General features: G+C 43.0%; 3 protein-coding genes across 4 annotated transcripts in view; 2 read left to right on the top strand and 1 right to left on the bottom strand.

The window, feature by feature from the left end:
• The window catches only part of NIPSNAP1 (nipsnap homolog 1), a 15,043-nt gene extending 4,923 nt beyond the window's left edge, over positions 1-10,120 (top strand). Inside the window, exons 2-10 of the mRNA XM_081285741.1 lie at positions 3,035-3,162; positions 3,358-3,403; positions 3,672-3,766; positions 4,069-4,139; positions 4,285-4,425; positions 4,587-4,618; positions 4,974-5,068; positions 6,346-6,429; positions 9,045-10,120. Coding sequence (XP_081141867.1) covers positions 3,035-3,162; positions 3,358-3,403; positions 3,672-3,766; positions 4,069-4,139; positions 4,285-4,425; positions 4,587-4,618; positions 4,974-5,068; positions 6,346-6,429; positions 9,045-9,109 — 757 coding nt within the window. The 3' untranslated portion in view covers positions 9,110-10,120. The remainder of the gene's footprint in view (positions 1-3,034; positions 3,163-3,357; positions 3,404-3,671; positions 3,767-4,068; positions 4,140-4,284; positions 4,426-4,586; positions 4,619-4,973; positions 5,069-6,345; positions 6,430-9,044) is intronic.
• A 1,012-nt stretch (positions 10,121-11,132) lies between these two features.
• Positions 11,133-49,730, top strand: THOC5 (THO complex subunit 5). Of its 2 annotated transcripts, none has more exons than XM_081285723.1 (21): positions 11,133-11,254; positions 13,016-13,118; positions 15,293-15,436; positions 16,325-16,438; positions 16,583-16,680; positions 20,069-20,215; positions 22,993-23,107; positions 26,815-26,947; positions 27,674-27,709; positions 30,029-30,106; positions 30,747-30,787; positions 30,973-31,072; positions 33,264-33,372; positions 38,838-38,939; positions 40,570-40,666; positions 41,238-41,352; positions 42,624-42,727; positions 42,854-42,941; positions 45,608-45,723; positions 46,398-46,588; positions 49,549-49,730. In XM_081285723.1, exons 2-21 carry the CDS (start codon positions 13,023-13,025, stop codon positions 49,610-49,612), a joined length of 2,088 nt encoding a protein of 695 aa, XP_081141849.1. In that variant the 5' UTR covers positions 11,133-11,254; positions 13,016-13,022; the 3' UTR covers positions 49,613-49,730. The 2 variants fall into 2 exon arrangements, with proteins under 2 accessions (XP_081141849.1, XP_081141850.1); XM_081285724.1 differs by having other exon boundaries at positions 11,141-11,186.
• Positions 49,731-63,303: 13,573 nt separating this feature from the next.
• Positions 63,304-70,782, bottom strand: part of NEFH (neurofilament heavy chain) — a gene marked incomplete at both ends in the record, with an annotated part of 8,896 nt that continues 1,417 nt past the window's right edge. The window contains 3 exons of the mRNA XM_081285712.1: positions 63,304-65,047; positions 68,095-68,219; positions 69,270-69,469. Coding sequence (XP_081141838.1) covers positions 63,304-65,047; positions 68,095-68,219; positions 69,270-69,469 — 2,069 coding nt within the window. The remainder of the gene's footprint in view (positions 65,048-68,094; positions 68,220-69,269; positions 69,470-70,782) is intronic.

Below are 70,782 nucleotides of genomic sequence, written 5' to 3'. Positions count from 1 at the left end.
TATAGGAAGCCTAGCTGTGGAGCAAAGGTCTTAGTTGACAAATAGAGATCCACTCTCCTCCAGGAATTAGCAGCCCCTTTACATTTAAACCAAGGTCAGGTCCCTCAGTACCTACATGAGGTGAGAGGGCTGACCTTCAAGGAAAGAGCTCTTGCCAGGTGCAATATTGCATGCCTGTAATCCCAGCTACTTGGGATGCTGAGGCAGGAGGATTGCAAATTACAGGCCACTCTTGGCAATTTAGCAAAACCCTGACTCAGAATAAGAAAATAAATAAATTGGGCTGGGCATGGTGGCACATGCCTATAATCCCAGCAACTCGGGAGGCTGAGACAGGAGGATCACAAGTTCAAAGCCTCAGCAACAGCAAGGTGCTTAGCAAAGTGAGACCCTGTCTATAAATAAAATTTTAAAAAGGGGATGGGAGTATGTTCAGTGGTTGAGTCCCCCTGAGTTCAATCCCTGGTACCTAAATAAATAAATAGAAAGGAAGAAGACAGAAAAGAACTCTGCTCCCTAATTTTCTGTGTGACTTTGGCAAATCCCTTGAACTCTGAGCTTCTATTTTATCCTCCTGGAAATGGGGACAGTGGTAGTACCAACAATATAAGGTAATTGCATGGATTCAGTGAGATTATATAACTGAAAATTTCATTGGGGTGGGGGGCCCAGGGTTGTGGCTCAGTGGTTGAGCGCTTGCCTAGCATGCATGAGGCACTGGGTTCAATCCTCGGCACCACAAAAAATAGAAACAAAGGTACTGTCTCCATATACAACTAAAAAAAATATTAAAAAAAAAAAAAGTTCATCAGGGATCCCTGGCTTAGAGGCTCCTAATTTCCCAGACCATGCTATCCATCTATTGATAATTATCTTTTTGCTTTTTGTTAATAAAGTAGATATATGTACAGTGACTGACAGGTAATTCAGAAATGCTTAAACCAATAGTTTTTATCTTTTAGAAAAACTTAAAATTAATAGAGAAAAATTTAACCATCTGCCTCTTCCCTCTCCCAGGAAAGCAATATAGTAGTCCTCCTTTATCCCTTGTTTCATTTACCATGATTTCCATTATCTGCCACCAACTGTAGTTGCAAAATATTAAATGGAAAATTCCAGAAGTAAACAGAGATGACATTCATGATTTTATTACAGAATATTGTTATATTTCTTTTAGTTTATTATTAGCATTGTTAATCTCTTACTGTGTCTGGATTATAAATTAAACTTTAGCATAAGTACACACATAGGAAAAAAACATAGTTTATATAGGGTTTTGGGGTCTTGGAATATATCTCTCAAAGATAAGGAGACACTACTGAATTAACGGTTTTGAAAAATAATTTCTCATCTTTCTGAATGCTCCTACAAATATATTGCCAGTATAAGATGATTTTTAATGTTATTGCTGAGGATTTTATTGCCTCAGATGCACTAACTACTCGCTCTACCATTGAGCAATACCTCTGGTCCCATGATCTTTTATATATATTCTTTTAGTTGTAGGTGGGTGCAATATTTTTATTTTTATTTATTTTTATATGGTGTTGAAAATTGAACCCAGGGCCTCAAGTGTACAAAGCAAGTGCTCTACCACTGAGCTACAAAACCCCAGCCCTCTAGATCTTTTTATTTTATCAGTCCCAGAGGCTGATCCATATTTTGGTATCAGGGATAGAACCCAGGAGCTTTGTACATTGCCAGCCCTTTTTACTTTTCATTTTGAGGCAGGGTCTCACTAGGTGGCTTACAGCCTCACTAAAGTTGCTGAGGCTGGCTTTGAATTTGGGATCCTCCTGCCTTAGTTTCCCAGGCTGCTTAGATTAAAGGTGTGCACCACCATGCCCAGCAAAAGTGATGTTTTTATTTGCTAGAGGCTTGAAAAGGAAGAGGGCTTGCTGCTGCTACACACCATCTCTCCAGCACATTTGCTTTTCAGGCCAGGCCATGAGACCACAGAATAAGGAGACAGTCTCAAAATAAGCCTGCCCTTGCTGGGACCTTGCATATGTATGGGGAGGTAACAGTCCCCAACTGGCAGGATCTTCCACAGGTCCCCCAGCTCTAAACTACAGTCTCATAATCAAAATGCATAATCATGTTCACTGGTTCACTGTGTTTCACTGCACCCTATCTGGGTGGGCCAGCTTTGGCCCAGTGAATAAATCAAGGCCTTGTAATGCTTCTTACCCACCCTCTGCCTATATCTGCCAAATCAGCCCTGGAGACTGACCAGCTCATCTCCTCACTTCCCAGACTGCTGGAGGCAGAGTTTAAGGCCTGCTCACCCGTCCTCTCAAAGTGAACTGTGACCTCCTCAAGGACAAGGCTTATTTGTGTTTGGCTCTCTGTAGGACCTAAGGGGGCACAGGGCAAGTGCAGTATGAGCTGAGGGGAAGACAGTGAGTACAGTCTTCCCATGGGAAGGGACAGAAATTACAAAGAAGCAACATAGTAAAAGAGCCTGGTGTGTTCAGGGTAGAGTACACCTGGAAAGTGGCAAACACAGATGTGTGTGTGGGGCAACAAGATAGGTTGGGTTGTCAAGGACTTAGGCAAGTCCTTGACAAGACCCCAATCCCAGCAAATCTCAAGCAGGGGTTGATTCTTTTGTAAGTGGCTACAATTGTTGGCCCAAGTAGAAGACCCTTTGGGAAAGGGGGAAGTATATGAAAGGAGGCTAAAGAGAGAGGTTAGAGGTGAGGCTGCCTCTCCCATACTTCTGAGGTCCTACAAAACTGCAGACTGGACAGCTGGGATCTCAAGTCAGCCAGGTTGTTGGCATTTCACACTCAAGCTGCAATGGGATTCCATGGCCCTGTTTCCAGAAATATAGGTCACCAGCCTTGGGGAGTAAGACATCTGACACTTTTTTTTTTTTTTTTTGGTGGGAGTGTTAGGGATCGAACCCAGGTCCTCATGCTTGGTAGGTAAGTGCTGTACCACTGAACTACATCTCTAATCCCAGAGCAAGACATCTAGGCAGATGGAATTACTACCCGTGCATGTCTCCCTAAACTTTTCTGTCCTACAGTTTCTATTCCAAGGACAATGAAGGCAGCTGGTTTCGGTCCCTCTTTGTCCACAAGGTGGATCCTCGGAAGGATGCCCACTCCACCCTGCTGTCCAAGAAGGAGACCAGCAACCTCTATAAGATCCAATGTGAGTGGCTGCTGGGCTGACAGTCCTTCTCTCTCAGGGTCTCTGGGAGCCTTTGAGGTTCCAACATGGAGATGAAAGGTTGGGAACATTCTCTGCTATCCTGGGAGCTTTGGCTTTAATGGTTCTACCCACCCCAAATGAAGACACACCCATACACACCCCATTTCACCTCCCACTATCTGTTCTCTGTTGCAGTTCACAATGTGAAGCCTGAGTGTCTGGACGCCTACAACAGCCTGACGTGAGCATCTTTTCTCCATTGGCCTGTCATAGCCCCTGCTTGAGGGACCCCAATCCCAGCAAAGCCTCAGAACATCTTCTCCCTCCTTCTTGCCAAAATCCAGGAGATGTGGATTTCCTTGCTGGAAGTCCTAAGGATGTCTTGTCCATCCTGTGCATCTTAGAGATAGACTGAGCCCTGATTCTGGGGGCCTGATTTGGAATCCTTATTCATAGGGTCCTATTGGCTGGTGTGAGCCTTGTCCTCTTTCTCTGTGCTCCTCCCACAGGGAGGCTGTGCTGCCTAAGCTGCACCTGGATGAGGACTATCCCTGCTCACTTGTGGGCAACTGGAACACATGGTATGGGGAGCAGGACCAGGCAGGTGAGGTGCCCATCTCCCCAGCATCACCTACACCCCTGGGACCCTGGCCTCTAGACCTCTCGCATCTCTCTGCCTTGTACTCCTTTCACAACATCTCCTAGCAGGGGAGGGTCTTTATCAACACACATCTTGTTGCCTCACTCCCCTGCCAAACATGGGCCGGGATTCTCCTGTACCCTCTGTGACCTGTGAGTCCTTCTCCATCGAGCCTTATCTCACCCTCCATGCTCACTGCCACATCCACACTTGCATGAGCCAGGCAGGATCCTGGTAGTCCCCTGATCTGTACCTCCCCACAACAGTGCACCTGTGGAGATTCTCAGGTGGATACCCAGCCCTCATGGACTGCATGAACAAGCTCAAAAACAACAAGGTATGTCAGTGTCCACATGACAACCTCTTTGGATATTAGTTGTGGCCCAGTCCTGTTGCTGGGGGCTCCTCCACTAGCCCACAGGGCACACTGCTGGGGTGGAAGGCACTTCCTAGCTGCTGTACCCATACTGCCATGCCCACAGGAGTACCTGGAGTTCCGAAAGGAGCGGAGCTGTATGCTGCTGTCTAGGAGAAACCAGTTGCTCCTGGAGTTTAGCTTCTGGAATGAGCCACAGCCTAGAGCGGGCCCCAACATCTATGAACTGAGAACATACAAGCTCAAGGTATCTCCCTTCCAAAAGATCCCCTTTGTCCCCCACCCTCCCTGCTGCAGTGTTGCTCTGTAGAGCTGGGGAGATAGGACAGTTTTTCATCTCTGCCCTGCTATGATGCTAGGAATCCAAGGTGGGGACTCATTTCTCTCCTCTTTCTGGTTCTCTTTCAGCCAGGAACCATGATTGAGTGGGGGAACAACTGGTGAGTGGCAGCATCAGGGCTGGGAAATGCTTGCTGTCCTGTCCCAACATGGCCTCTAGTGGGCCACTTTCCCAGGGCCATGTCACAGGGAACCCAGCATCCTCTGTCCCTCCCAGATCCTGGAGAAAGATCCTATGAGGAGATGCAGATCTTCTAGAAAATGGTGAGGTTTCCCTTTGTAGGAAAGCAGCCAGCATCTGTATCTCCGTTATCCTATTCCCTCAGCATCTCTGAGAGCCATGGGCCTCACCTCAGCCCCCTGCTGTGAGGTGTGGCCAAGGAATCAGCCTGGGTCCAGCTCAGGAGGCCCTGTGCACCAGACTGGCTCCTGTCCCACACTCTCTGCCATCTCTAGGGCTCGGGCCATCAAGTACCGACAGGAGAACCAGGAGGCAGTGGGCGGCTTCTTCTCACAGATAGGAGAGCTCTACGTTGTGCACCACCTCTGGGGTAGGTCAGGGACCTTCCAGGAGCTTTCTGATTGTCCCCTTTCTCCATTAGCACTCTTTAAACCAGAGGGATACATTAGTACCCTCATGGAACTTAGTCTAGTAGAGGGAGACATTACTTCAGATGTAAACAAGCCAAAGTAACTTATTTCAGATGATTACAAATATTATTTGTAGAAAAGAGACTGGGGGAGATGCTAGGAAAAAACACAGAGAACCTACATGGGCTTGGGTAGACAAGGCCTCTCTGAGGGGTAAATGTAAGCTCAGAATTAAAGGATGAGAAGGAGCCAGCTGTGAATTGCATTGTGAATGGAGAGAACAGCATGTGCAAAGGCCATGCAATGGGGAAAGGCCTTTGAGGTTTTGAGGTAGAGAAAGGAGACTGGTATGGAATGAGTGGGGAATAAAGTGAGATAGGATATGAGAAGGAACAGACACCAGATCAGGCTGAGCCTTACAGGCCACAGAGAAGAGCTGGGATTTATCATAAATGGAGTGGGAGGCTGGAGCAGCCTTCTAACAGGATTCCTCTGGCTGCTGTGTGTGTTACTGAGAGTGCTTCTTAGGGATGCAAAAGGGAAAGCTGGGCCTCAGGAGATGCTCCCATCAGTTCATGCAGACAAGGATAGGGCCTAGCCTCAGGAAGTGGCAGTGGACTGCTGAGATGTCTACAGATTCATTAGTCTAGAGGTTCAACCAGTGGAACTTGAGAATGAATCGTCTGTGGTGGAGCAAGGAGAAGAGCAAGGAGGAGGAGTCAGGAGTGTTAATTTTGGCCCTCAGAATGTTACATTTAAGATACTGACATACCCAAGATGTCACATGGGCACTGCATATGCAGTCTGGAATCCACAGGAGAGTTTGGGGCTAAACATATACATTTTGGAATTGACAATATGTCCTCGCCTTAAAACCCTGAAGGCCATTCCCCACTGCAGGGCCTTTGCAAGTGCTCTTACCTTAAGAATGCCATCCCCTAACAATTCACAGCCAGCTCCTCCTCCTGTAGCTCTGAGCTTCCATTTCACCCTCTCAGAGAGGCTTTTCTTGTCTTCTTTATCTCCCTGTCTTTTTTCTAATAGCATTATTTGTGGTCATCTGAAATTAATCTTTTCTGTACATCTGGTTGAATAAGACTGACAAAGTAGACAGTGTTTGCTAATAGTCCAAGGGAGGCATCTGGGGAAGAAAATAAAAAAGCAGGGCAGAATTGGCGCAGTGGAAAGGGGACCCTGTGCTGGAGAAGGGATCAGATCCTTTGTGCCTTTCCCACAGCTTATAAAGACCTGCAGTCTCGGGAGGAGACTCGAAATGCTGCCTGGAGGAAGAGGGGCTGGGATGAAAATGTTTACTATACAGGTGAGCACCATTCTGGAAATCACTGGGACCTTTGGAGGTCATCTGCTGGGAGCCCTATCTGAGAATGAAAGGATGCAATCCCCTCTACAAAGAGATCTAGTTTCACACCCAGTAATGGGGGAATTCATTTCTTTTTTCTTTTTTGATACTGGGGATTTAACCCAAGGGTGATTTACCACTGAGCTACATCCCCAGCCCTTTTTCTTTTTTAAAAATTTGAGACAAGGTCTCACTAAGTTTCTTAGGGTCTCACTGAATTGCTGAGGCTGGCTTTGAACTTGTGATCCTCCTGACTCAGCCTCCCAAGTTACTGGGATTACAAGGACATACCACTGTGCCTGGCTTCAGAATTTACTTTTAAACAATAAATGTGTTTCTATCATAGTGGCACTTTCCACATGATATAAGCAGTCTTAAGTGAGTACTCTAGGGGGATGGAGATGTGTTGGTGTTATAGCTGAGTGCCTGAGGCTGCTTCCTCATCTGTGAGATAGTGATGATACTAGTTTCCCCCAGATGGCTACAGAGAGGACTTAATGAACTAATGTATGAAAAGTGCTCCTCACCCCTTTTGTACAGCAGATTGAACCCAGGGGTATTTAACCACTGAGCCGCATCCCTAGCCCTTTTTTATTTTTTATTTTGAGACAGGGTCTCACCTAAGTTGTTTGGGCCTCACTAAGTTGCTAAAGCTGGCCTTGTGTCGTCCTCCTACCTTAGCCTCGCAAGTCATTGGGATCATGCCTGGCTAAAAAGTGCTATGTCCTGACTCTGGCATAGAGAAATCATTCAGCAAAGTTTTTAAGCAAGTTTTTTGCTCATGGTGTTTGCCACTAGAATCCCAGAGAATCACCTAGAGTCAGTAGATGTTGACTGAGTCCTCACTATCTGTGGGGAACTGTGGTGGGTGGGTGGAGGCTCATAAATAAGAACCTGTCACGTCTCTTGAGCATAATTAAGCTTCCACACTTAACAGCTCGTGTCAGGAACAATGTCTTTTTTCGGGGGGAGGCAGAGACCAAGGATTGAACAAGGGACTTAACCACCGAGTCATATCCCCAGGTCTTTTTATTTTCTATTTGAGACAGGGTCTCACTAAGTTGTTTAGGGTCTCCCTAAATTGCAGAAGCTGGGTTTGAATTTGTAATCCTCATGCTTCAGTCTCCTGAGTCACTGGGATTAGAGGCATGCACCATGCCTGGCTAAGAATGTTTCTTCCAAAAAAGGTAGCTGCAGCTTGCTATTCAAAGTGTGGTCCCAATTGACAATGTTGGCATCCTCTGGACACTTGTAAGAAATGCTGAATCAGCCTCCCCCAACCTACTGAATCAGAATCTGCATTGTAACAAGAAATTACAGGTGATTTGTATGCACATTAGAGTCTGAAAACCTCTGAGCAGGAGGAAAGAGTCTAACTTCCTGAGTAACCTTGAGCTGACCCTCTTCTCTCTGGGTTGCAGATTGCCCATCTGTAAAATGAGGTGGTTGAACTAACTCAGTGTTTTTCAAACCTCAGCACCTTGAGGATCCCCTCACAGCTTTTGTTCTCCATTGTACTACTACAATTTTTTTTTCTTTTTTGTACCAGGGATTGAACCCAGGGGCACTTAACCACTGAGCCGCATCACCAGCCCTTTTTTTAAAAAAATGTTTTATTTAGAGAAAGGTCCTGCTAACTTCCTTAGGACCTCACTAAGTTGCTGAGGCTGGCTTTGAACTCACCATCCTCCTGCCTCAGCCTCCCAAACCACTAGGAATATAGGTGTGTGCCACTGTGCCTGGCCTACCAGTTTTTTTAAAAAGTTGTCTTAGGGCTGGGGATATAGCTCAGCTGGTAGAGTGCTTGCCTTGCATGCACTGGCCCGGGGTTCAATCCCAGCACTGAAAAACAAATGGTTTTAGTGCCGAGAATTGAACTTAGGACCTTGCACATGCTCATAAGCATACACACTCTCACTGAGCTACACCCCCACCTTTACAATGATTTTTTTGATATTTTTCTTTAAATCTCCCTACTTTGTCCTTAGCAATAATATCTGTGAAAGCATTTTTATACTATGTTAGTTTTGTCTTTGTTTGTTTGTTTGTTTCTGTGGTGCTAGGGATGAACTCAGGGTCTCACTCATGCTAGTCAAGTGTTGTCCCACTGAGCTAAATCCCTAGCCCTATGCCACTTATTTTTCCACATATACACGAAGGTAAATTTTTAACTTTTTTGCTGGGCACCATTGTGCACGCCTATAATCCAGCAATTTTGGATGCTGAAGCAGAAGGATCACAAGTTTGAGGCCAGCCTCAGCAATTTAGTAAGAACCTGTCTCAAAATAAAAAACTAAAAAGGACTGGGAGGTAACTTAGTAAAGTGCCCCTGGGTTCAATCCCCAGTACCAAAAAGCAAAACAATGAAAATGTTCATCTCATTACCCTGAAAGTCCTGTCTCATTCCATAATTTGGGAGACCTGATGCTTTCAATCTGCCTTTTTAGGAGGGCAATGAGTCTTTCCTGTTTCAGCATCTGAGCTGCCTCTTCTTTCAATGGCTTGTGTGTCCATGAGTGTATGAGGGGTTGTTGGCTTGTCTACACCCCTATCCCAACCTCTTCCTTTCTCCACAGTCCCCTTGGTGCGACACATGGAGTCTCGGATCATGATCCCCTTGAAGATTTCGCCTCTACAATGATGCTGCTGATGTCTCTAGCTCCTTCCCCTTCTCCCTCAAGGCAGCCAGGACAGAGGAGTTCCCAGTCCTGATTTCTCTTGGCTCTGGGAAGACTCTGAAGGGTAGTGCACAGCTCAGACAAAGATGACAAGGCTCTGAGGACTTAAGCTCTGTCCAGATCCATCCTTCCCTAAGCCTTTCCACTCACCTCTTTCCCCTCTGCTGGTAGTTTCTAATTTCCCTAAATGAAGAATAGCAACCTTTTAGGACTTCTCACATTTCTCTCCGAGATCCCTCATAATCAAGGCCACCAGTCCCAGGTATCAGTATGGAAACCCTTGGGTTAGCATAGTTGCACAGAAGGTAGTGTGAAGGGAGGAGGTCAGACCAGGCCAGGCCTTGAGGAATTCCCTGATCTCCACTGTGCTATCCTTACTGCATAAGCAAAGATTGAGTCAAGTCCCACTTGTTGGGCGAAAGCCTGGTATTGCCATAAACCCTCAAATCTTAAAAGGTTAGAATGAAATCCAGAATCTATCCAGAGAGGCTGGGAAAAGGGATTGGAGCAGGATTGATTTGGGAGCAAGAGACAGACATGAAACAGAAACCCAGAAACTAGAACTTAGAACTCAAGAGAACTTGCACAATTTGTAAAACAGAACTGGGAAGATAGAATAGAGGTGACCAATTGGCAAGAAGGTCCATAATACTAGATAGAGAAGCTTATCTGGGATTGAGAACTTAAATATGTAGTTCCAGCCCTTCTCCTGCCCTCCCTCCTTCCTGCAGGCAAAACTACAGGACAGGGCCTGTATTTCCCTCATCCAGCATTCCTTTTCCCTTACTTGACATTCTGTCAGCCCAACTCTTATTTTACAGGGCCTGAAGCCTGTGGAGTAGGGTCAGTGACTCTGGGTACCTCCTCAGTGACCCCCATACCTCATGAACCCTTGGGTAGCTTGAATCTGCCTCCTTACCAGGAAAATGCGCTGAAGTTGCTGATGGAACCAATTAAATATTTACTATAAATTATGGTGTCTTGTCCTCATTTGCAAGTAATTTCAGCCCAAAGCAGAACTGGCAGGCTTCTCAGTTTCACCTGGTGATCTGTTCTCTGGAGGGTACTGTGTTCTGGAGCTACTCTCAAGGAGGGCATCTTCATCCTTACCCAGGGCACAACTCTCTCTGCACAACATGGAATTTGGGATGAATACTGAATGTAGCTCCAGATAAATGGGATTTACACCAAAAATCCTGGACCCTTACAATTCATGCTGGGGATAGAAAACACTTGATGCATCCAAAATCTGCGTAAAAGTTGTGATTCTGAACTGGGCAAATCAAGACTAACATGGAGAAATAGGTGATGCACACTTGTGGAAAAAACAGTGTAAAATGGAATTCTACCCTTCCTGAATTGCCACGTTCATTGGTGTAGTGTGTTATGGGGAATATGGTCGTAGTCCGATTATGGCTGGGTGAGGGTGAAGTGGCACGCGCCCATAACTCCAGAGACTCCGGAGGCTGAAGCAGCAGGATTACAAGTTGGAGGCCGGCCTTGGCAACTTATAGCAGGTCTCAAAATAAGTTGAAAGGCTGGGGATGTAGCTCAGAGGCAAAATGCTCCTGGGTTCAATTCCTACTGCCATTGAAAAAAAGGAAGGGCCCTATTTGGGAGGCAAATTCACTAGGGACCAAATTAGACACTGCCACGCTCTTGTGCTAATCTTCTGCATATCACAATTATTTAAACAGTTTGGGAAGTGAGCGCCCACTAGTAGCGCGACTGCTTTACGCTTTGGGGAAAAAAACTAGTCACCGAAGAGCCTAACCGCACAGCCTAAGTTACCCGGTTTCCGAGAGCGAGAAGGAGCAACCCCTGATCAGAACCGCCACTTCCTTTCCTCCCGCCATTTCCTTTCCTCCCACGCGCACCCGCGGGTTTCCGGGGCCCTCGCCTTTGCTTCCGGTCTCCGCTCCTTACTTCCGGCTGCCGCTCTTTCCTTTCTTCCGCTTCTCTATGGTGTATGCGCTTAGATTGCCTGGCGGCCGGAAGTAGCTTGCAGTCCAGTCGGGGACCGGTCGGTGAAGCGGTGTGGTGAGGAAGGGAAGAGGGTGGCGTGACCCGCGGTACCGCGGAACCGGGTCGGGCTCTTCCGGACTGAGGTGCAGACCGCGCAAGGGGTGTCTCTGGGCTGGAGTACAAACCAGATTATCCACCCACTCCTCCTGGGGTTCCTGGTCCCCGGGCTCCGCGCTGTATCCTCATCTGGAAAAATGTTTGCTGCAGCATCCTCAGGCCCTGCTTTGTAGCCTCATGATGTTAATGATGGTGGTAACAGCTCACATTTATTGTGCAGTCTTGTGTGCTGGGCACTCTATTGTGTCCCAGTGTTGGGATTTCCCACACTGAAGCCTTTCGGGTCCTACCTTTGTGGGATTTACCAATTCAGTTTACCACTTGTACAATTTGTTTACTAAAGATTTTTATTCCAGTCACTTTATTTGAGAGCGGTGGTTATTGGGGCTCGAACCTAAGTCTTTAGGCATGCTAGGCAAGCGTTCTACCACGGAGCTACACTTCCAACCCCGTTTCACTTTTTAAACATAAATACTTGGAGAAAAAATGTCAAGTTATTTTACCATGAAAATTGCTTTCATTTTTTTTATTCAGAAGATAATGATACAAATATATTTAATATAATGAAAACAGGCCTTTGTTAACAAATTCTGCCCAGATTTCATTGTCTAAGGCTTGGAGATAAAGTCCTGTTTTTTTTTTTTTTTTTAAACAAGTGAACTTTGGTATTCATAGATGTCAAAAATAAATTATGGAAGATATAAGTTCTTGAAGCAATTGGAAGTTTCAAAAAAGAATTGAAAGGGATTAATTTTCTCCTTGGGTAATCAGTGTTATATAATATCACCCATGCACCACAGCCCCAGCTCAAGTTTATCATCTTTCCTAGTAGAGTGTCTTTTGTGTTAATGCCTTCCCTCCCCATGAGCCCTGATATAGGGACTGTTATTCTCTTTTGATTTGTGAGGAAACAGATCCAGAAAAAAGTGAAGTGACTTGACCCAGAACTTATAACCATAAAATAATAGAGCGGAGATTCTAGTTTGTGCACTTTTGACTCTGCCTCAACACACTGTTGGCTCTCCCCAATAAGTGTGGCAGCTAACTAAGAGGGACAGTGCTGCCCACCTGAGGGCTGAGGTGATGACTACAAGGGAGGATGTTTTGTGAGCCTAGAACCCCCTGAAATTGTGCGTTCTGTTCTTTAAATTTCAGGTTCAGCCAGCGTGGCATCACCAGATGAAATGCTGTCAAGACTAGGAGGCCTAATACTATAGTTGTCAAGAGCGTTGACATTGGGCTGGGGTAGCTCACTCGCCTAGCTTGTGTGAGGCCCTGGGTTCGATTTTCAGCACCACATATAAATAAATATAATAAACATATTGTGTCCAACTACAACTAAAAAATTAATATTTTTTTTTAAAAAAGAGCTTTGACATTGGTCCAGGTTTTAGTGTACTAGCCATGAGATAGGCAAGATATTTGCCTTTGCAATTCTCAGTTTTCTCATTTATAAAATGTTAGTGGTTCTTATCTGAAAATTTTTTTATAGTAATCAAATGAGAACATACCCATAAAGTGCTTAGACCAAGGCCCACCACACAGTGACCAGTCAAGGGTAGTGGGAACGGATTTATGTGAGACAAGTTCATTTTGGACAGGCTGAAAGATGAGTCCCTGTTTTACAGAGTATTACACTCAAGCTTTAGAGGTTGAGTGGCTTTTCTTGAGTTACCACATCTATAAATAACTAGAGTTGCTAGATAGACTTAGTATTCTTACTTCAGAAAAATCCTGAAAGCTTTTTCCTCTTACCAGCTCTCTATTGTTTTCTCCTAACCTTAAAGAACAACCATGTCATCAGAATCCAGCAAAAAACGGAAGCCCAAAGTGATCCGAAGTGATGGAGCTCCAACTGAAGGAAAGCGGAATCGATCTGACACAGAGCAGGTGAGATCAGCCAGGTTGCCACGGTGCTGAGAGATGTAGCTTGTGCTGGGCACAGTAGTACACTCCTGTATTTCCAGTGACTCCAGAGGCTTAGACAGGAGGAACACAAGTTCAGGGCTAGCCTCAGCAACTTAGTGAGACCTGTCTCAAAATTAAAAAAAAAAAAGCAGGTCTAGGAATATAACTCAGTGGTAAAGTGCCCCTGGATTAAATCCTTAGTACCCCCAAAAAGAAAAAAGAAATTGCAGCTATGGTCAAGCACTTACATAGGGGTTTGTGTCAGCTCAGGTTTGTATCTACCAGAGACAGTCCCATGGTGGTCTCTGTTTGACCAGGTGACTAGAATTTCTGTGGCCCCATAAAATCTGTGTGTCCACATCAGGTTTAGCTGCAGCATCCCAAGAACCAACAAGCCTGTATTAGACATCATTGGTACGTACACAGTGTGATGTATGTCTCCAGTTTCCTGATGGTCAGAAGACAGGAGCTTGACTACCGCATAGCTCTGGCGCTTCAGAGATGTTACATCCCCAAGTATGCTACTAAGATGGTACCAGAACCTTAAACCCACAGAACCTGTTCTGTGGCCCGAGAGCTCTTGTGGTCAACAGGTGGTTCTTCTTTTTTTGTCTTTCTGTCCTTGAGTCTTTCAAGCCAATTCATGACTTGGCTGTTTTTGTTTGGCTAGTTGGTTTTTTGTTTGTCTGCTTGTTGTTTTAAGTAGAATCATGAAACACTAGCTTAAATTTCAATTAAAACAGGATCTGGGGTTGTGGCTCAGTGGTAGAGTGCATGTGAGGCACTGGGTTCAATCCTCAACATCACATATAAATGAACAAATAAAATAAAATAAAGGTATTGTGTCCATCTACAACTAAAATATATATATTAATTAAAAAGTTTTAATTTATATATATTAATTAAAAAGTTTCAATTAAAACACAGTATGGGCTGAGGTATAGCTCAGTGGTAGAACCTATATTAGCATATGCAAGGGCTTAGTTTTAATCCCCAGCACGCACGCACACACACACAAAAAAAATCAAAACCAGAAAACAATGCTTTTAGCACTTTGTGATAGTTTTGTGTTGTATTATATATATATGTGTGTATATGTGCATGCATGCATACACATATGTATGCATGTGTATGTATATATGCATATATATATTGCTTTCGTGTGTTTTTCATTTAACTCATAGACAAACTTATAAACAGGTGCAAATATTAAACCTCTTTTTTGCAACCTAAAACTCATTGTTCAGTATGAGTCTTGATATATATAAGAAAGAATATTATGAAAGATAAAAACAATGCTTTTCTCTGATTTAGGAAATCAGATGGCTGAAGGACCTTATTTTTTTTGAGTTTTGATTATGGCACTCTTGTCTTAGTTTTGATATTATAGTCTGCCAAAGCTTGGTATAACCATCTAAATATCTATCAGTAGAAATTTGATTAAGTGATTTCTGGCTTATCTCTACAGTGGATTATTATTTTTTTAACTGTAGATGAACACAATACCTTTAATTAATTAATTAATTAATTTTTATGTGGTGCTGAGGATTGAATCCAGTGCCTCACATGTATGAGGCAAGTGCTGTACCACTGAACCACAACCCCAGACCCATACAGCTGTTTTGATAGAAATCTATATTTATTTTTATGAGAAGTTACACTGAATAACACAGACAATGATGATTCTGTCTTGCTTAAAAATATAAATTTATTTATAGTATTCACAATGGAGTTGTTTGGGGCTGGAAAGTGAAATTATAGGAAGTTATTTCTTTTTCTTTTTTTTTTTTTTTTTTTTTTTTGGTACTGGGGATTGATTAAACACTGCCATTAGCCATATCCCCAGCCCTTTTTATTTTTTTATTTTGAGATAGGGCCTCACTAGGTTGCTTAAGGTTTTGCTGAGTTACTGAGACTGACCTTGAACTTTGTGATGTTTCTGTTCTTAGACACCAAATATGCATACTTTGTAATAAGAAAAAGAAGTTTCTGTTTTGAAAATAAAAACATTTGATATGAGGATCATTTTCTTTAGTGACCTAATTTGGGGCTTCATTGTTAATTGTACATGTTTAACAAGAGATCTCAGTCAGGTGTCTCTAGTCCCAACAGGGAGACTCATTTCTCACCTGGGGCCTCTCTCCTTGCCTTCACAGGAAGGTAAATACTATAGCGAGGAGGCTGAGGTGGACCTGCGGGACCCTGGCAGAGACTATGAGCTGTATAAGTACACGTGCCAGGAGCTTCAGAGGCTGATGGCCGAGATCCAGGATCTGAAGAGCCGGGGCGGCAAGGATATGGTAAGGAATGGAACCAGGCAAACTTGAACCTGGTAGGTCTGCGCAGAGAGGTACCTTTTGCACCTACCGGGGCCCTTCTTGATCTTGATCTTCTGTTCTAGCCATAATCAGGTGGTTGGAGCCTATAGGCTCCAGAGCTACCTATTAATTAATTGGAACCTGTCATCATTACCTGATTACCCATTATGGTAATGAATGTACAGGATAATTATTTTTTTAAAACTTAGATTTGATCATTCTTTGACATAACATTTATTACATAAGTAGCCAGCATTTTTACTTAGTGCTGAGAAATGGTAGTACATATCAATTCCCTTGATGTGATAGCATGAGTATGCATAAGTAAATCGGTAGAGACCAAAAATGAAGTTATCATTTGTGTCTAAAAACTAGATAAATTAAAAAATAATTTTCATCTTTTCCCCAGGGATCTTATTTGTGCTTAAGCTGGCTAACATTACTAAAGTTATTACATCATATCTGTTTTATTGTAGCCAAACTTTATGACTGTACTTTTGTTATTATCACTTAAATTATTCTGTAATGCTATTGATAGAGGTCAGATTTTGAGTCACAATGCTACTATTATGAAGTTCTCTTTAGGATCTTAGGGAAAGCTATTAATCGTATATTGGCTGCACCTGGTCTATCTTTAATTCCTGTCACTCCAGTCTAAGTAGAAATTGCTTTTCTGCCTGGGAAACTTAGGCACTTCCTTTGTATAGTCATCCCTTCTGTTGGTGTTTCCCTCATGACAGTACCTGTGGTTTAGAGCTCCCCCTGGTGTCTTCCTTTGGTCCTGAATGGGGATGGGTCGGCAGGGAGGGACTGAAGGAAGCTGAGACAGCACCTATTCTTAGTGGTCTTTACCTTTTTCTTTGCCCACAGGCAATTGAAATTGAAGAACGAAGGATCCAAAGCTGTGTACATTTCATGACTCTAAAGAAGCTTAACCGATTAGCCCACATCAGGTTGAAGAAAGGAAGGGATCAGACCCATGAGGTAGAGTTGAAAGATTTAATGAATCCTACTTCCTGCTTTTCCTCATCCCCTTCTCTATCTCCTTTTTCCCTTTTCTGACTTTGCAGATGCTCTGTCCCACCCCAACTTAACCTGCTCTCACCTTCAGCCTTGTCTTTCCTTCAGGCTAAGCAGAAAGTAGACGCCTATCACCTGCAACTACAGAACCTGCTGTATGAGGTGATGCACCTACAGAAGGAGATCACTAAATGTCTGGAATTTAAGTGAGTTTGGGAACGCAGTGCTTTGATACACCTGGTGTATTGTAACTGCTTTTTCCTACATAGCTCAGTGTGAGCTAGTTTCTTTGAAAAGAAATTCAATGAGCTTGAAGGACTGCAGGATCTGGGTGAAGGGTGAATAGATCACTCTGAGTGGTAGAATTGTAAGCAGTAGTTTGGGGCTGCACAAAGAACCATAGAAGCCTCTCTGATCCTTTTGAGTTTGTGAACTCTACAGTTGGTAAAGAGTGCTTCTCTGTCCCCAGCAGGAGCCTTTACTTTACCAGTTTGATTCCTGGGCACATTATATGGGAGCAGGGTTTTTTTTTTTTTTTTTTGGTACTAGGGATTGAATCTAGAGGTGCTTTACCACTGAACTCCATCCTGAGTCCTTTTTGTTTTTCATTTTGAGCCATGGTCAGTACAACTTTTCCCTCAGTCTTCCAAGTTACAATCCTGTCTCCCAATCATATCCTTTTAACATTTTGGCCCAGTTTTCCTCTCTGAAAGCACAGCAGTTCATTTTTGCATATGAATCTTATTCTTTGGACCTGAACTTCTTGCTCCTTAGCTATATTCAGGTGAACAACCTACAGTTTATTAGTAATCTTAGGATGTGATACCTCTTGGCAAAAAACCAAGCTGAGAGATGAGATAGAGGAAGGAGTAAATGGGAAGAGAAAGGAAGGAATTCTTGCTTGGACAGACATTGTGCAAACTGAAAGAAGGCAGATCTTATTTGTAACAAACTTGGTATGAATGGGGACACATTTGACATCAGGGTCCAGCATATCTTTAGTGATGATAATGCTGAGTTTTGTTGTTATTTTATTTTATTTTATTTTTAAGTACTGGGGATTGAACCCAAGAGTACTTAACCACTGAGGCACATCCCTAGACTTTTTTTATTTTGAGACAGGTTCACTGTTGCTTAGGGCCTCACTAAGTTGCCCAGGCTGTCTTTGAACTTGCAGTTTTCCTGCCTCAGCCTCCCAAGTGATGATGCTGATTTTTGAGGTACATGTTACATATTAATACTTAAATACTAATAGAGATCTGGACTTGGTGGCTCATGCCTATAATCCCAGTAGTTCAGGAGCCTGAGGCAGGAGGATTACGAGTTCAAAGCCAACCTCAGCAAGTTGGACTCTAAGCAACATGGTGAGACCCTATCAAAATAAAACATAAAAAGGATTGGGTATGTGACTCAGTGGTTAAGTGCCCCTGGGTTCAATCCTTGGTACCTGTGTCCCCACTCCCCCCCCCCCCCAGAATGTACTAATAAAAAATTTGCGTTAGGGCTGGGGATGTGCCTCAAGCCGTAGTGTGTTTGCCTGGCATGCGCGCGGCGCTGGGTTGGATCCTCAGCACCACATACAAATAAAGATGTTGTGTCCGCCAAAAACTAAAAAATAAATATTTTTTTTTTTTTTTTTTTTTTTTAAAGAGAGAGTGGGAGAGGAGAGAGAGAGAGGGGGGGAGAATTTTTAATATTTATTTTTTAGTTCTTGGCGGACACAACATCTTTGTTGGTATGTGGTGCTGAGGATCGAACCCGGGCCGCACGCACGCCAGGCGAGCGCGCTACCGCTTGAGCCACATCCCCAGCCCTAAAAAATAAATATTAAAAAATTCTCTCTCTCTCTCAAAAAAAAAAATTGCGTCAGTTAATACTATTGTACCATCCTTAGGTTCTTGGTTTTGATAGTGTATTATATTTATTATCATTGGGGGAACCTGGACAAAGAGTACACAGAAAATAAACTCTCAGTAGTTTGACACATAATATTTGTACATCTTTATGAGATACAATATGGTGTTTTGATTCATGTATACATTGAATAATAATCAACTCAGAATAATTGGCACCCATGACTTTAAACTTTCATCATTTGTTTATGGTAAGTACATTCATACTTCTCTCTTCCAACAGTTTGAGAAACTTAAAAGTTCATTGTACTTAACCCTGTTATATTTTAGAACACTAGAATTTTTTCTTCCTGTTGAGCAATAACATTGTACCTATTGATCAACCTCTTCCTCTCCCTTCTCAGTACTATGTTAGAAACTTCTTGTGAATCTTAAACTTTATCAGAATTTAAAAAGTGTGAAAACAAAATAAAAGAATACAATGCACCATTCCATAATCATTGCTCAGATGGAAGCTGACAAACTCAGAATGTGGTGGAATTTGGGCCTGTGGGGCAGTAGGCAGCTGTGTGAAAAGAGCTGTAGTTAGATAGCCTGGGTCCATGTCTGAGCTCTACTATGCACTGAATAAAAGCCTCCATCTCACTTGAAAAATGGAGATAAAAATCCCCACATCCTAGAATTGTTATAAGATTAAATTAAGTGAAGACATATATAGGGTGCTAATTATTTTTTTTCTGGGGGCGGTTGATGCAGTATTAGGGATTAAACTTAGAGGTGTTTTACTACTTACTGAGCCACATCTTCAGTCTTTTTTTATTTTGAGACAGGGTATTGCTAATTTGCCTAGGGCCTTGCTAAATTGCTGAGGCTGGCCTCAAACTTGTGTTTCCCTCTGCCACAGCCTTCTAAGTCCCTGGGATTACAGGAGTGTACCACTAGCTGGGTGTTGTGGTTTATGCCTGTAATCCCAGTCAGCAACAGCCAGGAACTAAGCAACTCAGTGAGACCCTGTCTCTAAATAAAATGCAAAATAGGGCTGGGGATGGGGCTCAGTGGTTGAGTGCCCCTGGGTTTACCCTAGTACCAAAACACAAAACAAAGAACAGGAGTGCACCACTGCGCCCAGCTGGTGGGTACTAATTAATACGTAGTAGTTGCTGACCATGACCACGATAATGCGGCCTGATCTGAGCACTCAACTTTGTTAATGCATCAAAAAGTATTGGATTTATTTTCTTTTATACCAGTATGTCACTGTTCATGTAACAATTAAAATCTTTTATCTTTTTTACATCTGGTTCTGGCATGCTGGATCTCCCTCCCTCCTATACTTATACTTAGTGTTTTGAACTTACATTCAGACTCTTAATGTTTATTCTTGTTCCATGACATGTCCTGCTTTCAACCTGACAGTTTAGGTCTAGGCTGTATTGATTTTGACTCTTAGCTCTCCTGCTCAACTGGGAGATATTTGTAAATTCAGTAAGTATCCTTTCCAGGTCTTTAGCTAATTCATAGATAAAAAGGTTGGACAGCATGGACAAGGATCCTATCGCATGTCACCAGTGACCTCTCATCATACTGAAACATCTGCTAACGAGCATATTCTGAAATTGGATTCCAGTATCTTGAGTAATTGTGGATTAGGGCTGAGTGAGTGCAGTTGAAGGGACTCCCAATTTAAGCCACAGTTTGGGTTCTTGAGAACAGCAGCTTGACATCTGTTTTCTTCCTGTAGGTCAAAGCATGAAGAAATAGATCTGGTCAGTTTAGAGGAATTTTATAAGGAAGCTCCACCAGACATCAGCAAAGCTGAAGTCACCATGGGAGACCCTCATCAGCAGACCTTAGCACGACTGGACTGGGAATTGGAGCAACGGAAAAGGTAGAATTTACTTTTTCTTGGCTTCTGCTGCTGCTTTGTTTGTTTGTTTATTTGTTGCTGAGGGTTACACCCAGGGGCACTTAACCTCTGAGCCACATCCCCAGCCAGTTTTTTTTATTTTTTTTTATTTTGAGTCAGGGTCTTGCCAGTTGCTTGGGACCTCACTAGATTTCTGAAGCTGACCTTGCACTTTTGATTCTCCTGCCTCAGCCTCCTGAATTGCTGGGATTACAGGTGTTTACCACCATGCTTGGCTTCTCCTTCCTGATCTTCCTAACCATAGAGTGATAGTGCTTTGTCATGATCCAGGATCAGACAGCCAAGTACTGTGCAATTAGTAGAATAATCTCCAAAACAATTTTTTTTTTTTTTTTTTTTTTTTTTTTTGTGGAGTTGGTAACTGAACCCAGGACCTCTAGGCTAACACTCTTCCATTGACCTACATTCCCAGCCCTTTTTATTTTATTTTGAGACCAAACCTGACCAACCTCATCATGGGTGGGATTGTATTTGCTTAAGGTTATTAATAGAAAGTTGGAGTGGTGCTTTTTTTGTTTTGTTTTGTTTTTGAGATGGAGTCTCACTGTGTTTTTCAGGCTGGCCACCATGTTGTGGACTCAAGTGATCCTCCTGCCTCAGTCCTCTGATTAACTAGGAGTATAGGCAGGAGCCACCACACCTGGCCATTAAAGTAACTTTTTTTTGTTTTTAGGGGGGTAGTGGGGATTGAATCCAGGGATATTTTGCTACTAAGCTACATACCCTTATATTTATTTTTTTTTAGTTGTAGATGTACACAATATCTTTATTCATTTATTTTTATGTGATGCTGAGGATTGAACCCAGTGCCTCACATGGGTGAGGCAAGCTCTCTATCATTGAGCTATAGCCCCAGCCCCCCACTTTTTATTTGTTTATTTTTTTAAAAAATTTTTTTAGTTGTAGGCAGACACAATACCTTTATTTTGTTTATTTATTTACTTTTATATGGTGCCGGGATCAAACTCAGTGCCTCACACATGCTCTGTAAGTGCTCTACCACTGAGCCACAATTCCAGTCTGCCCTTTTTATTTATTTTATTTTGAGGTAGAGTCTTGATGAATTGCGTAGGGCCTTGCTAAGTTCCTGAGATTGGCCTCAAACTTGTGATCCTCCTGCCTCAGCCTCCTGAGCTGCTGGGATTACAGGCATGCACCATCATACACAGCAAAGTAACCTTTTTTCTTTAAAATTTCAATACCTGAGGGGCTGGAATTGTGGCTCAGCGGCAAAGTGCTTGTCTAGCACATGTGAGGCCCTGAGTTCCATCCTCAGCACCACATAAAAATAAAAAAATAAAAGATATTGTGTCCAACTACAACTAAAAAATATTTTTTAAAAAAATTTCAATACCTGAGACCTAAATGTCTTTTGTACCATAAATCTAATTTTAGTTTTGCCTTTCCCCCCATCTTTAAGCATAATCCTGCAGCATCATATGCTTTCTGTTATTTTAGAAAGTTGTACAACATTTTAGTGTATAGAAAAATGTAACTTAAAAAGTCCTTTCCCCCTGTTGAACTTTTAGGTTATTTCCATTTTTGCTACCATAAATAATGTTGTTTACATATTAAATTTTTCTGTACTAATAAAGAGCTTTTCTTTATTAATCATAAATAGAATGTTTTTAATCTGCAAGTTAATCTAGGTCAAAGAATACAGTATATGTATTTTTCCATACTGGAATTTTCATGGTTGCTTCTCTCCTGTTGCCTATTTGTATAAGAATTCTAGGGTTTTTGATTGGCAAATCTGTCCTGTTTTTCCTTACATAAGCAGCACTTTCTATACTTGCCTTTTTCTGTAATAGGAGATATTCTGTCCCCTTGGTCCATGTTAGACACTTTGCCCTGAGTCTGGTTCTTAGGGAATTTACGTCTGTGTTTGAGCAGAGGAACCTGGACTGTCACTCCCCTGTTAAGTTGACTTTTTGACCCAGGCATAGGCTGAACCATGAGTGCTGCATACCTGTGGCACTGATCCAGAATCCATTCCCATCCTGCCTCACTCAGGCCAGTCTATGGGCTTTGTATTAATGAAGAGCTTTTATAGAATGTCCATAACTGCTTGATCCAGGTTTATGGAAGTTCAGAGGTATTCTCTAGTGGTTACAGGTGGAACTTCTAGAGAGAAACAGGGATGGGTTCATTTGTTTGCTCTTAACTAGATGTCTTTGGGCAAGTTAATGCCTCCTGGAACCTTAGTTTTCTCCTTTAGGGACAAGATCTTCCTGTGTTTGTATAAGGACTAAATGTGATAGTTCTTATAAAGAGTTTCCTAAGGGTCTTGCACATGGCAAATGTTGGCAAACATTAGCATTTAAAAATTTTTTTTTAAATTATCAATGGATCTTTTATTTTATTTATTTATATGCGGTACTGAGGCTCAAACCCAGGGCCTCACACATACAAGGCAAGCACTCTACCACTGAGCCACAACCCCAGCCCCAAACATTAGCATTTAATTGTAGCTGCTATTATAGGTAGAGTCTGACCTGTTCTCCTGTCTTATTACAGAAAAAGGCAAGTATAGAAAGTGCTGCTTATGTAAAAAAACAGATGTACCATTCAAAAGCCCTAGAATTCTTGAACAAATATAAAAAATTACTCTAACAGGAGAGAAGCAACCATGAAAATTCCAGTTTGAAAAAATATATATACTGTATTTTTATACCTAGATTAATTGTTGATATGTCCCTTTAAGGCATCAGGTGACAGCGCTTTGTTTACCCTCTCAGGCTGGCGGAGAAGTACCGAGAGTGCCTGTCCAACAAAGAGAAAATCCTTAAGGAGATTGAGGTGAAGAAGGAATACCTGAGCAGCCTCCAGCCTCGCCTCAACAGCATCATGCAGGTGAGGCCTGCTAGTCTTTTGCTTTTGCCTTTACCACTGCCCAGAGGCCACCAGAAGCTACATCGCCCTTTGGGCTTTGCCAGGTCTTACGCTAATCTGAGTACATATTAGGAATGTCTTATGTGAAGTCCTACCTGGTTGTACAATAAGCTTACGTCCTGCAGTAAAGAAATGCTTACAGCTAGGATTGTAGCTCAGTGGTTGTCTAGTATGTGAGGCACTGGGTTCAATCCTTAGCACCACATAAAAATAAACAAAGTATTTTGTTTATCTACAACTAAAAAAACATTTAGGAAAAAAAAGGGAAGAGAAAGAAATTCTGGCCAGGGGTTAAAGGGTAGCTCAGTGGTAGAGCATTGCCTCACATGCATGAGACACTGGGTTTAATCCCCAGCACTGTAATAAAAGAAATGAAAGAAGGAAGGAAGGAAGGAAATAAATAAATAAATTCTGTCCAGGTGGTTTTAGAAACATATATACACATGTAATGGGCATTTTCTTTATATCTAGAGCCCCCTCTGCACTGTGTCATACTTTTTCAGATTATATAAATTCAGTTAACCCCCTTCATGGTCCCCACTAGCCCTATAGTCTCTAGGCGCCTTTTTTTTTTTTTAACCTAGGGTCTCACATATACTAGGCAAGTGTACTACCACTACATCCCTGTCCCGTCTCAAGTTATCTAAACATGCTTCCTGTGGATGTCTGTTACATCCCACTGAGGAGAGCTCAGGGCAGACTGTTCAGCAGATCTGCTTCCTTTGTAAAGAACTTGACACATTTGAAATCCATTATGTTCCTTAGGAGGAAAAGTTCCCACTTTACCTATGAAATAGATTGTCTTTCTATACAGGTGACCTGATTTTTGTTTGCTTTGTAAAGCTAGATTTGTTCTAAAAATCGTTATGGTTTTATGAAGCAGGATAAATGGTAATATGGAGGAGCTTTGTAAAAGGACCCTAGAGAAATTATAAATTCACTTTTCCCGGACTTGGCAAGACCTGCATTTCCTCTCTTCAACTGTAGGAATAGAATTAGAATTGTTAACAAAAATATTTTCCAGTAGCACTAAATAACCAGAGAAAAAGAAAATGGAAATGAAAAGGTTTGGTTGTACTCAACACTCCAAATCCTCTGCATGGTTAAATTTTCTTCAGTTAACTGGACACAGTAAATAGGATCTAGGTTAAATAAACTTTTTGTGTAGTATAGCCTTTCTTTTTTAAATACCGGTGATTAGAACCCAGGGCCACTTAACTACAGAGCCACATCCCCAGCCCTCCACCCTTTCTTTTTAGACGGGGTCTCGGTAAGTTGCTTAGCACCTTGCTGAGGCTAGCCTCAAACTTGTGATCCTCCTGCCTCTGCCTCCCAAGTTGCAGGGATTACAGGCATGTGCTACAATACCTGGTGTGTAATATGGCCTTATAGCTGTGATGGAAGTATGGAATGGCATAATACTGGTAGAATAACTGGACAGGAAGGAAACCTATTAATAGTATTAAGGGAAACAGTTATAAATTGTAGAGTGTATAGTATGGTCTCATTTTTATGTTTTGATCTACAAAGAAGCTGTGTGGATTTACGTGTGTGTGTTTTGTGTGTGCTTAGAATAATATATATTTACACAAAACCATTACCAGTTACCTTTGTGGGGCTATAAACTGAGAGATTTTACTTTATAAAGTTGCCTACAACTTTCTGATACAACATACACATATATTACTTTAAACAGTAGTTGGGTGCAGTCATGCATGTCTGTAGTCCCTGCTATTTGGGAGGCTGAGGCAGAAGGATCACTTAAGCCCATGAGTTTGAGACCAACCTGGCAGCATAGTGAGCCCCACATCTCAAAATGTAATAATAGTAATCTTATAGGGCTGGGGGTTTAGATTGGTGGTAGAGTGAATGCTTAGCATGCACAATGCCATGGGTTTATTGCCTAGCACCAAAATAACAGAAAAGCATACAGGTGTACAGCTGAATGAATATTTACTGAGCAAACACATCTGTATTGCCACTCCAAAATCAAGAGAGAGCATTATCAATTTTCTAGAGTTCTTTATTACCACTCTCAGACACTATTTACTATTCATAACCATTATCTCAACTTCTTACATAGGTAGTTTTGTCTACTTTTTTTAATATTTATTTTTTAGTTGTAGTTGCACACAATACCTTTATTTTATTTATTTATTTTTATGTGGTGCTGAGGATCGAACCCAGGGCCTTGCATGTGCTAGGTGAGTGTTCTACCACTGAGCCACAACCCCAGCCCCTAGTTTTGTCTACTTTTGAGTTTCATGCAAATAGAATTGTATATACTCTTATGTGTCTGATTTTTGTTGCTCAATGGTATGTTTGTGGAATTTATCTTTTAAAAGATCAGTAGTGCTGGGCAAGGTGACGCATGTCTATAATCCCAGCAGCTCAGGAGGCTGAGGCAGAAGGAATTCAAGTTCAGAGCCAGCCTCAGCAACAGCAAGGTGCTAAGCAACTCAGTGAGACCCTTTCTCTAAATAAAGTACAAATAGGACTGGGGATGTGGTTCAGTGGTCGAGTGCCCCTGAGTTCATCCTAGTACCGCCCACCCATCCCCCTCCCCAGAAAAAAAGGAAAAAAAAGCTAAGTAGTACTCATAATAGTTTGTGCCACTTTGAGTACCAATTCATTTCTTTTTATTGATGTTTAGTATTTGATTTTAGTTAGTTTCAATTTGGGGCTATTGTAAGTAATGCTGCTATGAGCATTCTTACCTGTGTCCTTTGGTGAACCTGTATGTACATTTCTGTTGGATATACAGAGGAATGAAATTGTAGAGTCATATAGAATATGCTGTGCATATATTTAGCTTTGGTAGACACAGAATCACTTTTCTAAAGTGATCATACTGATTTATGGTAATTCCCACCAGCACCATATGAAAGGTCTGATTGTTCCATATCCTTGCCAACAGTTTGATATTATTCTGGAGGGTATCTCATTATGGTTTTAATTTTCCTTTCTCTGGGAACTAGTGATGTTGAGCATGACAAGTCTTTTTCTTTTTCTGTTTTTTTTTTTTTTTTTTTTTTTTGGTGGTGCTTAGTCTCAAATCCAGGACCTTACTTATGCTAGGCAAGCACTCTACCACTGAGCTTTATCCCCAGACCCTTGATGTTTACTTGATGCTGTTGGAAATGGTATATTTTCATAATTTCATTTTCTTTCTCTCTGACTGGTATAAAAAATACAATGGATTCATTTATTTGGCCTTTTTCCACCTATACATTCTTTTAGTCATGTATCACTTTGTGAATAAAAAACTGTATACAGGCCAGGCATAGTGGCACACACCTGTAATCCCAGTGACTTAGGAGGCTGAGGCAGGAGAATCAAAAGTTCAAGGCCAGCATCAACAGCATAGTGAGGCCCTAAGCAACTTAGTGAGACTCTGTCTCAAAAACTACATACAGTGGGTACAGTGTTGCATCCTGTAATCCCAGCTTCTTGGGAAGCTGAGACAGGAGGATTCCAAAGTTCAAACCTAGCCTGGGTGATTTAGCAAGACTTCGTCTCAAAAAGAAATGGGGATATAGCTCAGTGGTGGAGCATTCCTGGGTTCAGACCCTGGTACCCCAGCTACTTACAATCACAAAGTAACTGCATGTTCTTATGTGGGATCGGTTAAAAAAGAAAAAAACAAAACACTCTTTTTTGTTGCATAGGCTTCCCTTCCGGTGCAGGAGTACTTGTTCATGCCATTTGACCAGGCTCACAAGCAATATGAGACAGCTAGGCACCTGCCGCCTCCCCTCTACGTGCTCTTTGTCCAGGCTACTGCATATGGGCAGGCCTGTGGTGAGTATGGGGGCTGGATGAGGAGGAGGGCTATGGGAGGAGCAGCCATGACCTACTGAGTCATTTGGAAGTATTGCCTGCCAAGGAGCTCCCCAGCCTTGCCAGAAGCTTTCAGGTGACGGATGCTACCTTCCCTCTGCACCACACCCAGCATGGCTGCTTTGACCAGCTGACCTGAGGCTGGACTCACCTAATGGGTATTTCAGAATGGATGGCTTTGAAACTTTCTTAAGCCTGTCTGGATGGCCCATGGGTGCAGTGTCCAGGAAGCCCCTTTGGGCTCCCAGGTGCTCACTCTATCAAGGCACGCTTGGCAGGTAGATCAGTGCTTCCTAATCTGCTTTGGGTGGGGGGGTGGAGGGTGGTGCTTGTGAAGACAGGTCCCGGCCAGCTCTCCCAGGCTTTCATGATGCTTCAGAACAGGCTGCATGTCATTACAGTGAATTACCATGTGAGAACATGTGTCCTCATTATGCTTAAGTGCAGCCTGGGACTCTGCTAAGGTTTTGAGAAATTTTTGCTTTTGTCCTAATGCAGCTCCACCCAGCACCTAAACTTTTCTATCTCACCCCCATCCCACTGCATTGCATCAGACAGACTTATATTGAGCCAGTGCATGCTCTCCTCCCAGCCACGGGCACCAACACATTACTGTCTCTCTTCTTGTGTCTTCCTGGTCCTTCTCATCTCCCTCCCCTTTGTTCTCCCTCCTGTTTCCATCATCAGCTCATATGAAATCCTCCTCCCAGCCCCCTAGACAGGGTGAGTAATTTTCTTTTCTTTTTGTGTTTAAAATTTATTTGTTTTTACTCCCATTTTGCCCCTACAGAATTCAAGCATAAACAATCAGTGTGGAGCTTGGGATGGGACTCAGTGGTGGAGCACTTGCCTAGCTTGCGTGAGGCCCTGGGTTCAATCTCTATAAACATTTTTAAAAGAGAATGCTCTGTAATTTGCCATTGCTTGAAGGGGGTGATCCAGTTGATTTGGGGGCGGGCTGTGATGGTTTGTATATGGTTGTCAGAGATAAGGCAGTAGTCAGCTACGTTGAGGGACTTTGCCTTTCTTCCTTAATGCACCTGGGCAGCTGGGAGACTATTTCAGGCATATGTGACTTTCTATACCCTTAAGGATAGAGGAGGGTCTGGGGCTATAGCTCAAGCTCTGGGTCTCATCCCCAGCACCACACAAAAAAAAGGAAGTGTACCTGACTTTGTAGCACTAGGCCCCCAGAGTTCCACAAAGAAGGACCCAAGGAGTCACTTAGTGTGTCTTCAAGCCAGGTATGTGAAACAGGCTGTTAACTCAGTTTTGAGAGAGTAAGCTCAGGTTGCACAGACCTGTACTTGAATCCTGGTTTATCTACTTCCTAGCTGTAGTTTCCAACTTCTCTGAGCCTTAAGTTTTTCATATCTAAATAGTTAAAATAATATTATTCCTTCTATAATAGGATTGAATAACAACCTCCTACAAGATTGTTATGAAGATTAAAAACTTTCTTTTTTTTTTTAAATCCTTTCCTCAGATCCTCAGTTTCATCAAAAAAAAAAAAAAATGGTTTTTGTTGTTGTTGTTGTTGTTGTTTATTTTTGGTTTTTTGGTTGTTGTTGATTTGTTGTCCATGTTGGGATAGAACCTGGGCCTCACATATGCTAAGTGAGCCCTGTACTACAAAGCTATATCCCCAGCCTCAAAATTTAGTTTTAAGTCCGGGGAGGTGGCCCACTCCTGTAATCCCAGCAGCTAGAGAGGCTGAGTCCAGCCTCGGCAAATGCGAGACACTAAGCAACTCAGTGAGACCCTGTCTCTAAATAAAGTGCAAAATAGGGCTGGGGATGTGGCTCAGTGATTGAGTGCCCCTGAGTTCAATCCCTGGTACAAACAAACAAAAAATACCAGAGTCTTAAAAAATATTTTTACTTTTCTTTTTGTTTTTGGTCCCTGGGATTAAGTCCTGGGGTGCTTAACCATTAAGCCACATCCCCAGCCCTTTTTTATATTATATTTAGTGATAGGGTTTGCTGAGTTGCTTTAGGGCCTCATAAAGTTGCTGAGGCTGCCTTTGAACTTGTGATCCTCCTGCCTCAGCTTCCTTAAGACACTGGGATTATAGTTCTGCGCCACCATTCCCAGCTTAAAAATAATTTTATAATTAAAATTATATAAACATCATTCAGTTCTTACCACTCAACAGGGCAGCTACTACTTATTTAATCTCCATTTCGTAGATGTGGAACCTGAGACCAGTGGCCCCTCAGAGTAGTGATTTAACTTTGCAGGCCATGTGCTCAGGCAAAGTAGGAACGAGGGACTTAGGTCTGGGACTGGACTATAGCATCCAAATCCCTACTAAATGAGATGATGCCAGCCAGGTGCTTGGAGTCATGCAGAAGAGAGTAAGCACTTAGGTGAGTGCTGTTGTTTCAGGGTGGTAGACAGGTGTAGACTGGTTTCATTTATTTTTATTGTTTTTTTTCTTTTTTTTTTTTTTTTTTTTTTTTTTTGCCAGGGGCAGGGGGTACTGGGGATTGAAACCAGGGCATTCAACCACTGAGCCACATCCCAAGCCCTTTTTTTATATTTTATTTAGAGACGGGATCTCGCTGAGTTGCTTAGGGCCTCACTCATTTGCTGAGGCTGGGTTTGAACTCGAGATCCTCCTACCTCAACCTCCTGAGCCGCTGGGACTACAGGCATGTTCCACTGCACCCACCTGGCAGGTGTGGACTTTTTGATGAGAACTTATAGCACAGCTAACTAAAGAGTTCCATGGGGCTTTAGCCCTGGGTTTGAATATCTGTGCCTTGGTGTGAGCCTAAACAGAGAAGCATTCACCATTAGCCTCAGGGGATTATTGTCTGGGAATCAGCACATTGAATTTGGTGTACTCAGTAAATGATGGGGAAAAGATTTAAGTTTCCAATTTTGTTCCTGTCCATGTGGAGAAAGGGCTTTTGCCCTCCACCCGAGTCAGTGAAAAGATGGGGCAGAAGCAGAAGACAAGCAGCCCCTGAGCTGGCTTGCCTGCATTGCCCGGTGCCCTTCCCAGCAGCTTTCCCATGAAACTTTTCTTGCCCCCAGATAAGACATTGTCTGTGGCTATCGAAGGCAGTGTGGACGAAGCCAAGGCTCTATTCAAGCCTCCTGAGGACTCCCAAGGTAACATAGTGGTTGGGATACCTCCTCCAGGAATACCCTAGTCACCACCCAAGGGCATTCCTTGTCCTTTGAGAATTAGCTGGACTGGTTCTTTGTAGTAGGAAGCTTGATATTAGTGTCAGTGTTTGGGGTAGACAAGAACAGAGCTCTCAGTCCCTGGAGTCAACAGTGCTTGACTTTGGATTTCAGCCCTGCCACTCACTAGTCCACTGACCCTAAGGAAGGTATTCAACATTTTTCGAGCCATAATTTAGTTACAGTAGCCTCATGTAGATATGCAGATTAGATGAGGTAATAATGGTTGCAAGGCCCTTAGTATCATCCTTGGCACATAGCAGCCACTCTTAATTATTTGAGTATTTATTATTATTCATATCACTATTACTGGCTCATGGAAATATACTTCTGCTCCATAGAAGTGATATTTAAAAGCCCTGTAGAGATCAGGGGTGGTGAGATTATGAGCCATTCTTTTTTTCTTTTTTTCCATCACCATGTTTTTTATACTGAATAAGAAGCAGCATATTAATATTTATTCTAAAGAAACAGAGTCTGGGCCTCTTGGTCCCTCTTGGTTGAGGGGCTTCAGGGAGCCTCTGGAGGCCTCTCATCTCTCACTGCCTTCTCTGTGTAACTGCAGATGATGAGAGTGACTCAGATGCTGAGGAGGAGCAGACCACGGTGAGTATCCTTTTATCTTGTACGGGTGTCATTCTCCCTAGAAGCAGAAGAAAGATGACTGAAGACAGGGCTCCTGGGAAAGGAGCTGGGCAGCCTGGGGAGTTGAAGCAGCAGGTCCGGAGGGAGCAGAAGGGGAGAGATTGCCATGATCAGTGATTATCATCTTGGTTCATTCCTTTGTCCAGAAACGGCGGCGACCCACACTGGGGGTTCAATTGGATGACAAGCGCAAGGAGATGCTAAAGAGACACCCGCTGTCCGTCCTGCTTGACCTCAAGTGCAAAGGTCTGACTGCACTCATCTCATTCTCCCATAATTTTTTGGCCTACTATAGATGGAGGGGGTCCAGCAGGCCAGAAGCCTCTCTGCCCCCAAAATTATTTTGATCTCCTATTTCTGTTTTTCCTCTTTGTTATTCTTTGATTTTTTAAAAAGTCTTACCATAATAATGTAGCCAACAAAATTCCAAACATCTGAGATGCAAGATAAAAAAATTATACTTCTTTCTGAATTTAACATGTTAAATCCAAAGAATAAGTTGCAAGAGTATGCAGATTTTGAATACAATTAACATCTTTAATTTAGTAAATATATATTTAAAGCTTGGAATTCCACAGAGAATATATTTGGAACTGGTTTTTTTTTTTCTTTTTTTTATTGGTTGTTCAAGACATTACAAAGCTCTTGACATATCATATTTCATACATTAGATTCAAGTGGGTTATGAACTCCCATTTTTACCCCAAATACAGATTGCAGACTCACATCGGTTACACATCCACATTTTTACATAATGCCCTATTAGTAACTGTTGTATTCTGTTACCTTTCCTGTCTTCTACTATCCTCCCTCCCCTCCCATCTTCTCTCTCTACCCCATCTACTGTAATTCATTTCTCCTTGTTTATTTTCCCATTCCCCTGACAACCTCTTATATGTAATTTTGTATAACAATGAGGGTCTCCCTCCATTTCCATGCAATTTCCCTTTTCTCTCCCTTTCCCTCCCACCTCATGTCTCTGTTTAATGTTAATCTTTTCTTCCTACTCTTCCTCCCTGCTCTGTTCATAGTTGCTCTCATCATATCAAAGAAGACATTTGGTATTTGTTTTTTAGGGATTGGCTAGCTTCACTAAGCATAATCTGCTCTAGTGCCATCCATTTCCCTGCAAATTCCATGATTTTGTCATTTTTTAGTGCTGCATAATACTCCATGGTGTATAAATGCCACATTTTTTTTTATCCATTCATCTATTGAAGGGCATCTGGATTGGTTCCACAGTCTAGCAATTGTGAATTGTGCTGCTATGAACATAGATGTGGCAGTATCCCTGTAGTACGCTCTTTTAAGGTCTTCAGGGAATAGTCCGAGAAGGGCAATAGCAGGGTCAAATGGTGGTTCCATTTTTTTAAGGAAAAAGTAGAACATGATAAAGTATTCTGGCAGTGTAAGAGTTAACAGTGAAATGTTTCCTTCTTACCCAGACTTTCAGATGCTAGTCCTTGGTCTTATTTCCAAGGACAACCATTGATAGAGATTTCTTATCCATTTTCTAAAAGTATTCTATACATCTAGAAGCTTTTATGCAACTGTGTATTTATCCTCTGCTTCTTTATTTTGTACAAAAATGACATGCTCTACACACTGGTCCTTCCTTTGCCCTTCATTTTAAAAGTTTTTTATCTTGGGGTAATTATAGACTTGTTGAAGTGTTGTAAAGATAATAGAGAACATCTCCCGTATGCTTTTGGTTTGGGGTTTTTGGGATACTGGGGTTTGAACCCAGATTCTTATGCATGCTAAGCATGTACTCTGCCATGAGCTATACCCGCAGCCTTCCCATATACTCTTTGTCCAGCTTCCCCTGATGTTAACATCTTAATTAACCACAGTATAGTGATCAAAGCCAGTGTTAATTTCATTGGCCTAATACTATTAACTACAAGTATTATTATTATAACGTTATTGTAAATTGTGTCCTTTTTCTGTTTCAGGACCCAAGCCAGGATGCCACATTACATTTAGTTGTCATACTCCTTAACCTCCTTTGGGCAGTGATGGTTTCTCATTCTTTCTTCTTCATGATCTTGATTAGATTGAGATTATAGAATTGGGAGAAGAGTAGCAAATATGTGGTCATCATCACCTCACATCGGGAGTACATGATATCATTATGTTACGAATGATTTCAACCTTGACACCTTGGCTACGTCTCTATATTGTATTTGTTAGAAGCAGAATAACCAAGTTCAGCCCATACTCGAGGGTCAGGAAATGAAGCTCCTCCTCTTTTTATGGGGAAGAGTAGCAAAGAATTTGTAAACCACTGCTCTTTTTTGTTCAACATTATTGCAATTGCATTTTTGTTTTCATGGTAGAAGATCATAAAGCCTGTTTGAATTTCCTTTCTGTAATACTATAGACTTTGACTTTGTTAGACCCAAAAATGATCCCTTCTTTTCCTCCTCCCCTCCAGATGACAGCGTGCTTCACCTGACTTTCTACTACCTCATGAACCTCAACATCATGACAGTGAAAGCCAAAGTAACAACTGCCACAGAGCTGATCACCCCCATCAGTGCAGGGTATGAGGCAGTCACTATGGGTATGGGGTGTGAGATGGGGTGTAATGACAGCCTGGAGGCTACTCTTGATTTCTCCCTCAGGCCCTAAGGAGCCCACTGCCACTTTGTTTTCTGTTGTCCTGTCCCTGTGGCTTAGGAGTCCTGGCACCTCATTGGGTTTTAGAAATGTTCTCTGACTTGTATTAGTGAAGTCCTCTTACTACACAGCAGATGATAAATCCAGCAGCATATATGCAAATTGAGTGAGTAGGGCAGAGCCACCAAACTCTTGAAACCAGTGGAAAGCATATGAATACAAAAATGAGATTTGACAGACATAACAAGGTTGACAAATGAAGCCATTCTTTCTCTTTCTGTCCCAAGGTGCTGGGATTTTTGCTCTCCATCTCACTCAGTCCCCAGGTTTGTCCTTACCTGGGTGGTGGGTGGAGGACTGAAGCATCCCAGTGGAGATTTCGAGGAGGGTAAGCAGAGGCATGAGAATGACCGCCATAGCATCCCCAGGACTCACCTGACCTTGTCAGTCTCGCTCTGCAGCCAGGTGTAGGAAAAAGGGAGGACAAAGAGGGCCAGCCTGGGGGTGGACTAGCTTCCACTGAAAAAGAATACCACCTCAGCTTAGTACTCCTGGCCCTGCCCAGATCAGGGGGGCACAGGTTTGGCACTTGGTAGAGTGGGGCTCTTCCCACCCCTTCTCATTCTGCTTGACAATAGAGTGACTCCTTTATTATTTGTTTGTATATGCATTTAATTTTATTCTTTTCAGGTGTCTCCTTTAGTCCCCTTTTGGCACCAGTATTCTCTACATTAAGAGTGCTGTAGAGGGGCTGGGATTGTGGCTCAGTGGCAGAGCACTTGCCTCGTACATGTGATGCACTTGGTTTGCAGCACATAAAAATAAATAAAATACAGATTTTAAAAAAATAGAGTGTTGTAGGGCTGGGCACGGTAGTGCATTCCTATAATCCCAGCGACTCAGGAGCCTGAGGCAGGAGGATTGCAAGTTCAAAGATAGCCCCAGCAACTTAGTAAGACCCTGTCTCAAAAAATAAAAAGGGCTGGGGCTGTAGTTCAGTGGTTAAGTGCCCCTGGGTTCAATCCCTGGTACCAAAAAAAAAAAAAAAAGTGCTTGATTACTAGGGGACACTGGATGAAATTTACCCTGTTCCCAGCAGAGGGAGCCCAGGACTTGCTTCTGAGTGCCCAGTTACACTGCTCAGCCAGGGCTCTTGGTTTAGTGAGTAACTCTAGTGCTCTCTGTATGGGATGAAGCTTTTTTAGTATGTGGAACTGGAGATTTAACCCAGGGGCATTCTACCATTGAGCTATATCCCCAGCATTTTTTATTTTTAGCTTGAGACAGGGTCTCACTAAGTTGCTGAAACTGGCCTCAAACTCCTGCCTTAGCCTCCCCAGTCGTTGGGGTTACAGGTATGTCACCATTGTTCTCTCTCTCTCTCTTTTTTTTTGGGGGGGGGTGGGGGTGGGGGTGGATGGGAACCGAGGATTGAACTCAGGGGCACTCAACCACTGAGCCACATCTCCAACCCTATTTTGCATTTTATTTAGAGACAGGGTCTCACTGAGTTGCTTAGCGCCTTGCTTTTGCTGAGGCTGATTTTGAACTTGAAATTCTGCAGTCTCAGCCTCTCAAGCCACTAGAATTACAGGCATGCACTACTGCACCCAGCTCACTATTGCTGTCTTGTTAGGAGAAGTCTGCTTGATTTATGCTAATGACAGGGCTGCTGTCTGGCTTAATTTAATGCTTTATACCAGTTCCTCAGTAAGCTGTATGTCTAACCTCAAAGTCTTATTTCCTCACTCTGTTCATTAATTGTAATATCCCCTCCACTAGGGCCCTAATGAAGAGGCAGGTCATGTGTTTAGCATAGATGAAGCATTTGGTAAATGACAGCTGGTTTCTCATTATCCACTCTTTCTTCTTTTTCTTTTCTGTTTTTGTTGTTGTTGTTGTTGTTGATGATGATGATGTTTTGGATGTTGGGGATTGAACTCGGGGCCTCCTGTGTGCTAAGCATTGACTCTACTACTAAGCTACAACCCCAGCCCTATTAAACTTTTCTTAATCATTTTTACTTTTCTAAGGTTTTTTATTTTCATTTTATTTTTTGGTACCAGGAGTTGAACCCAGGGGTACTTAACCACCTAGCCACACCCTAGCCCCACCACCCTTTTTTTTAATGAGAGAGAGAAAGAGAATTTTAATATTTATTTTTTAGTTTTCGGCAGACACAGCATCTTTGTTTGTATGTGGTGTTGAGGATCGAACCTGGGCTGCACACATGCCAGGCAAGCACACTACCGCTTGAGCCACATCCCCAGCCCCCCCAGCCCCCCCAGCCCTTTTTTATATTTTAATAGAAACAGGGTTTCACTGAGTTGCTTAGAGCCTCACTACAATGCTGAGGCTGGGTTTGCACTCATGATCCTCTGGCCTCAGCCTCCCAAGTTTCTGGGATTATAGGCATGTGCCACCACACCGACTTTCTAAGGTTTTTTTTGTTTTGTTTTGTTTTGTTTTTTGGTAGTTGTAGATGGACAAAATGCCTTTATCTTTTTAAAAATATTTTTTAGATGTTGAGATGTTGCTGGACCTTTATTATTTATTTATTTAAATGTGGTGCTGAGAATCAAACCCAGTACCTCACACATGCTAGGCAAGCATTCTACCACTGAGCCAAAACCCAGCCCTTTTATTTGTTTATTTTTATGTGATGCTAAGTTTTGAACCCAGTACCTCGTGCATGCTAGGCAAGTGCTCTGCCACTGAGCTACAGCCCCAGCCCCTTTCTAAGGTTTTTTAATCCCTTTTCATCAAAATTATACAATAGCCTGGCACAGTGGCATTTACTTATAATTCCAGTGACTCAGGAGGCTAAGGCAGGAGGATTGTAAGTTTGAGAGTAGCCTGAACAACTTAGTAAGACTGTGTTTAAAAAAGGCTGAAGTTGTAACTCAGTGGTAGAGCACCCTTGAATTCAATCTCTAGTACTGTTAAAAAAAAAAAAAAAAAAAAAACTGTAAAAAAAAACCTTGTTGTTGCAGACATGGTGGTTCATATCTATGATCCAAGCTACTCAGGAGACTGAAACAGGAGGATTGCAGATTCAAAGCCAGCTCGGGAAATTTAGACACGCTCTCAAAATAACATAAAAAAGGTTAGGTGTGTTGCTCAGTGGTAGAGCACATATGTGATGTTTGAGGACCCAGGTTTAAAACTTTTTGTCATGTACTTTATCTGTTTTCTTTTATTAGGGTTGATTCAATCTGGCTAAAAGACTGAAAAACTTAGCTGGGTGCAGTGGTGCATGCCTGTAAGACCAGCAGCTTAGGAGGCTGAGGCAGGAGGATAGCAAATTATAGCCAGCCTTAGCAATTTAGTGAGGCCCTAAGCAACTTGGCAAGCCCCTATCTCAATAAAAAAGGATTAGAGATGTGGCTCAGTGGTTAAGCACCCCTGGGTTCAATTCCCAATACCCCTCAAAAAATGACTAAAAGATGGGGCTGGGGTTGTAGCTCAGTGGTAGCTTGCTAGCTTAGCATGTGTGACATGCTGGAAGACTGAAAGACCGAAAAACTTAAGTTTTCTGGCCAGTTCTCTGTGTGAGACAGAGAAAAGGGCAGAGGCCCAGGGGCAGCAGAGAGACTCTGAGACAGAACAGGGAAGAGCCAGCAGTTATCACTGTCCTAATGTTAAGTTCCTAAAGGCATTCCTGTGACTCAGTAGCACGTTTTTCATGTCCTGATGAGTAGCTCCTGATGCTCTCCTTAGAAAGATGAAGGAGAACCCCTGTTGGTTCAAGAAAACAATGGCTTTGTTGTCCTTTGTGATAAAAATTACTACATTATCCCCGCACCATCTCTTCTTGCTTGTCACATTTAATTACATGCTGTCTCCTAACCATCCTAGGTGGGTGGCAACAGTGAATCTGTCTTTCTCTGCTTATAGCATTGGGTCACCTTGTCTCTAGCACTTGTAATGTTATATTTTTCTAGAATTATAAAGGAGGGCTTTTTCTGTGATTATCATGAGATTAAGTCAAAGCTCTATACTTTTCTCTTTGGAATGGAAAGGGATGTATTGTGCTTTGTGAAAATAATATTTATTGGGAAGGGAGTATGCTGGGAAATTGGATAACAGGTCCAAAATAGGAGGAATAAGTTCTAATGTTCTACAGCATAGTAGAATGATAACTTACTGTACGTTATGAAGGACTAAAGAACTAGAAGAGAGGAGCTTGAGCGTTCCCAACATAAAGAAATGATAAATATTTCAGGAGATAGAAATGCTAAGTACCCTGATTTGATCATTACACATTGTATGTATATATCAAATTATCACACTGAACACCATGAATACATGCAGTTTATATAAATAAAAATGTAGGTCTAGGATGTAGCTCAGTGTTAGAATAATTGCCTGACATGAGTGAAGCCTTGGGTGCTCACAAAAAACAAGCAGAAAACCTAACTTCACATGTAATCAAAATAAATTATTACTATAATTATTGCTAGCGTGCGCAGGTTTGCTCCTCCAGGGTAAGGCCCTGGCCACCATACAATTCTTGAAGTGAGGAGGTAGGGTTTTTTTGTTTTGGTTTGGTTTTTTTAGGGTTTGAACTCAGGGGCACTCAACCACTGAGCCACATCCCCGGCCCTATTTTCTATTTTATTTAAAGATAGAGTTGCTTAGCACCTCGCTTTTGCTGAGACTAGCTTTGAACTTGGGCTCCTCCTGCCTCAGCCTCCTGAGCCACTAGGATTACAGGTATGCACCACTGTGCCTGGTGAAGGGGTAGGTTTTATAAAAGACTTGGTGATGGGCTGGGGATGTGGCTCAAGCGGTAGCGCGCTCGCCTGGCATGCGTGCGGCCCAGGTTCGATCCTCAGCACCACATACAAACAAAGATGTTATGTCCGCCAAAAACTAAAAAATAAATAGACTTGGTGATTAAAAATACTATTCTTAGCCAGGTGTGGTGGTATACTCCTGTAATCCTAGCAGCCTAGAAGGCTGAGGCAGGAGGATCATAGATTTGAAGCCAGCCTCACCTACTTTGTAAGACTTTAAGCAACCTAGTGAGACCCTGTCTCAAAAAAAAAAAAAAAAAGTTTAAAGAGCTGGGGATGTGGCTCAGTGGTTAAGTGCCCTTGAATTTAACCCCTGGTACCCCCACAAAATATCTATATAAATTATTACTCCTTTTTATCAGACTGTGCAAACCCTGCTCCAGCACTTACCAGCAGTGTAAGCTTGGAGAAGCCATGTATTTCAAAACGGAAATAATATTTCTTCTTACCTCATATGGTTGTCACAATCCAGTAACTTCAGCACATAAAAGGTTTGGCCCATAGAAAGCACTCACCTTCAGATGCACAGGTCTACCTCAAGGCAAGATTCTGGCTGGCATTCTCACTGTGGCCTCTTCTCCCTTTTGCAGGGACTTGCTATCTCCTGACTCCGTCCTGAGCTGTTTGTATCCTGGAGATCATGGAAAGAAAACTCCGAATCCAGCCAATCAGTATCAGTTTGATAAAGTTGGGTGAGTCTGCTGCGTCTTGTTCTCTCCCAACCTCTATGCTTTTGAGTATCTCTGGTGGCTCAAGCCCAAGGTGGAGATTTGTTAGGGCCAGTGGCTACCCAGGGGACAAGGCAGACCCCAGGACAGGAGGCAGCACTTTTCTTGCTTTCAAGGCAAAGGAATGTCATAGAAAAGTTGAAAAGTATGTTATGATAAGAGCAGGGGTTGTAGCTTCCCATGATTGCTTAATATGCACAAGGCCCTCAGTTCAGTACCCGGTACCACAAAAACAAAAACTGAAAGAACACATATATAGCCAGGTTTGGTGGCTTACACCTGTAATCACAGCAACTTGGGAGGCCGAGGCAGGAGCATCACAAGTTCAATGCCAGTCTCAGCAATGTAGTGAGGCCTTAAGCAACTGAATGAGATCCTATCTCAAAATAAAAAAGGTGGGGCAGGGGTGGGCAACTGGGGTTGTAGCTCAGTGATAAGAATGCGTACCTCACATGTGTGAAGCACTGGGTTCCATCCTCAGCACCACATAAAAACAAAATAAATGTATTATGTCCATCTACAACTAAAAAAAAAAAATAGTTAAAAAAAACCAAACAAACAAAAAACAAAAGAGGGGGCTGGGGCTGTAGCTCAGTGGTAGAGTGCTTGCCTCGCATGCGTGAGGCCCTGGGTTCGATCCTCAGCACCACATAAAAATAAATAAGTAAAGATATTGTGTCCTTCTACAACTAAAAAAAATTCAAAAAAGGACTGAAGATGTGGCTGAATGGTTAAGAACCACTAGGTTTAATCCCCAGTACCATTTTTTGAAAAACCTAGCAACAACAACAAAAGGGGCTGGGGATGTGGCTCAAGCGGTAGCGTGCGACCTGGCATGCGTGCGGCCCAGGTTCGATCCTCAGCACCACATACAAACAAAGATGTTGTGTGCGCCGAAAACTAAAAAAAATAAAAATATATATTAAAATTCTCTCTCTCTCTCTCTCTCTCTCTCTCTCTCTCTAAAAAAAAAAAAAAAAAAAAAGTCCCAAAGACTTAGTTCATTAGAATGTTTCACATGTGTAATGAATGTGTACCAGGTGGGGCCTTCATGAAAAAAATCCATTTAAAAAAACAACAACAACAACAACAAAAACATTAAAAATACGTAGCATTTTTGTTTTGTTTTGGTTTTTCAGTGTGCTGGGGGATCACACTCAAGTCCTTACACATGCTAACAAGTATTCTGCCACTGAGCCATACCCCCAGCCCATATGTAACATTTTCTTTTTTTTTTCATGGTGCTGGGGATTGAACCCAGGACCTTGCACATACTAGGTAAACATTCTACCACTGAGCCAAATCCCCAGCCCCAGCATTTTATAAATTGGTAGGCCAATGAAGAGATCAGTGCACCCTTTGCCTTTTTGGTTTTTATTTGCTTTTGACTTGGGGCTGCAGGGGAGAAAAGAAGAAAGCAATTGTGGGAGAGATGAAATTCCCAGTAAGGACCTGATGAAGTGAAGTGGCTTTGTGGGCTGGTTGAGTCTGTGAACCCTCCTGTCTATAGGACATGGGAGGATGGGAGAAGGCTGTATCCAGGGACTACAACAGACATTATTTAAATAATCTTATTGTGTGTTCTTTTCTGTAGCATCCTGACTTTGAGAGACTATGTACTTGATTTGGGTCACCCCTATTTGTGGGTACAGAAGCTGGGTGGCCTTCACTTCCCCAAAGAGCAGCCCCAGGTATGTACACTAACCCTGTCTCTTTGGACAAAGGGCTCTATGTCTCCTCTCCTGTATAGATTCCAGAAAGGCTTCTGGTGGCCTTTGTGGGCTTATTTTAGCAGAATGTCTTTATTTGGGACTGTGATCTGTTCTCTGTCCATCCACTCAGTACACTCAAATGTCTGGGGCTATGAGTATTAATGTTCCTTTTGCCTTCTCTGTAAGCCTAGTGGCTTTCTAGACCAAGGTAACTTGGATTCTTCCTCTGGGTGCAACATGGCTTCAGGTTCTGCCACCCTCAGTTTTGTGTGCAAGGATGCCAAAAATGAGGTATGAACAAAATCCCAGAGGACCAGGCACCTTAGCAGAAGCCTGCTTTTTCTCAGGAGCTGGCCACAGTCTCTTGAGAACCCAGCAACTTATGTTGTTCCTGCGAGGACTCAATGTGTGGCCATTCATAGTGGGTAAACCCTGCCATTCCTAAGTGGCATGCACCTTAGGGCATGGATGATTCAGGCTGTTCAGGCTGGCAAATCCCTGGAGGAAGTGGGGGAGCTGTCAGGTATGTGCCTCTCATTGTCATTCACAGCACACGGTGATCGCTGACCACTCACTGAGTGCCAGCCACATGGAAACCACGATGAAACTGCTGAAGACCAGGGTACAGTCCCGTTTGGCCCTCCACAAACAGTTTGCATCCCTGGGTAAGTCACTGTTGGCTGGGATTTAACAGCCACTCAGACAACACAGGACAAAAATGACAAGCTTTTCCTAATTCTAATCAAAGAGACATGGATTTATGGCTTTACTGAGCAGGGATGTTGTCAGGGCCATTGGGGAGAGCTGCAGACCCATCCAGGCAGAGTTCTGAGCTCCCTGCAGAATCATGAGGGCTGTCCTGCCTTCTCAGAAGAGGCCCCAAACCTTTGGGTGTCACAAGTTCATGGGCTGATCAGGGCAGCTCATCCTAGATCCATTCATCACAGATAATGATGTGATCTGACAAGTATTTAATGAGAATCTGGTTCATGCCAGGTGCCAAGCATAATGAAGGGGAAAGAACAGTAGAGCCCCTGCCTTCATGGTGCTCACATGCAGCTCATTTGAATACCGTTGTACTGTGGATCTACACCCTCATCTCTTTTTCAAGACCTACTGATCTGATACTCCCTAGGGTAGTATGAGTCCTTGTGTTTTCTCCTAGGCTCTTAGGTGATTCTGATGAACTTCTGACCTAGGTAGTAGCCATCTGAGGCTTTTAATTTATTCATTTGGTAAATACTTAACTGGTTTACAGAGTGTACAGCACTTGCAGGGTGGGAGTGTCAGATCTTTCTGAGTCACTGTCAGGAAAAGCATTGTTTTTCCATAACCCATTAAGAGACCCCCACCTCCCAGGCTATTTCACTGGTTCCACATGGATCCTGTTCTCTGCAGGGCAGCATTGCCTGTCCATTAGGCCTTGCTCCCTATCAGCATTGCTGAATTTGTTTTGTCCCAAGGTTGAATGATTGTCATCCAGGACAGCATTTACTGTGTTGGCATATTTGCTTATTGAATTGCCAGCAGGAATTTACCCTGGAGCAGTTCTCCAGCTCTTCTCCCTTAGAGGAACTGACACAGAACACTTCACTGGCTTCCTCTGTCAAGGTCAGCTGTGAAAACGCAGCCCTCTCAGCTATTTGATCTAATTAACAGTCATTGCTGCAGAGGCCCAGAAACTAGTTCTGGCCTCAGGGTTTGTTTTGCTGGCCAACATTTGCATTAAGGATAAAGCACTGTGAATGCTGGTGCTGGGTCTGTGCATATGCATATAGTTCTGGGTGAAGGTCAGGTTGGTATGCCTGTGTCTCTTGAGCGCCAGGTGTACCTGGACAGATAGAGGGCCACCATAGCCCTCCAGAGAGCCCTGGACAGATGTTAGCTATGGTACATGATTTCCACACATGACATCACCTGTCTTGCTATCATTTAGAACATGGCATTGTGCCAGTTACCAGCGATTGCCAGTATCTCTTCCCTGCCAAGGTTGTGTCTCGCCTGGTGAAGTGGGTGACAATTGCTCATGAGGATTACATGGTAAGTGGAGGAGTGACAGGTCACAAATACTGATCATGTCACCTTTTAGCTCCTGCCCGTTCTAGAAGTGCATGGGGCTTAACTAGAGAAGACAACAACTGAGTCTGTCCATGGTGCTTATTCTAGGATCTGCATTTTACCAAAGACATTGTAGAGGCAGGACTGGCTGAGGACACCAATCTCTACTATATGGCGCTTGTTGAAAGGGGCACAGGTAGGTGATTTCTCTGCTCTTGACAATGGTTCTAGATAAGGGGAGCCACCAAGAATCAAACATGCCTGGGGGTGGCCTAAAGGAAGCAAAAGATCCTGGAATCCTGCAGGCAGAGACTTAGCAAATAGTGATTGTGAGAGCTTCTCTCAGCAAGCACTTGTTCTATAATGCATTCACATCTACCTTTTATCTCATTTAGTCCTCACGATAGTCTTGGGGATGATAGGATCTTTCCCATTTTATAGGTCACCTGGGATGACCTCAAAGCCTGAGCCCTCCACCCTTTGCTTAACCACTGTCAAGCATCAGACCCCCATCCTCTCCTCAGAAGGGCAGAGGTGTCACTCTCAGGTTATAAAGAGCAGGTCCGGGCTGGGATTGTGGCTCAGCAGTAGAGCGCTCACCTAGCACACGCGAGGCCCTGGGTTCGATCCTCAGCACCACGTAAAAATAAATAAATAAAACAAAGGTATTATGTCCAACTATAACAACAAAAAAAATATTAAAAAAAAAAAAAAAGCAAGTCCTAGGGGCTGGGGTTGTGACATAGCAGTAGAGTGCTCACCTAGCATGTGCAAGGCTCTGGGTTCAGTCTTCAGCACCACATAAAAATAAAATAAATAAACTAAAGGTATTGTGTCCAGCTACAACTAAAAAAATAAATAAATAAATAAAAAAGAGCAGGGCCCTGGATCCCCTTCCTTTTCTCCACTCCTGTATTCCTCTTGGAGGCATCAAAAGCTGTGATTCCTCACACCTCTTCCAGCATCTGGCTCTGAGGCTTCCTGCTGGAGATACTCAGATCCTGTGCTCAAGGAATTTGTCTCACCCCAGCCTCAGCAAGCCTGGCCCTGTTCACAAGAACTCACTTCCTAGGTTTGCTGCTATAATCACCAAGCTATAGAAGTTGTTTTTAGTTCTGTATTAGTCTGTTTGGGGACTCTGTGACAAAATTCCTAAGGCTGGATACTTTATAAAGAAGAGAGATTTTTTTAGCTCACATTTTTGTAGGCTGAGATTCCAAGATTAGGTGGCCCATCTGTTTGATCTCTGGTAAGGACTTAATATTATCAATGGTATCACAAGGACAGGAGCATTTGTGGAAGAGAGCTCATGGTGAAACAGGAAGTCAGAGAGATGGATGGACCAGGCTTGCTCCTTTTATAGCACCTTATATGGGAACTAACCAGAATCCCACCAGAACTATGTTAATCCCTTCTGAGGGCAGTGTCCAACTCCAAGACCTAATCATCTCCCATTACGCCTGCCTCTCAAAGGTTCTACCCCATCTCAACACTGTCACACAGGGAACCAACCTTCTAGCACATAAACCTTCAGGGCACACACTCAAACCATATGCAAATCACAGCAAGTTCTAAGACAGTGCCCATAGGTAGAGAGGATAAATGTCATCCTGTTGAAAAAGACAAAGGCTGTCACCAGAGGAAAAATGAATATAGTTAGAAATACAGATATTTTGTTTAAAAATTATGGGTGCAACTCTGACATTAGGCAGTTCTGGTTCAACTCAGCATTACTGCTTTGCAGCTCTTTGGTGGTGAGGTAGTTTCTGTCAGCCCCAGTTGCCACATAATAAACTGTATATCAGGATTATTGTACCCATCTCATAGAATCATAGTTAGGATGGAATAAAATGTGTTTAGTGCCTGGAATACAGTAAGGACTCAACAAATGTTGGCTGTTTAAAAGAATTTCAGGGCTGGGGGCATAGCTCTGTGATAGAGTGCTTACCTAGCATAAGCCCTGAGTTCAGTCCCAGAACTGGAGAAAGGACAAGAGAAAAGAAAGAATTTTATATAACAAAATATAAAAAACAAAAGAAAGAGAATAGACAAAATGTTTTATATAACTGCTGGTATTATATAACAATATTATTATTTTTTATTTTTTTAATTGTAGTTAGACCTTTATTTTATTTTTATTTATATGTGTGCTGAGGATCAAACCCAGGGCTTCCCAGGTGTTAGGTGAGCACTCTACCACTGAGCCACAATCCCAGCCCCTATAACAATATTGTTGAAAAGAAAAAAAAACAATAGAATAAGTTTCATATGAAAAATCCTCAACAACTTAGGTGAGATCCTGTCTCAAAATAAAAAGGGCTAGGGGGCCTGGCATGGTGATGCACACTAATCCCAGCCACTTGGAAGACTGACAGGACCATCAAAAACTTGAAGCCAGCCTCAGCAATTTAGACCCTCAGTAAGGCCCTAAGCAATTTAGACCCTGTCTCCAAAGAAAAAATAAAAAGGGCTGGGGATGAAGCTCAGTGGTAAAATGGCACTGGGTTCATTTCCCAAAACAAAACACAACACCACACCTTAACCTGGCATATGAAGAAATAACAATAAAAATTCTCTCAGAATGGCAAATTGAGCCTATGGGTAAACCCAAGGTAGGCCAGATGTTGGAGGGTTCATAGCTCTGTGGCACACCAAGTAGAACAAAGTCCTTGAAGGGACCAGAGTTACCAGACCTCACATTCTGCAATTCCACTTAGGAGATTCTAGAACAATTAGTGCCAGAGTGTACTCTACAGCACTTGGATTAATAGGAGACATCTGAGCTGACCTTGGGTACTGTGGGAAGGCTGCCATACTGGGAAACTGAGTGGTAGAACTAATTCTCCTCTCCTCTCTTCCCAGCCAAACTCCAGGCTGCTGTGGTGTTGAACCCTGGCTACTCTTCCATCCCACCCATTTTCCAGCTCTGTCTGAACTGGAAAGGGGAGAAAACCAACAGCAATGATGACAACATTCGGGTGAGGCCCATGGGGTGAGGGTAGGAGGTGAGGGGTGACAGGAGAAACAAGAAAAGCCTTGTGGAGAGGTGGGCAATCACAACCTGTCTCAGCTGAGGTCATGGGCACTAAGTATGCCAAAGCCTATAATAAGAGAAGGCTTAGGCTCATCTCACTTGCTCACCTACCTTGGTGCTCAGGGTTTCCCCTTTTATAAAATAGGAATGCTTGCCTTGAAAATTTGTTGTTTTGGACTTCTGTGAAGACATGAGTAAACTCAGAAGCATTACAGAAGCTCTGGAATGAGAAACTGATGAAATCACTCTGTTTAATTAGGGTTACACCTGCTGATATGACTTGGTAGAACCCTTATTGCTATAAAGGATGTCTTTAATACTAGTACCTTCTGACTTGAGTATTGTCTCAAGATTCTTTCTCTCCATACATGTGTTCCTGGCTGTGGGTATTTGAGGCAGGGAAAGTCATGGGTCAGGATCAGGAAAACCTTATTGTATAGAGGAAAAGGAGGCATCAGTAGGAGGCAGTCTGGCTTTATCTGCAGGCGTAGCTCGTGTTGAGGCACAGCCACAGTTCCTGTGGCACCCTCACACTCACCCTGGGACAAAAGGCTGGCCAATGCAGTGAGCCACCCTCAGGAAGGTAGTGCTAAGGTGCTGGCTTTCCCACCCACACAGGCCATGGAGAGCGAGGTCAATGTGTGCTACAAGGAGCTGTGCGGTCACCGGCCCAGCCACCAGCTCTTAACCAACCAACTGCAGCGGCTGTGCGTGTTGTTGGATGTCTACCTGGAGACAGAGAGTCACGATGACAGTGTGGAGGGGCCCAAGGAATTTCCTCAGGAGAAGATGTGTTTGCGGCTTTTCAGGTGAGGGAGGGCCCGGGCCTCAACCTTCTGGTGACCTCTTGAAGGGAGATGGAGCAGAGATCTGAGTCTTGCAGGAGACCAATTCTCTCAGGGCCAGACATGAAGGGTATGTGCTTTTTGAGGTGCGTTTACCTCTGTTCAGAGCAGAAATTAAAATCCTACTGCCAGATTTCCTGGGGGAGAGCTATGCCCTCCTTCCTGAGTCCTGCAGCCTGATTCACCTGTTCTCCATGAACAGCCAACCAAGGAAACAGTGCCAGGCCACAAACCAAGAGGATGTGGCTAAACTTCCAGAACTTTCTATGGAAAAACAGTAGGTTCTGTTTGCTTTTAACTATCTGAATAAGTATTTTAAGCAATGTGCACGTCATAGTCCCCGGGTAGTCTTCTAGAGTGCTCCCTGTCTGGAGATTCTGGTTGTGCGTAGTCAGCAGCACAGAGGAACCAGCTCCCAAGTGAGACAGATGAGTGCAGAGACCACAGAAGAGTCATTGCAACTACTCAGCCCTGAGCCTCTTTCCCTACGGCTGAAGTGGTAAAAGCATATCTTTCTAGCTCATTGTGAATCCAAGATGATTCATGTAGTTTCCAGGTAGTTCCTGGCATAAAACAGCTCCTCAGAATATGCCAGCAGATCCTAGTACCTTACCTTGATGTTTAGTATCTGGGCTCATGTCAGTTCTAGCTGTTTTTCCTTTCTCTTTGGCATTAATTTGTTTTCTTTTCATCCATTAATTCCTGTTTTTATACATTTTAAAACTGAAGTTATTGCTCAGGCCTCCTTTCCAAGTGGAGTTCGAGCTAACTCTTTCTAGTTGGGCCACCCTTCTTGTCCCTGTCAGTTTGAATGGTGCTATACCTTGCCCTCACCTTGTTCTCAGATGCAGTTCCATCCCCAGGAAGCAGTCCCAGCACCTCCACTGGGTTGGTTTATTGTGTTAACTAATAATAAACTCCCATGTGGCTGCAGGGAGGCAAAGCTGGTGACTCTTGTAGAATCTTCTAGGATCTGCTATCCCTTATGGGTCAGTGTGAGACCTCAGCTCTTCCCACCCTCCCAGCTCACTGTAGCACATTTCCAGGGTAGGAGCCCCCATATGCCCTGTGCTTATTTCCTCTTCTCAGATCTCTCCCAAAAGACCCATTTCCTGAAGTGTTAACTCCTCTGTCTACACTGTGGAAAGGTGCTGCTTTGATGACTCAGATCTAATTAACTCCATGACTGGCAGATGAGAGATGTGAAGCTTTTGGCCCAGAGTCCAGATGATCACTGGGATTGGGACTGAACCAAGGGACCAAGTTCAGAGTGCTGGTGTGAGCAGCAGGAGACCTAAGATGCAACTTAGCCCGTGGCCAGGGACTGCCAAGCTAAGGCTTCTCCATCAGCACTGTACCTAAACCTGGTGACTCTTGTGCTTTTATAGTGTTGGGAGACAAGTGATGTCATAGATGTGAGCCAGGACTCCAGTGCCAGAAAGAGGCTCTGGAAAGTTCAAATTCCAGCTTCTGACTGTGTGATTAGGCTAAGCTTATGCTTAACCCCTCAGAGCTTTAGTTTCTTCATCTGTAACAGCACCTGCCTCGGGTGTTACTGGGAGGATGAAATTAAATGAGATGGAGTGTGTTAAGTGCCAAGCACTGCAAGCTGAGTACACCCTCAGCCACTGGTGGTGGAATAAAAATCTTTCTCCCCTCTTTATAATCCCTGCCACACATTCGTACACGCACATGCACACAAACAAGACACAGGACATCACCTTTGGTTACCATTGAATTTCAATCATAGACAGACAGAAATGGGGAAGGAGTCTTTTATTGCTGGGCATCCACTGCTTGTGGAGTTGTGAGGAAGAGGCCCCATGTGAAGTTTTGTTAGGGCACCCGGAATTACAGCTGAAGCACCTACATTTCACAGGATCAAGGCTTTGGATTCAGGTCCTGCCCTGCCCAGCCATGACTCAGCCTTCCTGGGGCAAACAGGCTTGGCATCAGACCTGTTATCAAATTTTGGCTCTGTTTCTTCCTGGCCATACAGTGTTAACAGATAATTTAACCCTCGCCCCCCCCCGAACCTGTTTCTTCATCTGTAAAATTTGTACAATGATAGAAGTGGCACCTAAGAGGTAGTAAGTATAAACCCATAGCTCTTGGCAGATAGTGCAGATCTTTTTTTGGTACCACGGATTGAACTCAGGGGCACTCAACTGCTGAGCCACATCCCCTGCCCTGTTTTGTAAGAGACAAGATCTTACTGAGTTGCTTAGGGCTTCATTTTTGCTGAGGATGGCTTTGAACTCGTGATCTTCCTGCTTCAGCCTCCCAAACTGCTGGGATTACAGGTGTGCGCCACCGAACGCCGTAGTGCAGATTCTTTTTAGTCCCAGACTCTTGTTTGCATGGGAATCTCCCTACAAGGAATATTTAATTTTTTTCTTTACATGATGTAAATTATAGAAGCAAAGCATGTTTGTTTATATATATATATAAACAATAATAATCGGGTTGGGGATGTGGCTCAAGCGGTAGCGCGCTCACCTGGCATGCGTGTGGCCCGGGTTTGATCCTCAGCACCACATACAAACAAAGATGTTGTGTCCACCGAAAACTAAAAAATAAATATTAAAAAAAAATTTCTCTCTCTCTCTCTCTCTCTCTTAAAAAAAAAAATAATAATAATCTAAAAAGTGAGGGTGCCCAATCCCTGTCCCTCAGTGCCCATCTTCTTGAGGGCCCTTCCAGGTTTTGTTTACACATTTGCAAGCACATAGGGACTTTTTACAAAAATAGTGTCACACCTTATTGTATTACAGTCTGTTTTTCTCACAATGTCCTGTGTCATATATCTCTGTCCCCCTTTCTTTTTTTCTAACAGCTACATGATATTCCCTCTGTGAGTGAACTGTAACTTATCAGTCTGGGAGGCATGGTATTAACTGCTTTTCCTTCTCCTATTTCTCTAGAGGTCCAAGCAGGATGAAGCCGTTTAAATATAACCATCCTCAAGGATTCTTCAGCCATCGCTGACCTGCTACTCTGCCTGTTGCTGCCCGGAGTATTAGGCCTCTGCTTTCTGCTTTGGCTACATGTGGCTCTTGATAGTTTCTGGAGATACAAGGTTATTAAAGTGTCACCTGACCAAACAGCCTTTGTTTGTGCCTCCTTGAGGAGGTGGTTTTATGATTTGAGGGCAGCTGGGAGCCATGATACAGTGTGAAAGAGCGTTTTAAAAGGTGGCCAGGAAAAGCAAACAAGAGATTCTGACTCTGTGAAGAGATGCCATCTTCTAGTATGCACATACCTTTTTTGCGGGGAGGGGAGTCCCAAGGATTGAACTCAGGGGCACTCAACCACTGAGCCACATCCCCAGCCCTATTTTGTATTTTATTTAGAGACAGGGTCTCACTGAGTTGCTTAAGGCCTCGCCATTGCTGAGGCTGTCGTTGAACTTGCAATCCTCTTGTCTCAGCTGCCTGAGCTGCTGGGATTATAGGCATGTGTCACTGCGCCTGGCTTGGGGCAGAGCGTTTCTTATCTTCATATTTATTTTCCTAGGTCTCAGCTGTTAGGTGGAGAAGCCAAAGTCAGAGCCAAAAAGCACAAGCTCCTGTTCCTCCTGCTCCAGCTCTTCACTACTACTTTCATTATCCATGATGGCTGGATTCTCTCTGATGGGTACTTTAAATATTTGACAGTGCAGGGGCTGGGATTATGGCTCAGTGGTAGAGCACTCGCCTAGCACAGCAGGGACCCGGGTTCGATCCTCAGCACCACATAAACATAAAGGCATTGTGTTGTGTCCATCTACACCTAAAAAATAAATAATGAAAAAAAATGAAATAAATATTTGACAGTGCAGTATAAATAGAAGTCAAATACATCATACAACATAATTCTAAATCTTGCAAGATTTCATGAAGTCAGTGAGAGTGATGTTAGAGAATCATGTGCAGAGTTGCTGGCCAGTGAGACGATGGCAAAATGAGTCCAGATGACATTTGTGGAGAATCTTCATGTAAATAACATGATAAATGTCCCCCTAGATAATGATTTGATTCTTGGGATTAGGAGAAGTCCTGGGAAAATGTTTCTAAGCTTACCTCCTTCGTGATCCTCCATCAGAAGACAAAGTGAAGGATGACACAGAGTATTCTTGGATAGTTTTGTCAGAAAAATTATATCTGCCCTCCACCCACCCCCCAAAAAAATCAATACAGGAAAGGCCTATTAGGGCCCTTTGTTTTATATATGGAAACTGGAGCCCAGCCAGAGAGGAAAACGGTACCTTAAGTAGCCACCAAATGACCACCACTACCTGAGCCTCTCCTTCACCTTGGCCTGTCATAATTCCTTTGAGTGCCCAACACAGGTGCTTTCCTGCCCAAAGGCCCTCAAACTGCACCTGCATCACCTATCCTGGGAAATGAACCGAAGTGCACATTCCAAGCTCCACTCCCACTATTCTGACTCAGTTGACCTGAGATGGGCCAAGGAAGGATATTTTTAACAAGCTCCCCAGGTGCAGTGTGCCCTAGTCTTTTTTTGGAAGGCGCTGTACTTTCCTCCCTTATTTTTCCCTTATTCAATTCTCTGAGCAGCTCCCCTCTTCTGTCTTTTGCACCTGTTCTCCTGTCTTAGGAGCTCAGTGATAGGCCTCTTCCTCAGAAAATCTTAATCCTGGGATGTTCAGTGATCAGCTTAGCAGGCAGGAGAAACAGTCAATAAACCCACTTTTACTGAATGTGTTTATAATGGAGACCAAAGTTTGTTTATTGTTGTAAAAGGAAATTTTTTTTAATGTTTTAGTTGTAGATGGACACAATACCTTTATTTTTACGTGGTGCTGAGGATCAAATCCAGTGTCCCACACGTGTGAGGCAAGCATCCTATCACTGAGCTACAGCCCCAGCCCCGAAAGGAGAAAGTTTTACTGGGAATATCCCAAAAAATAAAATTTTGTCTCGAGCCTCTAGGCACTTCTTTCCTTCCCCATAGCAAAATCTTGTCTTTTTCCTGACCTACTTACCTGGGACTTTGTCCCTGCAGGCATCCTCTTGGTCTGGCCACCTTCAGTCCTTGTATCTCACTGCCTGTGCTGAATACGATTAAAATGGAACCTAAAAATAGTTTCTTTACTGGCTCCTGCATTGCAGCTTCCACTTCTGTTCTTGGCTGGAAGACGGCCAGTCTGACTCAGCACAAAAGCTTGCCTCCAAAGGAAATAGGGACTTGTGGGGACTAGGAGGAGGCTCTTTTTCCTAGGCAGGGCTCATTGCAGCCTGTCACCCTCCCAAGGAGATTTTTCTCTTTTAAAAGAAGCAGGCTGAACAAAAGAATCCCTTGGCTTTAAGAAGTAGTTCTTTTGTGTGTGTGTATCCAGGATTGAACTCAGGGGCACTCGACCACTGAGCCACATCCCCAGCCCTACACTATATTTTATTTAGAGACAGGGTCTCACTGAGTTATTTAGCACCTCACTTTTGCTGAGGTTGGCTTTGAACTCAAGATCCTCCTGCCTTAGCCTCCTGAGTGCTGGGATTACAAGTGTAAGCCATTGTGCCCTGCTAAGAAGGGTTTTAAAGCAAATGAGAAATCCAGGACAAAGACCCCTTTGAACTACTCAATTGAGCCATTCATGACAAGGGTGGGCAGATTGAGGAAAGGAGCCTAAAGGGAAGGGAGCACCTAGAATCTACTCAGTTGAAATTGTCCATGACATTTCTGTAGTTCCCCTGCTGGGGCACATTCCAAACTGCAGCCCCTCTTTACTTCAGGCTCAGTGTCCATCCAGGCTGGCACACTTACTGGGCCATATATTCATTTCAGCAACAGAAGTTGTACATTTCAATACACCCAGAGTAACACAGCTGTCAGGAGCTAACAGCTTGGTGTCCAACTGACTCATCTAGGTCCTCATTCCAACCTGAGCAGCTGCATAACCCTGGTTATTTGACTCACTTTAAGCCTTGGGGGTCCTCCCCTGCAACTGGAAGTAGCCACAAAACCTTTCTCACAGGTAGGTAGTATCAACTCTTGGTACCATAACCAGTATTTAGGATTGCTCAGCAGACAGGAGAGACTCATCCCTGCCCTCCAGGTTGGATGAGGAAGGCCTTTCGCACTGGATAGATACTTCCTTCCTCTGCCAAGGGATTCCGACTCTGGAAGCTTTGGTCCCTCCTTGCCAGCACATGGCCTATATTAGGGTCATATGGATGCTGTAACAAAACACCTCAAACTTGGTGAGATAACAGATTTATTCTCTTCAAATTCTGGAACACATATGTCCAAAATTAGATTCATTGGACTACAGTAAAAATCTGGTTCCTTCTGTAGGCTCTAGGGATGAATCTGTTTTCTGCTTTTCCAGCTTTTATAGGCCTTCTTGGCTTATAGCTTTTTTTTTTTTTTTTTTTTAAGAGAGAGTGAGAGAGAGGAGAGAGAGAGAATTTTTAACATTTATTTTTTAGTTCTCGGCAGACACAACATCTTTGTATGTGGTGCTGAGGATCAAACCCGGGCAGCACGCATGCCAGGCGAGCGCGCTACCGCTTGAGCCACATCCCCAGCCCTGGCTTGTAGCTTTTTGCTTCATCTGTGAAATACGTCACTCTAATCTGGGCATCCATTAGCATATCACCTCCTTTGGCTGATCCTCCAGCCCTTCTCTTACAAAGACCCTTTGGATGGCACTGGGTCTCCCCAGATAATCCAGGACCATCTCCACATCTTGAGACCCTTAACCTAATCATTTCTGCAAAGTCCCATATACCTTATGTGATAACATGCACATAGGTTTTGGAAATTACAACCTGGGGGCTGGGGATGTGGCTCAAGCAGTAGCGCACTCGCCTGGCATGTGTGCGGCCTGGGTTCAATCCTCAGCACCACATACAAAGATGTTGTGTCCGCCGAGAACTAAAAAATAAATATTAAAAGAAAAAAATCTCTCTCAAAAAAAAAAAGAAATTACAACCTGGATGTCTTTAGGGGACCATTATTTAGTCTACTACATGGCCTGAGAGTGAGGAGGTGTGGTTTCCCAAATAGAAAACAAAAGGATAATTAAAAAAAAGGAGATAGAGGCTACTAGCAAAAATCCACAGAGGTCCTAGAATAAAACATAACACATTTAATTACATAATAATTTGTGTGCTCTTTTTTTTTTTCTTCTTTTTGGTACCAGGGATTGAACTCAGCCACTGAGCCACATCCCTGTGTTGTATTTTTTTTAATTTGAAAATAAAAATTATTTATTTTGAGAAGTAGTTATCTTTCCATGATTTTGTCTCACTTTAAATCTATTGTTTTTACACGTATTCAAATTTTAACCCTAAGATATATTTTTCTAATTGTATAATTTTACCAATGATGATTTAAAATAATAGCAGCTACTTTGAAGAATTTTTTGTAAAGATAAGTTTTCATTTTAGAGGTATATTTAAAAAAAATGAGGAGAGAAAATTTCCAAACTTCTAGTGACCTTCATTTTTCGTCAATATGAAGGAAATTCTAAAATAATTTCAGATTATGATATTGCATTCTTAACATTCCCTGGGGGTCAGGGGGCATTAAATCTGTGAAAATTTAAACCTTTCCTTTTTAATTTTTTTTCCAACTTTAAATTCAAGGGATTTATTTAGATGAATACAATTTCTATAGTATAGAGCATGTTAAAAAGAAAGAAAAATGGGACTTGGACTGTGTTGTATTTTTTTGAGAGACAGGGTCTCTCTGAGTTGCCTAGCACCTCGCCATTGCTGAGGCTGGCTTTGAACTCTCGATCCTTCTGCCTCAGGGATTACAGGCATGTGCCACCTCATCCAGCTGTACTACTATTTAATATTTGTTTTCCCATTAGATTGTAGGCTTCAGAATGGGCAGAAACCCCACTTGTAAATTTTGTTTACCTCTAGAGCTCTCGGGCCTTACACAGGTTGGTGCACAAAGAAATCAATAAGTATTTCTTTTTTTTTTTCTTTGTGTTTTTTATTACTGGAGATAGAAACCAAGGGTGCTTTACCACTCAGCCACATCCTCCAGACCTTTTTATTATTTTTTATAATCATTCATGTACTACATAAAGCTGACATTTATATTTGACTATTGTTTTGCAAAAGTCATATCAACAACAAAAATACCTCCCTCCTCCCATATTTTCTTGGTAGAAGAAGGAAATAGACAAAATAAGCAGACAAACAAGAAGGATCATATGATGATCTCATTTCTCTGAAATGTCCAGAATAGGCAAAGGCATAGAGACAGAAAGTGGACTGATTAGAGACTGCAAGGGACGGGAGGAGAGGAAAACAGGGAATGACTGAGTGCTAATGGGTACTGGGTTTTCTTTTTGAGAAAATGACAAAAATATTTTGGAACAAAAAGTGATGGTCGCACAACATGGTGTATGTACTAAATGTTGTCACTCGTGGTAAATTTTGTTATGTGTATTTTGCCACAATAAAAAAGTTTCAGGGGCTGGGATTGTGGCTCAGTAGTAGACCGCTCGGGTAGTGCACAGGAGACGCTATGTTTGATCCTCAGCACCACACAAAATGAAATAAAGATATTATGTCCACCTACAACTAAAGAGAAAAATTTTTAAAAAATGTTTCAAAATAACCTATTGAGGTGAAATTCACATAACATAAAATTAATCATTCTGAAGTGAACAACTCAGTGACAATTTAGTCTGTTAGGAGATTAATAAGATAAAATGGCCATCATAAATCCTTTGCCTGTTTTTGGATTAAACTCTTTAAATATTCTAGATACTAGGCCCTTATCAGGTATATGACTTTTGAATGTTTTCTTCTATTCTGTAGGTCTTCGTTTTTATTTTTTAAATGTTTTGCAGAGGGGGATCAAAGTGGCCCTCCAGCATACTAGCCAAGCTCTCTACCATTGAGTTATGCTCTCATTCTCCTTTTCACTCTCTTAACAAAGTTTTTTGGTACACAAAATCTAAAACTTTTCATGAAGCTCAGTGTATCAATTTTCTAATCTGTTGCTCATGCTTTTGGTGCCATATCCAGGCTAGCCTCAAACTTATGATCATCCTGCCTTAGCCTCCTGACTTGTTGAGATTGGTATGTGCCACCATGCCCAGCTATGGTTGTGATTCTTTTTTTTTTTAATTTTTTTATTAGTTGCTGAAAACATTACAATGATCTTGACATATCATACATTTGATTCAAATGGGGTACATAATCTTATTTTTCCACGTGTACAGATTGCAGGATCACATTGGTTATACAGCCACGTTTATACATAGAGCCATACTAGTGTCTATTGTATTGTGCTGCCCTTCCTATCCCCCCTCCCCTCCCCTCCCCTCCCATCACCTCTTTCTACCCAATCTACTGTGACACGTTTTTCTCTCTTTTCTCTTCCCCCTCACACCATTTTATATGTAATTTTGCATAACCATGAGGGTCTCCTACCATCTTCCATGCAATTCCCCTTCTCTCTCCCATTCCCACGCACCTCTCATCCCTATTTAATGGTAATCTTCTTCTCATGCTCTTCCTCCCTGCTCTGTTTTGAGTCGCCCCCTTATTGATCCATCAAGAGTTAACTATTTTATTGCTGAGTAATATTCCATTGTGTAAATGGATGGAGTTTGAGAAGATAGAATGCTAAGTGAAGTTAGCCAATCCCAAAAAAACAAATGCTGAATGTTTTCTCAGATGTAAGGATGCTGACTCATAGTGGAGTAGGGAGGGGGAGCATGGGAGGAATAGACAAAATCTAGATAGGGCAGAGGAGTGGGAGGAAAGGGAGGGGGCGTGGGGTTAGAAATGATGGAATGTGGTGGACATTATTATCCAAAGTACATGTATGAAGACACAAATTCTTGTGAATATACTTTGTATACATCCAGAGATATGAAAAATTGTGCTCTATATGTGTAATAAGAATTGTAATGCATTCCACTGTCACATATAAATAAAAGAAATTAATTAAAAGTTAACTTTTTATATGGTGTGAGGTAGGGGGCCAACTTCATTTTATGTATATGAATATCCAGTTGTCTCAGCATCATCTGATGAAGTGAGACTATTCTTTCCCCCATCAAATTGTCTAGGCACCCTTGTCAGAAATTAATCGCACATGTCTATGATCTCAGCAGGATCACAAGTTTAAGGCCAGCCTCAGCAACTTTGTGAGGCCCTAAGCAATTTAATGAGACCCTGTCTCAAAATTTAAAAAAAAGATGCCACGGATGTAGCTCAGTTGTAAAGTGCTCCTAGGTTCAATTGACTACAGATGAATAGGTTTATCTCTGGACTCCCAGTTCTATTCCTTTGGTCTATATGTCTATCCTTATGTCAGTACCACAATGTTTTGATTACTGTGGATTTGTAGTATATTTTAGGAAAGTAAAATTAGTAAGTATGGTTGTTCCAATTGTGTTATTCTTTTTCACTTTGTTTTGGTAATTCAGGGTAACTGGTAAGTTTGGTAATTTCCATATAAATTTGAAAATGAGCTTTTCCATTATTGGAGGAAAAAAGCCATGGGAATTTTGTTAGGGGTTACAGTAAATACGCAAATCACCTTCAGCAGTATTGCCATCTAAACACTATGAAGTCTTCCAACCCATAAATATGGATGTCTTTTTATTTACTTATCTATCTATCTATCTATCTATCTATCTATTTTCCTTTTTTGTACTGGGAATTGAACCTAGGGGCCTTTACCACTGAACTTCATCCCCAGTCCTTTTTATCATGCCTCAGTCTCCTGAGTCACTGGGATTACAGGTATGTATCACTGCACCCTAATTTTTTTTTTAATTCTTTAATGTCTCTGAATAAAACTGAAAACAAGGAGTCTTTTGCCTCCTTTGTTAAATTTATTCCTAGTTTTGGGGCTGGGGTTGTGACTCAGTGGTAGAGCACTTGCCTTCCATGTGTGAGGCACTGGATTCAATTCTCAGCACTGTGTATAAATAAATGAATAAAATAAAGGACCATCAACAACTAAAAAACAAACACTTTAAAAAAATTTATTCCTAGTTTGTTTGTTTGTTTTCCCCCAGTACTGGGGATTGAACCCAGGGTATTGCACATGTAAAGGCAAATCCTTTACCATTGGGCTATATCCTCAGACCTTTTTTATTTTGAGAAAGGGTTTTGCAAAGTTGCCCAGGCTGACCTTACACTTAGGATCTTCTTGCCTCAGCCTCCCTAGTAGCTGGGATTACAGGCAGCACCACTGTTCCTGGTTCTACATCTTTTCTTTGATTTATTAATTTTGACCTTTTCCCCTAAACTTTCTGTTAGGAGAGATGAGTGATTTGTTGTCATGGTGGTGGTGTTGGGGGATTAAACTCAGGGACTCACATAGAAATATCTTTGATCAATCACTTACACCCCTTCTCCTTCACTCATACTTCTTATATATTTATCGTAATTTTGTTTAATCCAAATTAATTGCTTTCATGATGTATTATGTAAAAGTTGTGATCTTTAAATTGGCTAGTGTATCATAATTATAATTCCTTTTATACATGGTTTTTTGATTGTCTTGAAGTTGATAATTGCCTTGCTTTTATTGTCTGTTTTGTTTTTGAACTTGACTAAATCTTCCTAAAATCTCCAAAAGCTTCAGTGAAAGGCTTTCAATTCAACTTTGCACCTAGTCAATCAAGTCAAATAATTTATCAGTTCAATTTTTTCCCCTTGGAACTCTCCTTCTTCCTATACACCCACCCTAGTCTGGATAGATAGGAACTGCACAGTTATTGTTCTTCAACACTTCTTTGTTATTATTCCAGAGAGTCAGAGAGTCCGACTCTACCTCTCTCTTCTTGGTTGTAGTCTGTGTGTCTGTATAGCCGTGGATCAAGCCCAGGGCCTCATGCATGCTAAGCAAGCACTTTATTACTGAGCTACATTCCCAGACTGCTGTCCTTGTTTTCTGTATTGCTAGAGATTCTGTTTCTTGGTATGTGGGTCTTTGTTTTTTTTGTTGTTGTTGTTTTTGTTTTTTGCTTTTTGTTTTTTTTCATAGTTCTAGATATTGAATGCAGGGCATCACACCTGCTAGGGAAGCACTCTACTACTACAAAGCTACATTCACAGTCTATGATTTATGTTCTTTTGTTGGAGCACGTCCCCAAGTAATTTATAGGAAGTAAATTTTTTTTTTAATATATATATATTTATTTATTTATTTTTAGTTTTCGGCGGACACAACATCTTTGTTTTGTATGTGGTGCTAAGGATCGAACCCGGGCCACACGCATGCCAGGCAAGCGCGCTACCACTTGAACCACATCCCCAGCCCCGGAAGTAAATTTTTGAGAATTTGTATGCCTGAAATTATCCTTTTTCTACTCTTACACTTTGTTTATCAGTATAGACTACTACTTTTTTTTTGGGGGGGGGTATTGGGGATTGAATTTAGGGGCATTTTACCACTGAGCCACATCCCCCGCCCTACTCTATATTTTATTTAGAGACAGGGTCTCACTGAGTTGCTCAGCACCTCATTAAGTTGCTGACGCTGACTTTGAATTTGCCATTCTCCTGTCTCAGCCTCCTGAGCCGCTGGAATTACAGGCATGTACCATAGGGGCTTATTAGTATAGATTTCTAAATGGTCCGCCCTAGCAACCCACTCTCTCTCTGGAATGAATATATATTTTTTAACTTTATTTATTTATTTATTTTTACATAGTGCTGAACACAGTGCCTCACACATGCTAGGCAAGCACTCTACCACTGAGCTATAATCCCAGCCCCCTTTTTCTGTATTTAGAGACAGGTTCTCACTAAGTTACTTAGATCCTCGCTAAATTGCTGAAGCTGGCTTTGAACTCACAATCCTCCTGCCTGAGCCTCCCAAGCCACTAGAATTACAGGTATATACCACTGAACTTGGCTTCACATGGTTTCTAGTAGAATTTAGTTCCTTGTTGGACAGAGACCTTCAGGTCCTCACTGACTTTTGGCCAAGACTTCTTTCAATTCCTTGCCATGTGGGCCTCTCCTTGGAGCAGCTCACAACAAGGAAGCTGATTTCCATCAGAAGGATCAAATGAAAAAGCCTTCAAAACAAGCCAGAGGGCTGGGATGTAGTTCAGTGGCAAAGCGTCTGCCTTGCATTCACAAAGCCCTGGGTTTGACCCCCAGTTCCAAAAAAAAAAAAAAAAAAAGACAAAAACAAGCCAGAATGCAGGCTGGGGTTGTGGCTCAGTGGTAGTGTGCTCACCTAGCATGCATGAGGCACTGGGTTCGATCCTCAGCAACACATAAAAATAAAGACAATAAAGTCCATCAACAACTAAAAATATATATTTTTTAAAATTCTATATATAAAAAAAAAGCCAGAATGCTTTTGTAACCTACTCTCAGAAATGACATCCCATCCTTTGATACGGTCTCACCATTAGAGGCAAGTCATATTCGAGGGGAGAGGATGACAAGAGCATGAATACCACGAGATAGGGATCACTGGAGCTATTTTAGAAGATGCCTATCACAGAAGCCAACATTGAGATAAACAGAGCCAAGAACCAAGATGGTGACCCACTGACTTCCCTGCAGCTCTTGAATCCAGACGTCAGGTTTTGTCACCGGCAATATATTGAAATGTGCTGAAGTGGTTGCCCAAACATTGGGGTGGGAAGACTCATCCCCATTTGTCTAAGACATTCCTGGATTTAGCATTAAAAATTGTATGTCCTAGGAAACTGCTCTATCCCAGGCAAACTGGGAGAGTTTGTGTTCAGATCCTGGCTCCACTTACAAGCATTGGGCAAACCACCTCACCTGTTTTCTTACTTTTATAATAGGCATCAAAATATCTACCTTGGAGGGGCTGAGGTTGTGGCTCAGTAGCAGAGTGCTTGCCTAGCATGTGTGAGGCACTGGGTTTGATTCTGAGAGCCACATATAAATAAACAAAATAAAAGCCCATTGACAACTAAAAAAATTAAAGAAAATCTACCTTGCAAACTGCCCATGTGGATTAGAGAGAATTTATGTAAAAACATGATTATCTCAAAAAATGATAACTTGTTATTTTAAGCAATTGGAGGTACTCAGGCAACTGTAACATTTTTCAGATAAGACACGTGAAGATATTTCCTGGGTTCCAGGTTACCAGCTTGATATTCAGATGCTATAGCTGTGTTCTAGGACCTAAGGAGGTCTGTTTGATTTCTCTAGGACAGAGCTGCTCAAAAAATTGATGCTTAGGGGATGGGGCTGTAGCTCAGTGGCAGAGCACTGGCCTAGCACGTGAGCCACTAGGTTTGATCCTTAGCACCACATAAAAATAAGCAAGTAAAATTAAGGCATTCTGGGCTGGGGATGTGGCTCAAGCGGTAGCATGCTCGACTGGCATGCGTGCGGGCCGGGTTCGATCCTCAGCACCACATACAAACAACGATGTTGTGTCTGCCGAGAACTAAAAAATAAACATTAAAAATTCTCAAAAAAAAATTAAGGCATTCTGTCCATTTACAACTACAAAAAAAATTTTTTTTAAATTAATGCGTAGGTTTTTGTGGAGTGCTTGAGCATGTTTGGTAACTTGGAGCAAAAGCAAATCAAAATCACTTCTAAAGTGGCATTTAAACATTTAAACACCCCTTTGTTTAAATGTGACCACCCTAGACAGTCTAAAGTGCTCTTCAGACCTTTTCATAGATGGAAAATGGGTGCCGAAGGTGACATGTGGACCCTGATACAAAGAGTTGACCATGGATAGCATTTTAAAGAGGTTACTTGCTTGTTCCCTGAGAGATCACCCCTGGTTTCTTAGCAACAACCATCCCTTTTAGTCACTATCCTATTCAGAACTCTTATGGTTGCAAATGACAGAGCTATAACTCAAATGATTTGGCAGAGGGAGATTTCTTGGCACAAGTAATGGCCAACAATCTATGGAAAGGCCACGAAATCTACTATGGCTTTCTAGGCACCTTGTCTCTGTCCGACTAACTTGCTTTGTTTCTACCACAAGGCTAGAAACATGGCTACTCACAGTTCCTGATTCCCAATTGACTGCCTTCCACAACCAGACGGCTCCCAGCTACTCTGATCCCAAGTTCAAAACCCCAAGAAAGAGCTCTCATTGGCTCAGGTGGCCATCCTTGGATCAATCATAAGTGACCAGTGATACAGAGAAATTTGAAATATAGAGGCTCCCTAAAAACCACCTGGCTGAGGAAGGGGCAGAAGCAATTCCTGGAAAGGTGTCTAGTAAAAAGGCCTGAAATTAAAAACTGCACAAAGATTTAACAGTAAAAAGACACCTGTGAATCTAGAAGAGGATCACAAACTCAAATTCATGTCCAGAGAAGCACATTGGAGGTCAATTAGATGGCTATTGATAAATTATTCCTAAAGAAGTGGTCACTGTAGTTTGCACTACACACCTACATATAGCCCCTCATGGTAAGGTTCCTCCCACCTAGCATGCAGAGCCTATAAACAGTCCAAAGTCTTCCTAGACCCACATTGGTATGTACTGGAATCAACTGGGAGTTGGTAAATAGGCACTTTCCCAGGCTTTCCTCTCAAATTGTGATTCAATAGCCTAGGATGGAGTCAAAGCATCTCCAAGTTTACAGAGCTCCCAGGTGATGCTGCTAAAGATGGTCTATGGACCATGCTCAGAAACCATGTCCCAGGCCAGGTGTAGTGGCGCACACCTATAATCCCAGCGGCTCAGGAGGCTGAGGCAGGAGGATTGCGAGTTCAAAGCCAGCCTCAGCAAAAGCGAGGCACTAAGCAACTCAGTGAGACCCTGTCTCTAAATAAATACAAAATAGGGCTGAGGCTGTCGCTCAGTGGTAGAGTTCAATCCCCAGTGCCCACCCCACAAAAAAAAAAAAAAAACAACAACAACAAAAAACCATTCCCCAGGCCACCAGTCCACAAATCATAAAAATAAAGCACCCAGCATATATATGTGGTATGAGGTTTGTGCCCAGGAAATAGCCCCAGAGAGGCCAGTGCAAATCACCCCAGAGTCACAAGAGAACTCTGATGCTCATTCAGTCCCCATGCAGTGTTAAGTGTGCACCTGGACCTCCCATGTCCTGCCCTGAGCCTTCCCAGGTGAACAAAATAAATAACGGCAACCACATTTTCATTTTAGAAGCACTTGGTTTTATTGCACAGAAGCAATTGAAAGTGGACTCCAGTGGAAAGTGCGCCCTGTTGTGATTCAGTGGCCAGTGCCCAGCCTCATGGGCTCCTGCTCTTGCAGAATAAGAGAGTGCTGGGCAAGGGCTTGACCACTCCTTTGGAAAACAGAAGGCATTCGGGAATAGGTTAAGACATCTCAAGCATAATGTGTTTCTAACTGCTCATTCATTATTGCGGTCATCTGTCAGTACATACAGGAAGTAAATGCACTTATTTGGAGAGGAGAGGGGCAGTTTTTGTAGTCAAGTGTTTACGTGTAGCATTCGGCATATTATCACATTCGGCTACATAAGCTATCATAACATAGTTGTCCATCGCCTGGAGAGGGTTTGGGACACGGGGTGGGGAGAGGGTCAGGAACCGGGAGTGCCCTCTCTTGCTACCATATTGTTAACAGAAAATCCTGTTTGGTGAAGGAAGGCCCGACATCATTTTTTTTTCTTATAGAACAAAAAGGGAGGAAAAAAATGAAAATTCATTACACTGACCCTTGAGTTCTGGGACCCTCCTGAGTTTCTTTGGCTGCTCTGGGGTTCCTTTCTCGCTGCCTTACTTTTCCCCCTTGGTGGCCTTGTCCTCTGTGGCCTTCTCTGCAGGCTTGCTGTCTTTTTGGTCCGTGCTAGAGGATTTTTCAGCCTTTTCCGTCTTGGGTTTGCTGGGTGTGGGGGCCTCCTTGCTGGGCTCCTTGGAGGCACCCTTGTCGTCCTCCTTGGCCTTGGCCTCCGTTTTGGGCTTCTCCTCCGGCTTCTTGGCCTCTGCAGCCTTCTCCTCCTTGGTGTCTTTCTTTTCGGGTACTGCTGCTGCCTCTTCCTTCTTTGGCTTTTCTGGTTCCTTCTCTGCTGGTTTGCTGGGTTCGGCTTCCTTCTTGGGTACCTCAGTCTTGTCTTTGGGTTTAGCTTCTTCCTTCACCTCTGCCTTGGCAGGAGCCTCCTTCTCCGGGGTCGCTGCTTTCTTCTTATCCTCTGTCTCTTCCTTCTTGGCCTCAACTTTGGATTCTTTGGGCTTCTCAGCAGCTTCCTTCTTGGCCTCCACCTCGGGCTTTGGAGCCTCCTTCTTGAGAGCCTCGTCTTTCTTGCTGTCCTTCTCCTCAGTTTTGGGTGTGGCTGGAGCCTTCTCTTCTGCCTTCTTTGGGGACTCTTTGGGTTTCTCCTCCTCCTTCACGGGTGATTTCACCTCTTCTTTCTTTGGGACCTCCTTCTCAGGGGATTTGACCTTCTCTGGGGACTTGGCCTCCTCCTTGACAGGGCTTTTGGCCTTGTCAGGGGATTTGGTGTCTGCAGGGGACCGTGCTTCCTCCTTCACTGGAGTCTTGGCTTCTGGAGACTTTACATCTAGAGTCTTGGCTTTCTCTGGAGACTTTGCTTCTTCCTTCGCTGGGGACTTGGCTTTCTCTGGGGACTTTACCTCCTCCTTCACTGGGGACTTGGCTTTCTCTGGGGACTTTGCTTCTTCCTTCGCTGGGGACTTGGCTTCTTCCTTTGCTGGGGACTTGGCTTTCTCTGGGGACTTTGCTTCTTCCTTCGCTGGGGACTTTGCTTCTTCCTTCGCTGGGGACTTGGCTTCTTCCTTCGCTGGGGACTTGGCTTTCTCTGGGGACTTCACCTTCTCCTTCACTGGTGACTTGGCCTTCTCAGGGGACTTTGCTTCTTCCTTCGCTGGGGACTTGGCCTTCTCAGGAGACTTGACCTCAGCTGGTGATTTTGCCTCTTCTTTTACTGGGGACTTGGCCTCAGCTGGTGACTTTGCTTCTTCCTTCACTGGGGACTTGGCCTCAGCTGGTGACTTTGCTTCTTCCTTCACTGGGGACTTGGCCTTCTCTGGAGACTTGGCCTCAGCTGGTGACTTAGCCTCTTCCTTGGCTGGGGACTTGGCCTCAGCTGGTGACTTGGCCTCGTCTTTCACTGGGGACTTTTCCTCAGCTGGTGACTTGGCTTCTTCCTTCACAGGGGACTTGGTTTCCTTTTCTGGGGATGCAGCCTCTTCTGCTGGGGGAGACTCTGCTTCTTCTTCTCCCTCTTCTGCTTCTTCCTCTTCTCCCTCTTTTTCTTCCTTGCCTTTCTCCTCTTTGGCCTCTTTCTCCTCTTCTTCCGTCACTTCTTCAGTTACTTGGATCTCTTCTGTCTGTTCCTCCACAATCACAGTTTCCTTCTCTGACTTTTCTACCACCTTGATCTTCTCTTCACTTTTGACTTTTATGTGAGTGGATATGGAGGGAATTTTCGGGAGTGCCTCTGGAAGAGAGAAAGGACTTGGGCCAAAGCCAATCCGACACTCTTCACCTTCCAGAAGTTTTCTGCAAAATGGATAGTGGAACATATTACTATTAACTCAGAGCAGATTTGTTGGTTTGGGGTCTTCCTAGGGTATCCTGAAGCTCCTTGGCATCCAATGACATGAACTTTGGTGAGGGAAGGAACATGAATGAATGATAGTTTTTTTGAGGGGGGTGGGGGCACAGTAATAAGGATTGAGTCCGTGGCTGCTTTACCACTCAGCTACATCTACATTTCAGCTTTATTTTGAGACAGGGTCTCACTAAATTATCCACACTAACTTTGAATTTGAAATCCTCCTGCCTCAGCCTTCCGAGTTGCTGGGCTTATCAGTGTGTGCCACTGTGCCTGACATTTTTATTCCTTTTTATTAGTAGTTTGTTTATTTATTTATTTAGGTGCTAGGGATCAAACCCAGAGCCTTGCACATACTTAGCATGCACTCTACCCCTCAGCGACACCTCCAGAAATAAACACTTTGGAGAATGGAGAAAGTCATTCAACACATCAGCCAAGTGACCCCTAGACCTATACTCCTATGGGGTTGTTCTTACTTAATGTGGTGAACATTGCAATTTGTGAAATTAAACAACTCCCCTTTCCACACCTGAAGAATGGTCCATAATAGAGAGCTCCTACATAAACAAAAGTGGTAAAAGTGGTGGATCTCAGCAACAGAATACTTGCCTAGTCCTGGGTTTGATCACCAGTACTGCAAAAATAATGATGATGATAATAATAATAAATAAAGTACAGAGAGAGAAAGAGAGAGCAGGAAGCAAGCAATTCCACATTGATAAATTTAGTTGAAGAGGTCTTACAATATTGCCATTTTAATTTTTCCTGTCACTCTTTATCATTATCCTTTAGGTTTTAGAAAGAGGGTAGTAGAAACAGTTCCTCCTGTTGGCTTTGCTACTAACTAGATGGTGACGTTGGCCAAGTCATTCAAGCTCTTAAGGGTTCAATTTCCTTATTGATAAAAAGAAGATCATTTGGGCTGGGGCTGGGGCTCAGCAGTAGCGCACTTGCCTGGCATGAATGAGGCACTGGGTTCGATTCTCAGCACCATGTATAAATAAATAAAATAAAGGTCTATCAACAACTAAAAAATATATATTTAACCAAAAAAAAAAGGATCATAAGAGTTCCTACTTCAGAGGGTTGTTTCAGTCAAACAGTGAATAAAAAGGATTTAGCAGAGTGCTTGCCTTAGAGTGAATGTAGGGGTAACCCCTACAGACTGGTGCTTCCCAATTTTTTTTAAATATGTATTTATTTTAGTTGTAAATGGACCTTTATTTTATTTATTTATATAGTGCTGAGACTTGAACCCAGGGCCTTGCACATGCTAGGCAAGCGCTCTACCACTGAGTCACAACCCTAGCCCCTGGTACTTCCCAAAGTTAATAGCACACAAATCACCTGGGAGCCAAATGCAAATCCTGATCCAGTAGCCAAGGACAAGGCCTAAGTCTAACTGGTACTAGACGACATTGATTCTGCTAATTCATGAACCATACTTTGAATAGCAAGATTAGAGATTAGAGCCAGGGGTTGTGGCACATGTCTGTAATCCCAGCTACTGGAGAGGCTGAGGCAGGAGGATCACAAGTTTGAGGCCAACCTGGGCAACTTAGCAAGACCCTGTTTCAAAATAAAAAAGGGTTGGGGGTGTAGCTTAGTGGTAATGTAACTTTAGATTCAATCCCTAGCATGGAGGGCGAATTATAGACTAAATAAAGTCAATAGGTTGGGGGGCTAGGGATATAGCTCAGTCGGTAGAGTGCTTGCCTCACATGCACAAGGCCCTAGGTCAATCCCCAGCACCTCAGGGGAAAAAAAAAGTAAAGTCAACAGATGGAAAGTCAAAAATCATCAGTCTGCAACTAGGAAAGGTCCTCATGGGGGTCAGCCCTGTTCCTCAGACCTGCTAAACCAGAAAGGCTCATCCAGGGGTACAGGCTTTCTCAGAGCCACCCTTACTAAGTAAGGGTGATTACCATGTACATGTGTTACTTCGATCAGTTTAATAGGATTAGCTCACCCAACAACCCATGATATGGATCCTGTTACTATCATCTCCATTTTACTTCCCCAAGAAATGAATGCTTAGAAACCAAAGGAACTCTAAAGGAACTGGGTGTAGTTGCATGTGCCTACAATCCCAGAGACTCAGGAGGCTGAGACAAGAGAATTATAAATTCAAAGCCAGACTTAGTATTAACGAGGCTCTAAGTAACTTAGTGAGACCCTGTCTCAAAATAAAAAATTTAAAAAGGCTGGGGTGTGGCTCAGTGGTAAAGTACCCTGGATTCAATTTGTAGTACCAAAAAAAGAAAAAAAAAAAAAAAAAAGAAAGAAATTCTAAAGGATAGAGTTGTAAAAGCCTCTGACAATTTAAGTATCTATTTCTCTCCAGAGCAGGCCTCTGGCTGACTGGATTTGAAGAAAAGAAGAGTTTTAACTCCTTAAGTCACTGTCGGGATTTCTGCCTTTGCCAGACATGGTGGCACACACCTGTAATCACAGCGGCAGGAGGCTGAGGCAGGAAAATCTCAAATTCAAAGCCAACCACAGCAACTTAAAGAGGCCTTAAGCAACTCAGAGAGACCTTGTCTTTAGATAAAATATATAAAAAAGGACTGGAGATGCGGCTCAGTAGTTAAGTGCCCCTGGACTCAATCCTCAGTACCCCCTGCCAAAAAAAAAAAAAAAAAAAAAGATTTCTGCCTCTCAGAGGGGTAGACTGGTGGTTACTAGGGGTTACTAGGGTTACTAGGGGCTAAGGAAAGGGGAGAACAGGGGATGAAGTTTGAGTTCAAGATGATAAAAAACAGTTTTGGAGATGGATAGTGATAGGGTTATACAACAGTGCAAATGTACTTAATACAACTGATATTTAAGATGGTTAATTGGCAAATATTATGTAATTTATATTATCAAAATTAAAAAAAAATGGCTTCTGTCTTTAAATAGCCATGTTGCCTAAATAGAACTTGAAACCCAAGGTTTCACCTAAAACACAAGGGCTCTCCACCATTCAGCAGCTCCTGGCCCAACTCACCTATAAGCAGCAATCTCAATATCCAGAGCCATCTTGACATTCAGCAGGTCCTGGTATTCTCGGAGCTGGGCTGCCATCTCCCACTTGGTGTTCCTCAGCTCAGTGTCCAGCTGCTGAATGGCTTCCTGGGGATGACAGATCATATGTGTCACTCTCTAGTCAATGCCTATCCCTTATCACCAGGATATCTGGGGCTGGCTGTGTAAGCCCAAGCTGCCCTTCCCAGAAAGGCTCACTTGGGACCAAACCCCACCCTATCAAAGCTTCAGGGTCCTCATTTGTGGACATGGAAAAATCTGAAGCAAAAATCTCAGCTTGAGGAAAGGTCTAGAATGAAATGTCTCAGATGCTAGCCTGGTCATGAGATGATGTGTGAATGATGTGGGGGGGGGGGGCTGCGGTCAAGTCTCAGCAGTAGAGTGCTCGTCTCACATGTGTGAGGCCCTGGGTTCGATCCTCAGTACCACAAAAAGATAAATAAAATAAAAATATTGTGTCCATCTACAACTAAAAATATATATATTAAAAAAAAAAAAAGCAAATGCTCAGTGGGACCAGAGCCTTATCTGAATTTTCTCCTTACTGCTTCCCCAGTGCCCCAAAGAGCCTGCCTGCCACATCATCAGGGCTTGAAAACATCTGTTCTTGATGATCTAATGACAGGGACATACACAAAAGCATATCAAATACAAGATAAAACTTGTCATCTCACCCTAGGCCCACTGCAGCCACAGCTTAAAGAGAACTATTATCACTTTATTTTCTCTTATTTGTTTCTCTGCTTCCTAAAATCTCTACAATCACTATATATTACTTATATGCTGTTTTTTGAAAGTTATCTTTAATTGGAGGAATCTGCCAAGGCCCTCCCCAGGCTACCCACAGGTTACTATTAATTGGACGTCCTACTGAGCACTTCAAAGTCTGTCTCTCTTTTTAACCTTCAAAGTTCTGTAAAGCAAGTGTTACTTTTTGTTTTTCTTTCTTTACCTTGTCACTTCGGAGAAGAAATTTAAGTTCAGACAGGCCGAAAACTCTCCTGGGTCACACAGCTACAAAGTCCTGGTATGTCTAACTCCAAGAACCATGGTCTTAACTACTGCATCCTGCTCAGGGAGGGGCAGTGACTTGTACAGGTCACCCAACCAGGAGAGGCAGTTTGTCCCTATGTCTACCTGGTAGGATGCAATGTCAGCCTGATGACGGTCCTCTAGCTCAGAGCGCTGCCTCTCCAGGGAATCCTTGGTGCTTTTCAGAGCCTCCAACTCTGTGGTCCTGGCCTGCAGCTGACGCCGGTACTCAGTTATCTCCTCCTGGGCTGAGCGCATGGCATCTGTATTCACTTTGGCTGCCTCTGACAGTCGGTCCAGCCTCACTAGGTAGAGAAGGGAGCAGGGCACAGGGTTAGACACACCTAGATTTGGGTTCCAATGCCTAGATCTGGAAGGTGACACACATGGGTTGAGGAGTTAGTGTGTGCTAGGCACCATCGTGGATGCTTACCTCACTCTATGCTATGAGAAAGGCAAGTGATCCAGCCTAAAGCCACCTAGCTAGTAAGTGGCAGAGTAGGATTCAAATCTAGTGATTATCTGGTTCCAAAGACTAGACTCAGTCTCCCTCAACCTAGAAATTTATATCAACCTTCAGGGGACAGGAAGCTCTCATTTCTGGTCCCAGTACCAGATCCAGCTCCCCAGCAAGGGGCTGGCACTGCTGGAGACTCAGATGTGAAATTGTGCCCATGAGGTTTAACTGAGCTGAATAATGGAGGCTTGTGGCTGAACTTGTTAATGAGCCTGTGACCTTTGAAGGCATGAGAGCTCTGAGCAATCAGGTCATCATGCAGCCATGGTACCTTCCTTTCAGACTTCTGCGCAGAGTCCAAGATCACTGCAAGTCCAAGGTTCTGGGTGTCAGCCCTTCTATTCCTTCCTCAACTTGGCTGCACATTGCATAGCACAGGAACCTCCCAGTTGATGGCAGCCACACCCTGGCCTCTTCCACCCACAGGCTCCTAGTTCTCAGAAGACCTTGAGGGAGCCAGTGGAGGCCTTTAGATTGGTTTACATCCCCTGAAAATGAACATCCTGAATCCCCACATAATAGCACTGAGAGCCTGAGTCTTGGTGAAGAGAAGCCAGCTGTCTGGACCACAAGCCCTGGGATGGTTTGCCTGAGTGAAGGGCAAATTCAAGAGAACAGAATTCCCCTCTGGGAGTGGCCTTGCTGCAGAGATGGGGGAGGGGTTCTGCCACTGCAGATGGGTAGAAAAGGAATGGGAAATTCCAAGCATCCAACTGAGCATTCCTGGCTTTCCCTGCCAGTACTGGCAAAGACTTAGAAATCTGTCCAAGTGGGTGAGAATTCTAACCTATTGTGGATTGCAAACTCATTTGAAAATCATTGAAGCCTCTGCACTCTCCCCAGAACAAAGCAGTTTTAAAAACAGTTTCAGCTGGGATCATATAAGTTTCCAGACTGAGAAGGTCATTTGGTCCACCCAGCTCTTTCAATCAAAAAGAAATGAAAACCAGAGAGGGCTAATGTTGGTCAAGGTCACCCTGCAGCTGCTGGGCACAGCTTTAGGACAGCTGCAGTCCAGCTGACTCAGGACTACGTGGAGTTGGGTGGTGGTGGGGACTTGGGAAGGTTTCAGGTTGCTTAAGAGAGGGGATTTAAAATAGT

Source organism: Spermophilus citellus (genome assembly GCF_964194105.1).
Source record: "Spermophilus citellus genome assembly, chromosome: 3".
Classification (NCBI taxonomy): domain Eukaryota; kingdom Metazoa; phylum Chordata; class Mammalia; order Rodentia; family Sciuridae; genus Spermophilus; species Spermophilus citellus.
Note: the sequence above shows the minus strand (reverse complement) of the source record. Positions and strands in the feature narration are given on the sequence as shown.

Coding starts and splice junctions, on each gene's coding strand:
- THOC5 (XM_081285723.1), top strand. CDS start 13,023: ATGTCATCAGAATCCAGCAAAAAACGGAAGCCCAAAGTGATCCGAAGT. Junction 16,681..20,068: donor ACTAAATGTCTGGAATTTAA/GTGAGTTTGGGA, acceptor TTCTTCCTGTAG/GTCAAAGCATGAAGAAATAG. Junction 42,942..45,607: donor GCTTGTTGAAAGGGGCACAG/GTAGGTGATTTC, acceptor CTCTCTTCCCAG/CCAAACTCCAGGCTGCTGTG.